Below are 71,085 nucleotides of genomic sequence, written 5' to 3' on the forward strand. Positions count from 1 at the left end.
TCTTCCCGGGAGTTCTCGTGCTCCCTTGTCTAGAAGGTTCCTGGAGATCGTTGCTGCAGACCACCTGCTGCTGTGGACCTACTCGACTCAGACTGCAACAACTATTGCTGCTAATGCTAATAGTAGACCTGTTGACTTCAACTGTTACAATTACGATTACTACAGCCTTTATAAAAGAAAGATATATCACACCTGCAGCTTGACACACGCCTTTATTCTCCAGGTGAGTTTGCCAGGCAGCTGGAGGAGAAGGACTCATTAGTGTCTCAACTGACCCGAGGGAAGCAGTCATACACTCAGCAGATCGAAGATCTTAAGAGACAACTAGAGGAGGAAATCAAGGTATTTTGTCAAGAACCACTGATTTTAAAGCAAGGACACTGAAATCTTCTCTCAAAATGACTTCATCTCATTTTATTCACCAAAGGCCAAGAATGCACTTGCCCACGCAGTGCAATCCTCCCGCCATGACTGTGATCTATTGAGGGAGCAGTTTGAGGAGGAGCAGGAAGCCAAAGCTGAGCTCCAACGCAGCATGTCGAAGGCCAACTCTGAGGTAGCACAGTGGAGAACCAAGTACGAAACTGATGCCATCCAGAGGACGGAGGAGTTGGAGGAAGCTAAGTATGGGATGACTTCTTTAAGGAACAATAAATATTTACCCTGTCTCAACCTTCAAGCATTATTTCATCACTGAACAAAAACATCTTTAGACTGATATTCTCTGTTTTATCTGTGACTTAATGATTGTATATTTCATTTATGCTATCAGGAAAAAGCTAGCTCAACGCTTGCAGGATGCAGAGGAAGCTGTTGAAGCAGCTAATGCTAAATGTTCCTCGCTGGAGAAAACCAAACATAGGCTTCAGGGGGAGATTGAAGATCTGATGGTGGATGTGGAGAGATCGAATGCTGCTGCTGCAGCTCTGGACAAGAAACAAAGAAACTTTGACAAGGTAGTGACCCATGAAATGACTTAAGTACAGCATGAAGTTCTGCATGGATACATTTAGATTGGCCTCTTAATCAATCAATCAATTGAACAAATTTTATTTGTATAGCAACAAATCACAACCAAAGTTTTCTCAAGACACTTTACAAAAAGAGCAGGTCTATACCGTACTCTTTTATATTATTCTGACCCAACATGAATCACAGGAGGAGCACTTAGCAACATTCAGCACAGAGACAGAAAAACTTCCTTTAACAGGCAGAAACCTCGAGAACCAGACTCATGTTGAACATCTGAAGAGACTGGACGGGCCAAGAGAGGGAGAGAGAGAGGATAAAGACAGGCAGACAGAACAACAACAACAACAACAACAACAACAACAACAACAACAGATAAAACATACTTATGGTTACAATGCCAATAATACAAATGTGTAAAAACTAGCAAGAACAGAATAGTAATGAAGGCTGATAATAGTAATTGTAACAGTTGACGTAAACAGGTTTCTTATTAGCATTAGCAACTGTAATGCAGATACTATGGGGAAGACTGATATCAATAGTTGTTGCAGTCGAGCAGGTCCACAGCAGCAGGTGGTCTGCAGCAACGATCCCCAGGAACCTTCTAGACAAGGGAGCACGAGAACTCCCAGGAAGATATGTGGTTAGTAAAGTTAATGGGACCAGAAGATACAGAGTTAATGAGCTGCATTAATATGACAGAGAGAGAGAGGGAGAGAGAGGGAGAGAGAGAGAGAGAGAGAGAGGGAGAGAGAGAGAGCGAGAGAGAGACAGAGAGAGAGAGAGAGAAAGGAGCTCGGTGTGTCAGATCCCCCCGGCAGTCTAAACCTATAGCAGCATAACTCTGGGCTGGTCCCAGCCTGAGCCAGGCCTAACTATAAGCTTTGTCAAAGAGGAAAGTTTGAACTCTTAAAAGAAGAGAGGGTGTCTGCCTCCCGGACCCTGACTGGTAGATTGTTCCAGAGGAGGGGGGCCTGGTAATTGAAGGCTCTACCTCCAACACTACTCTTAGAGACTTTAGGTACCACAAGCAGGCCTGCATCCTGGGAGCGCAATGTTCTAGAGGGGTAATATGGCACTATGAGCTCTTTAAGATATGATGGTGCCGGACCATTAAGAGCTTTGTAAGTAAGAAGAAGGATTTTAAATTCTATTCTATATTTTACAGGAAGCCAGTGCAGAGAGGCTAATACAGGAGAGATGTGATCTCTCTTCCTAGTTCTTGTCAGCACACGTGCTGCAGCATTTTGTACCAGCTGCAGAGTTTTTAGTGACTTATTAGGGCAGCCTGATAGTAACGAGTTACAATAATCCAACCTGGAAGTAACGAATGCATGGACGAGTTTTTCTGCATCGTGTTGAGACGGGATGTGTCTGATTTCTGCTATGCTATGCTTTGCTATGTTGCGAAACATAGCTTCTGAACTGTCTGACATGACTGAAATTCACTTGAACCAGGTCCTGGCTGAGTGGAAGCAGAAGTATGAGGAGTCCCAGACTGAACTGGAAAGTTCTCAGAAAGAGTCTCGATCTCTGAGCACTGAACTCTTCAAACTGAAGAACTCGTATGAAGAATCTCTGGATCATCTGGAGACCATGAAACGAGAAAACAAGAACCTCCAAGGTGGGAATATTAAACACAATTTATATCTAAACACACTAAGATGTCATAGTGCAGAACTTGTGAATAATAAAATAAATAAATGTGTGTAAAATCAGAGGAAATTTCTGACCTGACTGAGCAAGTTGGTGAGGGCGGAAAGAACGTCCACGAGCTGGAGAAGATCCGTAAGCAGCTGGAGCAGGAGAAGGCTGAGATTCAGTCTGCTCTGGAGGAAGCTGAGGTGAAACTGATGACTGATGTTATCATTCATCTTTCTTCTGGATTTACCTTTCTGATGCTTTAAAAGATATTCAGTGATTTGCTGTCTCCAATAGGGTACTCTGGAGCATGAGGAGGGTAAGATCCTGCGAGCCCAGCTGGAGTTTAATCAGGTGAAGGCCGACATGGAGCGGAAACTGTCAGAGAAGGACGAGGAGATGGAGCAGGCAAAGCGTAATCACCAGAGAGTCGTGGACACTCTGCAGAGCTCCCTGGAGGCCGAGACTCGCAGCAGAAACGAGGCTCTGAGACTGAAAAAGAAGATGGAGGGAGATCTGAATGAGATGGAGATCCAGCTGAGTCAGGCCAACAGGCAGGCAGCCGAGGCTCAGAAACAGCTGAAGGGACTCCACGCTCATCTGAAGGTACAACAGAGGCTATTGATAAAGTATGTTCTGGCATTTACGTGTTCTGCTTTTAATCTTTGAATCTTTGTAAACAGGACTCTCAACTGCAGCTGGATGACACTGTGCGGGCGAATGACGATCTCAAGGAAAACATCGCCATCGTGGAGAGACGGAACAACCTGCTGCAGGCTGAACTGGACGAGCTCCGGTCTCTGGTGGAGCAGACGGAGAGAGGTCGAAAACTGGCCGAGCAGGAGCTGCTGGATGTCAGCGAGCGAGTTCAGCTGCTACACTCACAGGTACTTTGGGCGGCTGTGGCTCAGCGGTAGAGCCGGTCGTCTTTCAATCGGAAGGTTGGAGGTTCCATCCCCAACTCCCTCTGTCTGCATGTCAAAGTGTCCTTGGGCAAGACACTGAACCCCGAATTGCTCTCGGTGGCATAGCCAATGGGTATGAATGTGATAATTGATTGACAGTTGGGCACTTTAGGTAGCAGCCTCTGCCATCAGTGTGTGAATGTGTGACATGTAGTGTAAAAGCAGCTTTGAGTGGTCGCAAAGACCAGAAAAGTGCTTTATAAGTACAGTCCATTTACCATTTACTTTACATCAACATATTGTTATATAAAACAACTACACTACAAGTATTCAGTGATGACCTGTGACGTGCAGAACACCAGCCTGCTGAACCAGAAGAAGAAGCTCGAGAGCGACACAGCCCAGCTTCAGAATGAGGTAGAGGAGGCTGTGCAGGAGTGCAGAAACGCAGAGGAGAAGGCAAAGAAGGCCGTGACCGATGCTGCCATGATGGCGGAGGAGCTGAAGAAGGAGCAGGACACCAGCGCTCACCTGGAGCGCATGAAGAAAAACATGGAACAAACCATCAAAGACCTGCAGCACCGTCTGGACGAAGCAGAGCAGATCGCCCTGAAAGGTGGAAAGAAGCAGGTCCAGAAACTGGAGGCCAGGGTGAATATTCCTAATTTACAGTAAATATAGAAGTATAAATACAGAATACTTTGACTATTCCAAACTTTGAACATCTTTGACTGATGTTTCCAGGTGAGAGAGTTGGAGAACGAGGTGGATCTGGAGCAAAGGAGAAGCAGTGACTCAGTGAAAGGTGTCCGCAAGTACGAGAGACGCATCAAAGAGCTCACCTACCAGGTAAATATGACATCACACTGACTCTAATAATAATTAAGCAACAGATAGAACGTCAAACTTTTACAAGCAGCATGTTCTCATCTAACAGACGGAGGAGGATAAAAAGAATCTGAGCCGTCTGCAGAACCTGGTGGATAAACTGCAGCTGAAGGTGAAATCCTACAAGCGAGCTGCTGAGGAAGCTGTGAGTGAAACAAATACATCTTCATTTGTTAAAATTATTAATTTATTTTAAGGTTTGTGTTATAGAAACAATTGATCTTATCTCATTTAGCTTCTGTACTTTAATCTTGATTTTTAGGAGGAACAGTCAAATGCAAACCTGGGAAAGTTACGAAAGTTACAGCACGAGCTGGAAGAAGCCGAGGAGCGAGCAGACATCGCCGAGTCTCAGGTCAACAAGCTGAGAGCAAAGAGCCGCGACTCTGGCGCAAAGGTCAGCCGTCAGTCCAAATAATACAACATTTAATACGTAACGTTGTTTAAAAATATGTCATTAACAGTGAGTAAGTTAGAATACAAAAATTGATTCTGAACTGTCTCTTTGCACAGAAAACCCACGATGAAGAGTGAAGCCTGAAACAGGAGCTCTAAAGTTGTGGACGTAGATTTAGTGAAACTGTAGTATTTGAGTTTCTTTATTCTTCATGCAACATGAGTGGAATAAAGAATGAATGCATCATTCATGTTTCCTGTGTTGAAGAAATGTTTAAGAAGTACAAAAAAATAAAACAAGGACAGACAGGGTTATAAAAACCTCCTGCAGCTCTTTCAGACATGAATTCAAACCACAAAGAGAAGCAGTTATTTTCATGTTTAAAGATCAAACCTTTGATTCTTTGTTTTTAATGATTAAGTCCTGCACTGTTTGTAATCTGAGCTGCATCAAAACGCTTCAGTTCAAAAAGCTAAGCTAACTAAACTAAGCTTTTTCAGAAGTATCAGAATCTGCTCACAGTTTTTAATATTATCAAACTGTGGTCACATGACCCAAACTCAGACCTCACCTTTAACATGTTCATATTGTCTCTCACAGAGAAAACTGCATTTAATGTGATTTAGTCTTTAATGAGAGGATTCTTTTAATATAACTAAGGTCCATTTTAAACATTTCATAAAGCATGTCATTGAGCTACACAAGTCACCACTAGGTGGACACAGAGCTCTACTCACACTTAATTCCACAATAAGCATACAGGCATACACCCCCCCCAACACACACACACACACACACACACACACACACACACACACTCTAAACCCCTCTCCTCTGACTGTGTGATGCACCCTGAGTTTATAACAGATGAAAAGTGATTCTGCAGAGCCTGGATCAAAGCAGCTGATGATCTGCATCACTTCTTTTGTGGTGTGGATTTGGTTACCTCAATCAGCAATTCATTAGATAGTTGAAATACTCTTCACATTCTGACCGCAATCAAGTATTCAAAGGCTCTGGGGCCCAGGTTTGGCTCAGTTGGTAGAGCAGACGCCCCATGTATAGAGGCCACAGTCCTCGATGCATTGATCGCAGGTTTGACTCCTGGTCTGCCAATCATTTGGTGCATGTCATCCCCCACTCTTGACTCCTCACATTTCCTGTCTCTCTTCAGCTGTCCTATATAATAAAGGCAAAAAGCCTAAAAAGTATTTAAATGCTCCGACAGAAAAAGAACAAAGTGTGGATGTCTCAGGCCTGTAATACACCTGGACAGCACACCTTGACTCTTCAACCTGGCTGATACTTAGCTTAAGCTAGTGAGCTAGACACACGTCAGAGAGTTATTTTGATACGGTTACAGCTTAAAACGATGCTGCTCTCCTCTCTAACGCTCTCTGTGACCTCGTCCTGCATTAAACGGTTTGAGGGAGGTGCTTAATCAATCAATCAATCAATCAATTATTAGTAAACAGTTACTATGGTGACAAACAAAAAAAAGATGGATGACTTCAGATGATGAAACTTCAAATGTTTAGATGAAGACAAACCGTCAATGGGGCTTTTTATGTGTTTTAGGATGAGGTAAAAATCACACCTTTGGTTACTGATTATCACCACAGGTGGCGCCAAAGGGATCTTTCAGGTTGACAATTTAAAAACATCTTACACTCCTAAAAATCATAAAGCTTATTTCTGTTGGATTCAGTAATAAAGTCATAAAAAATCCTGAAGACAGATCCAACAGCTGATCCAGCTCTTAAATATGTTTTCTTGTGGACAAGGTAAGCTTTGTGTCGGCCTCTGTAATCAGACACTAGCTGACTCAGTGCCATTAACAAGGTGTGTAACAATGTGTGTAACAATGTGTGTAAGTGGAAAATCAAACCTTGAACAAGTGAAAGTGTTTGCTTGGAGAAGGCAGCACTCATCAAAGCTTCCAGCTGTTGTTTGACTGTTACCCACACTGCACTGTAGTTATGTCAAGGGAAACAGACTGAAAATCTCACTCTGAAGACTGTGACACATGATGCAGCCATGCCTGTGTGATGTCATGTCTAATAATAAATATTCTACAGAGAAGTGAAAGTCAAGGACTCCAAGTTCTCTGCCAGCAAACAGACTGTAGACGACTCGGTCCACCCAGTCTAATGGACATTTTATCGCTTCATCGCAACAGAGTGTGTTGCCACAGCGAAGAAGAAGAGGGAACTCCCTGTTGAATAATGTGAGACTGGTTAACAGCCCCACCTAAAGCTATTCAGAGCAGATAACATTGTGTTAATATGATCATAGAAAAGCTGCTGCAGACTGGAATGTCGCCTCCGGCTCTGAATCTTCTGTTTACCTGTTGAAAACCTTTCCACTTATTATTGCATGTCAATACAGTGCTGATAGATCATACTGGTTAAATTAGATAATCTCACATAATCCAGCAGCAAGAGTGAGCACAAAATACAGACATGAACTGCCAAAACATGACAGCTTATCGAAAATATGACATTTATTAATAAAATACTTTGTCACTGTACAAAGAGGAGCAAGCGTGTCGTGTTATGACAAAGTTTAAATAAAACATACAATGTGATCATATTTCATCCAAGAATTGAAATTAATTTTCAACATAACTTTTTAAATTATTGAAAGCAGCTCTCGGTCTGTTTAAAAAAAGGAATTAATTGAACCTGTTTACAACATTAACAAATGTTAATCTCTAGCGTCAAACATATTAATGATTTATCCACGACTTCAGCACTTATTGTTCAGTAGCAGAATGAAATGCAAAGCTCCAGATAAGCCTTATGTAAAATTTCAAACTTTGAAAAGATCATTAAAACTACACAGATCTAAACCCCTTACTCATGACATGCAACGATCCTCACTCTAAATGTTAAACAATGTGTGATATCCCAACACTTTACAGTATACTGTACATTCTTACAAGACAAACTGCAAAACTACGCTGATATTCTCATGCATGCTCATTTCATGTCTCTGTCATGACAGCAACCACTTTTTAAAAGCAAATCATACAGGTAACAACTAGCCCCCAGCTTTGTTAGAATGACAGTGAAAAAACAAACAAACAAACAAACAGGAAGTCACTTTACCATAAAAGTTTTTAGCCCATCTTCCCTCTCGTGGAGGTTTCTGTCTCTTGTCTGACTCCTTTTATAACATAAAGAATGTCCAGGATCTAAAGAGGATAACGGCAAACGTTTGGCTTTCACAATTCTGTCTCTTTTTCATCTTCACCTGTTCCTAAGTAATATTCATCATCTGTTGTTGTGTCTGAGCTGCTGTCTGAAGACTCCTCAAAGGTGCTGAGGCTGGATATGTAACCCCTGGAGGGCAGATGACCTTTTGAGGACGGGCTGTCCACCTGCTGTGCTCCTGATGAGCTGGGATGAGTAGGGGAGGACATGCTGGGAGGTTTGGACATGCGTCTGGACACTGGGGACAGGGGAGGTGTTGGAGGAGGTGTTGGAGGACCTTCTGTGTCCCATGCAAAGTGACAGGTGTTCATGTTAGGGCTCCACAGACGGGCTGGCTTTGAGGCTGTCGCAGTTACAGAACCTGAATCAGAGACTCCTGAGCTCCAGTTTGCCAAACGTCTGGTCAGTGACCGAGGAAGAGATCTTGTTCTCATTTTACCTGGGTCACTGGGATAATATGACATCAGACAGTCCTTCCTAGCCAGGGCATCATATTCTTTGGTCCAATCAGGAGAGACAGACCACTGGTCCAAATCCCTGCCAGTCCCGCCACAAGTCAATGAAGGTTCAGAAAGGTCACCCACACTCATGAACCTGGATCCAGTGGAGATGCGACCAGGCCCTGATGGTCGACAGGACAGTACCGAACTTACAGAAAATGACCGCCCAGGCTCAATACCGTACTTTAAGTCTGCATAAGAAGATGCCAAGCTGTCCTTGTCTTGTCCTGGACCTGCACTTGGAGGACCAGTGGATGCCCGACTTCTCTTTGAACCCCTCATAGTGATCCCTTCACCTGGCTCACAGGGCAAAGGCGATTCTCTGCGACGCTGTAGCTGTGGGCTGTAGAAGACACTGTCGTCTGTAACGTTGGGTGAGGGAAAGGGGGACAGAGGTGAAAGAGAGGAGAATGGGGAGAAAGGGCTTCTGGGGCTCGGTGTTGACTTCCTGAATTGAGGAGGATAATGAACTGATTCAGGACTGGGATCTCTACAGGAGGGAAGCTGGTTTGTTGGATTGTAATCTGTCCTGTTGTCTGTGCAAAACTTGAACTGGGGCACTGGTGGGCTTTGGATTGTCAAATTAGGTTTAATTTTATTTTCAGGAACGTGTTCAGAACAAGCATTTTGTAGGTCTCCTGAAGTTGGGGGTGGTATGATGGTGTATCTGTCATGTGTCCATCTCTTCGTTTCCTCTGTTTCCTTCTCTATGTCCTTCAGAACCATGCCTTTCTCCTGCTCTGGCTCCTCTGATGTTATGGTACTCTCAGCAGGGACGTTACTGACATTGCTGATGTCACTCGATCCACTAACAGAAGGTGTTTGAAAGGCTCGCCTCCATTTCCAAGGAAATGATATCTCATCATCGGACCGTCTAGTGCTGAATGTTTGTCTCAGTCTGTTGAAGACCTGATCCATTTTGTTATTTGTCTTATTAGCTTGTTCTGACTCTGACCTGGATAAACTAGAGTTTGGTGTGCTGACACTTTTCTTCAGGGCAAACCGACTTCTCTTTGGACATTGTTCATTGTTACTCTCCCCGGAAAAGATTCTGCTTTTACAAAGTACACTGTCCTTGGTTTTTCTTCTTCCATCATCAGGAGGCTGACTGTCTGTTGAGCTGCCACCACTTGAGCTCTGTGCTGAATGACTTCCTGGTTCATCTGGGACTTCCTTACTCTGCACCATGTGTGACTGCTGACTTAACCTGGTCTCCACAGACACTGGTATCTTGCTGTGTTTAGGTGTGTTTGCAGTATGTTGCAATGGTTCAGGTGTGCAATTCTTCGGGGCGGTTGTATGTACTTTAGATTTAATGCTGTAAACTAGTGTCTCGGTTACACATGTTGGGGACGAGACCTGTGCCTTAGCGTCACGCAGAGAATGTGAGCCAACATGTACTCTGTTGTTGACAAGTAATATCTGGCTGTTCTGGCGATTTCGACTGTTGTTCTTGCCATCATGACTGTTGACTTGATCAGTTTCTGAAATCCCACATTTTGAACTGTCCTGTGTGGCAGTTTTGTTTAGGAAACTCAAAGCTGGAGGCCGTGGTAGGCTGATAGGTGAGAGTGGGGGTTTAGACAAGGTCATTGCTGCAGCTGGATCAGTATGTTTAGAGAAATGTGGGGAATAATTTGAAGATTTGTGGAAGAGTTGTGATCTGGATGTTATAGGCTTAGTTTCTCCTTGAGTTGACCTTGTAGACACTAGAGTGGAGTAAGGTGGGGAGCTATATCGAAGCTTGTAACCACTTGAAAAGTCAGGAGGGAGGGAGAGAGGAGCAGAAGAACCGCATTGAACTGTGCCAGACTCCACTGATAGTGTCCTCTCTTGTCCGGGTTCGGTTACTTCCTGTTTTCCCTGGTCAAAGATCAGAGGGTCCCCATGTCTTAGCTCTCTAGATGTTGAATCAGCAGAGTCGGATGATAAGGATCGGTACTTCCCTCCTTTCATCACCTGTATGCTGGAGGTCTTAGTTGTAGTGGAGCAGACAGCATATGTATTTTTAGTTGGACTGCTTGATCTTAGAAAAGAAAAGATGGATGGAGCTTTGATGCTTGGCAAGGACCTGGAGGAAGATAGAGCGCTTGTTGGGACTTGAGATGGCTCTTCTTTCTCCACTGCGATTGGCTCAGAGTGCTTCAGATCCACAGATTCCTCCCATGTTACTTGTCTGATTCTCTTTCCCTCTAAATGCTTTTTCTTTGGGTCCCTTTCTTGTCTGCTTAAGAATGCTCCTTCTTCCTGTGGGCTGGAAGAGTCTGAAATGGGGCTGGTTATGATCGGCGTGGAAGGGGGGGTTAGGAGAGAGGAGATGGTAATAGGGGTGGAAGAAGATGTGAGGGCAAAAGAGACAGGAGGAGTAAAGAAGGATGTGCTGGGGGCAGTTGTGGTTGCAGGAGGGATGGCAGTGGGAGAGAAAGAGGTGGCGGAAGCTGTGGATCCAGGACTGTTGTCTGCTTTAGAGAATGTCTTGATAGTGGGAATCAGACTGGATGCAGCTTTAGGGTAGAATGGCTTTGGAACACAATCATAGCTTTCTTTAAAACCAAGAGGCGTGGTGTTCATTGTCATTGTAAATTTGGATGTTTGTGAAGAACAGTCAGTGTATGATGGAGCATGAATGTTGTTCTGAGAAGAAACTGGATTCAAGTGAAAAGCGGAATTACTTTTAGTGTTTGCAAGGTGGAAACTAGAAGGTGATTTAGAGGCAAGAGCTTGACTGTTGAGAGTGTTGGTGGTAGAAAGAGAAAGACAAGGTTTGGTAGAGTCCTTGCTGTGTGAAGATGTGGGGGTTTTGTTAGTTTTGAATGCACACTGATTATTTTTGTATTTACTGCAGCTCTCAGTGGGTGCTTTTGCGTTGTCGGGATTTTGTAAAGTTGGCTGTAATTCAGTTATGTTTGCTGTACATGAAGTATCACTTACATCATGCTTGCTGAGATCTTTAGGATGACTCAGTGTTGTTTGTGCTGAAGCTCTGCTAATTTTAGAACCAGGAAAAACATCAGGCAAACTGTGAGGCGTTTGTGGTTCTCTGTTGTTTGAATTGGATTCTTTTTGCTGTTTGACAAGCTTGCCTGATTCATGTTCAGGTGAATCCTCAGAGATTCTTTGTTTGTGGTTTGGGGATCCTCCCTCTGGCTTCATTACAAGGTTTATGTTGCCTTTGCAAAGCGACTCTGTTGTGTTATTGTTGTCTCTGTTATTGGCAATTTGACTATTATATCTTTTGATGTCAGTTGGACTTGCAGTGGCCAAGTCACCATTATTATTACTGGGTGGAGCAAAGGGTGTGTTTAGCTTGCCTTTGATTAGTGTTGAATTATTGAGCTTAAGAGGGGAACTGCCTTCCTGAGAAACTTTTTTCCACCAGGAAGTGGATGTTAGGGTGGTTCTCCTTGGGAGGCAGGCAGAGTGGTCATATGAGTGTTTGGGAGAAGAGACAGAGCTCTCTGAGAATAGGTTTGTGTCTGAACCCCTTAAGTTTCGATGCCTCTCTGTTTGTCCTCTAGTTAGAGAGGCCTTTTTGGAAGATAAAAGACTGGACTGGGCCCTGGTGATGGTTTGCGGTGGTTGGGTAAATGGTACATCTTCGGCATCTTTGTTTTGGGATGAAGTAGAAATGAAGCGCGTTTCTCTGTGATTGGAGGATGGTCGGGAAAGGAGGGGGCCAGTTTCCGTTTTCTTACAAGAAATGGACGATGGAGAGAGCAGGGGCTTTGACTTGTCTTGGTCATTATTATCATGGATGGCTTGAGAAAGAAGTGTTGGGAATGATTTTCCTTTATGATCACTGGATGCAGGGTTTATCTCAGAGAGGGAGGAGGCTGCACTAGAGATTCTGCTGTTGGAGTTGAATCTTCTTAAAGTTAGAAGAAGGCTGCTGGTTGTGGGTTTTGAGCTTAAAGATGACTGTCCGCCTTGATTAAAAGTCTGTGGATTCCTCCTTTGATCGTGTGGATCGAGGGAAAGGGGAGATATGGAAGATGCAGTTGTGGCTACAGGGCTCAAAACACCTGCATCCATTTTTCTATTGTCCATCCTTTCATAATTTGTATCCAAAGAGACGGTGTGAATCATTTTCCTCTTAGATTCATAGCCCAAACTTGCAGGACCACTCTTGGTTGACCAACCCTCTGTGTTCCTTCTGGTACCAGGAAATGGAACTCTTACTTGTTCTTGTAATCCATCTGTCAATGACCAGTTTGCAGTCTCCTGAAAGCATTCATGTGTGCGGTTTGTCGCAGTGTTAGTCACATCTTGTAAACTCCCCTGAGCCTCAGAATGGTTGATACCCTCAAATCTTTTCATCCGCCTCAGTCGGCCATTCCAGTGAGGGGCAAGAACCGTCACCACACTGGAAGACAACATGCTTCTGGAGGGGCTGGATAGTTCAACAGGATCAATTTCTTTATCACGCTTTGTCTGGTGTTTTATGTTGTCTTCTAATAGAACTGATTCAGAACAAGTCTTTGTTTGTGACCCACATGGAACTATGTGCAAGCTTTTACACTCATGTGGTCCAGACTCCCCATTTGAGAAACTGTGGTTTATACTCAGGTCACGGGGAGTCTTTAGTTCATTGCTGATGACTGTGAGAGAGTTTTCTTCCTTAGTGGATGTGAATCGGCCCTTCCCTGATGAGGAGTCACTGAAAACCTTCACAGATGAGTCTGGTTGTGACGGTTGTCCATTTATCTGTTAAGAAAAGATGAATTACTCCAAGGCCAGATATTGAGATAAAGTGACGTGATGCTCATAAAAAAAAAAAGAGTTGCAGTTTAACAATTAGCCATACGATGGTCGTATGAATGGCAGAATTAAGTAAAATGCTTTCTGGAATTTACAGTAAGAATTAAACCGTTTCCTGTTTCTTGGGTTACAAATTGTGTGTAGGAGAAGAACAGCTTCTGTTCCCATGCTGCAGCTATTTCTGAGATTAAGACCTCGACAAACAGGTTACATGAAAGACATCACAAGTTTTAAGGAAACACACACAAAAGCACACACACACACCCTGTCACTTCTTAATCTTAAATAAAACTAGTCCTCTGATTTTTTAAGATCAGAGGACTAAAATTAGACTTTTTATTTGCTGTATTTTCAAAGGTAACTACTACCTTCCCAGGTACATGTTATACATTTGACAGTGACTTTTAAAACTAATTGTTCAGGAATTAAAGCTGGAATCAAAGTTATTTTACATTTGTTTGTTGATGGTATTCTACATTGTAATCATTCCAGTAAAGCACTAACCCATTATGATTGTAATGATAAAGTTTGAGTTCTTTCTTACCTGACAGCAGCTGTTGTCAGTCTCAGCTGTTTGTCTTAAACTAACGGGAGAGAGAGAGAGAAAATAAAAGTATTATTGGTTTACACCCGTCACTTAACTGTAGATTCATCATTATGTACAAAATGTATAAAATGTTATTTAAACCAACAAGGACTAAAGTCAGTGCAGTAAACACTTGTTTGATGGTGTGGGGGGACAAGGTGTGATGAAATGATCATGCTGTTTGTAACTCTGATTGCTGCACAATAACATAACAGTTATGTTTATCTTTATTATTGGCGGACATGAGAAGAACATCAACAATGAAGGTAATAAGTTTTGTTATCTTTCGTCATGAACGTTTTACTGTTGTGTTTACAGTAAATATACTTTCACTTACATCTAATGAACTCTTGACTTCACAAGAACAAAACTAGTTCAGAACAACACCTGAGCGTCTCTTCATCACTGATGCTGCAGGACAATGAAGCAGCATCGTCTTGATCACTAAGCCTATCCTTTTCTTATATTATAGGGCAGCTAGCTTGTTAGCTTTAGTTTGTGAAGAGTCAAAAAAAAAAAAAAACAAAGCCTGTGAAGTGTCTTGTCATGACTGCACAGGTGCAGGCAGGTAGACAAGTAGGTACAGTGTCCAATTATTTGATAGCGTCTGACTAAAATATTTGGACGGGTTTTTTTCCGACAAACAAGAACATCAGATTTTTTTGTCTTGATTTATTGATCAATGTCTGGATGAAAACAAAAATAAACATGCGTCTGAAATGTCCAAGGTTTGAGTGTGATTTTAAAAGTCACACACACACACACACACACACACACACACACTGTAAGTGCTCTGCTGTGTTTCTGTGGGAAGCAGTTGAGGAATCAGAAGTGACGGCAGATCAGCAGGACGGTCAACATTCCTCCGTCCTCTCACTGAACTTTCCCACAGTCACATGAACACAACACTCAGTGGCAGTGACACACTAACAAACTCACACACCTTCATTATCACACACTCAGTACATGTCCATATATGGTCATGTTTGTCTGCAGGTGTTAGCAGGCCGGTGAAGGTGTGTGTTCGATTAATGACCTCTACTGACGCGCCTGCTGTAATCTCTGGTTCACTTTAAAACACACACAGATATGCAAATATGCTCAGAGGGAAAGTGTAACAGACACACACACACACACACACACACACACACACACACACACAAACACACTCATGAAGTGTTCTGTCAGGTTATTTAAGGTTATTTTATTTTAGAGGTTTATAGATATATTGATAGGGATGTATCAGATTTAAAACATTAAGTGAACTTCCTGTTTAACCAGAGAATGTTAACAGACGTAAACGCAGGAACAGGATTCATTCATGTGGAATTATATTATATATATTTAAAGAAAGCATGTCTTCAGTATTTCTTTGTTTTATTTCAATGCTTCTTCACTCTCAGCCTTATTTAAGTGTTTATTAAAAATCTTCTTTGGCACACAGATGCCTCAGTGTGTTGACTGAATGATAAATATAGTCTCAGGTGTCAAGTGTTACCTGTGCAGACCGAGATCTGGGTTCTGATTGGTTCTGAGTCTGAGGAAGAAACAGGAAGTGAATCTGGGTCTGACAGGCTGCTGAGTCTGACAGTTTGATCCACGAGGAGGAGACGCTTCAGGTCTCCCAGAGTCCTCTGAGAGGGTCCGAGCTGAGAAAGAGTCACAGTATGTTATTATTTTTTTTCTATCTGTGCAACTTTTATTATAATAATCCATTGATTTATATTTAATATTTATAATTTGTCATCAGTACTGCAAATAGCTAAAGATGGATTTGAACACTGCCATCTGGTGGTCGGAGGAGTAAAGACAACACAGTTTATGAACTCGAACAAACTTGAAAAAAACTTTTTTTTAGAATCGACAGTGTGTCAGAAATATATTTTCTTTATGTGTTTTCTCACACCTGTAGTGTTGCCTCACCTGTGTGTGCTGCCTCCTGTGTGCTGGCTGATGGGTAACTCTGCCGTCTGGTTGCACTTTCATCACTTTCATCCTGCTGCCCACTAAAAAAACACCCAAATCAGAAATCCGTTCAGACATTTAGTCGACCAAACATTTTAAGTTCCAGTGAGACAGAACAAGGCGGCAGAGAGGCAGCAGTCTCACCGTACACACACAACTACAGACCAGGGCGCACAGCTCGTGCACCAAGTCTTCACATTTCACTGCTTCACAGCAACATTACATTTATTATACTGTCATTATATTATATTATCATTATACTGTATTTACTATATTTATCATATTTATCTACTTCCTACATTTCCTGTCTCACTTCATCTGTCCTATCTAATAAATGCAAACGACTCATTAAATTAAACTTTCTAAGGGAGTTAAAGTTTCATCTTCAGAGAGACGGAGCTGAGAACAAGTGTTATATAAGAGCTGGACTCTGATCACTGCACAAGAACACACACACACACACACACACACACACACACACACACACATAGACACACACACACACACAGACACACACACACAGACACACACACACACACACACACACAGACACACACAAACAAACACACACGCACATAGACACACACACACACACACACACACACGCACACACACACACACAGACACACACACACACACACAGACAAACACACACACACACACACAAACAGTGTAAAACAGCAGAGCAAAGTTCAGAATATGACGACGTGTCACTGGAACCTTTAATGATTAAATAAAGAAGTCATCTGTCACAGTGCAGTGATGAAGAGGAGGAAGTGATGAAGAGGAGGAGGTGAGGAAGATGAAGAGGTGATGAAGAGGAGGAAGTGATGAAGAGGAGGAGGTGAGGAAGGTGAGGAAGGTGAAGAGGTGATGAAGAGGAGGAGGTGATGAAGAGGAGGAGATGATGAAGATGAAGATGAAGAGGTGATGAAGATGAAGAGGTGATGAAGAGGTTATGAAGAAGTTATGAAGAGGAGGAGGTGATGAAAAGAGGAGGAGGTGATGAAGATGAAGAGGTGATGAAGAGGAGGAGGTGATGAAAATGAAGAGCGATGAAGAGGTGGAGGTGATTAAAATGAAGAGTGATGAAGAGGTGGAGTGATGAAGAGGAGGTTATGAAGAGGAGCGTAAATGTTGTGATTTTCTCCTTAATGATCTTCGTCTCCTCCTTCCCTTCAGGGCAGAAACACTGAAACTTCATTACAGCCGAACGTCTAAATAACACAACATGACCCGACATGCAGGAGAGGGTGTGTGTGTGTGTGTGTGTGTGTGTCTTCCCGCTCCTCAACAGCTCCTTCAGAGCCAAAACTAACCTGCTGCTGATTATCGAGTTCATCAGAGGATTTATCTTCACCTCTGCCTGAGGACACACAACATCCAACCAACATCAACCTGAACATACGCACATTCACCCTTTTACACACACATTCACACACACTCACAGATTCACTCATACATGTCTGTAACCTGTGTCTGTTACCTGCGTGCAACTTGTATGTTACTTCTGTGTAATATGTATGTAACGTGTTTGTAACCTGTGTGTAACATGTGTAACATGTGTTTTACATGTATGTAATATGTGCAATATATATGTAACATGTATGTTGCTCAACATGTGTGTAACATGTATGTGATGGGTGTGTAACATATGTGAAACATGTGTTCAACGTGTGTGTAACATGTTTCAGTAACCTGTGTGTAACATGTGTTCAACGTGCGTGTAACATACAAGTGAATGGGAAAGTGTGTCCAAACTTTTGACTGGTAGTGTATGTCTGCAACCTGCGTGTAACATATGTCTGTAACCTGTCAATAACCTGTGTGTAACATATGTCTGTAACCGGTCAATAACATGTGTGTAACATGTGTCTGTAACCTGCGTGTGACATGTGTCTGTAACCTGTTTGTAACATGTGTCGGTAACCTGTCAGTAACATGTGTCTGTAACCTGTGTGTAACATATGTCTGTAACCTGTGTGTAATGTGTCTGTAACCTGTGTGTAACGTGTCTGTTACCTGTGTGTAACATATGTCTTTAACCTGTCAGTAACCTGTGTGTAACATATGTCTGTAACCTATGTGTAACGTGTCTGTAACCTGCGTGTAATGTGTCTGTAACCTGTCAGTAACCTGTGTGTAACGTGTCTGTAACCTGTCAGTAACCTGTGTGTAACATATGTCTGTAACCTGTCAGTAACCTGTGTATAACATATGTCTGTAACCTGTGTGTAACGTGTCTGTAACCTGCGTATAACATGTGTCTGTAACCTGTCAGTAACCTGTGTGTGTAACATGTCTGCAACATGTGTGTAACATGTCTGTAACCTGCGTGTAACATATGTCTGTAACCTGTCAGTAACCTGTGTATAACATATGTCTGTAACCTGTGTGTAACGTGTCTGTAACTTGCGTGTAACATATGTCTGTAACCTGTCAATAACCTGTGTGTAACATATGTCTGTAACCTGTCAATAACATGTGTCTTTAACCTGTCAGTACCATATGTGTAATGTGTCTGTAACCTGCGTGTAACATGTGTCTGTAACCTGTGTGTAACATGTGTCTGTAACCTGTCAGTAACCTGTGTGTAACGTGTCTGTAACGTGTGTGTAAAGTGTGTCATTAACCTGTCAGTACCATATGTGTAACGTGTCTGTAACCAATCAGTAACCTGTGTGTAACGTGTCTGTAACCTGTGTGTAACATATGTCTGTAACCTGTCAGTAACCTATGTGTAACGTGTCTGTAACCTGTGTGTAACATATGTCTGTAGCCTGTCAGTAACCTGTGTGTAACCTGTCTGTAACCTGTCAGTACCATATGTGTAACGTGTCTGTAACCTGTGTGTAACATATGCCTGTAACCTGTCAGTAACCTGTGTATGACATATGTCTGTAACCTGCGTGTAACACGTGTCTGTAACCTGCGTGTAACATGTGTCTGTAACCTGTCAGTAACCTGTGTGTAATGTGTCTGTAACGTGTGTGTAACATGTGTCTGTAACCTGCGTGTAACATGTGTCTGTAACCTGTCAGTAACCTGTGTGTAAGGTGTGTCTACCATGTGTCTGTAACCTGCGTGTAACATATGTGTAACGTGTTAAACGTGTGTGTAACGTGTGTGTAAACTTTTGGTTTGATTGGATGTTGGTGGTGACTGATTGTTGTCTTTGAGAGGCGTTGTGGTGCACAGTCCAGTATGTGTGTGTCTTTTCCTGGCTGTGCATGTGTGTCTTCTCGGCTGTGTGTGTATGTGTGTCCTCTGTGTGTGTGTGTGTGTGCGCCCTGGCTGTTTGTGTATGTGTGTCCTGTGTGTGTGTGTGTGTGTATCCTCTCTGTGGGTGTGTGTGTGTGTGTGTGTATCCTCCCTGTGGGTGTGTGTGTGTTGTCTCTGCCAGCTAACACTTACATAAGCTCAGAGTGGGTGTGTGCTTAACAAACATGTTCCAAATACTGCAGCAGATTTACACCCTGAACTTCTAATAATGAGAATAATGACTCTGAATGAGCAGAGCGAGACTTGTTCTGTTTGCTGACACACCTGCCAGGTGAGCTGTTTACTTGTCAGTCTATAAATGTGTACATACAGCAGGAAGCTTTAAAGGTTTAACAGGAGGATGTACAGATAAAGAGCAGAGCTGCAGGCATGCACAGACAGAAGACCTACGTGTGTTCATGTTTAATATCTGAGCAGCTAGTATCAGCTCGCCTCTTAACTTCATACAACATATTTAGTAGTTAAGTATATATATATATATATATATATACTTAACTACTAAATATATATATATATACGTCACGTTTTCCAGTCACACCAACAATCATTCAGAAATCTGCCAACCTAAAGCCAGACCAACAAAATTGAATAAGAGTCGTTATCAGCTGAACACGCATTAAGCATTCAGGCAAGAAATGTTCCCGCCTCCTGCTGCTGTCAAACACCGAATTCTGAGCACAGTGGGGCAATAAACAAAGTGTAAAATATGCCGAATTCAGTAAAATCACGTAATGGATCGGGAATTGTTTCCATGTGTCTGTGATTTAAATCTTTATTTCCACACACTGGGAGCAACATTAAACATAATGATTTTTACACGCAGTTCGGCGTTGTACTCTCCTTTAAACAGAACGGCTCGCAGCGCGGCTGTAAAGTCTCAAGCGAGCAAATGGAAACATTAAAAGTTTTCGGCGACATCGAACATGTCGATAAGAAGCACTAACGTAAACTCTGAAACAGAATTATCTTTAAAAGAAGCTTAGAGACGTTTTTTTACGTACCGTGCAGCTGCAGTCCGTGCTCGTGCTGTTCCGTGCTGAGGCGTCTCTGCTCTAAGCACAGACTCTGCTGCGTCACTTGTTGACATCATTTAAACCGGTTCAGCTCCACTTTTCACACTCACACACCGTCACAGAGATCCGGTTCAGCCTCACTTTTACACCATCAAAGTGTGGAATTCACAGAAACTGACCTGCGAACAGGCAGAATCTCACTCATGTCAGTGTCACTGTGGAGGTCAAAGTTCAACACCTGCAGTCACACAGGTGAGCATGTCATCACCTGGCTGCCCCCCATCGGTCATCTCCTCTCAGGACTCGTTCAGTTGCTGGAAGCTCAGTGTCTTCACTGTGGAGATATATATTTTATATTCAACATAAACATGTAATATCGATATTAAACGTTTAATATTTAAAGTATTTCAGATTTAAAGAAACTGTGAATCAATACAAAATAATAACTATTAATTAATTACCACCATAAACTAATAGAGTTTTTATACGTGATGATCAGAAACCTTCAATAAAAAGTCTTCCTTGTTTTGGAAACAGCAGATGAACTCTGCTCATGAAACGTGCTCAGGTGTTTAATCTGCTGATCAATCAGTCAATCAATCTTTATCACTATAGCGCCAAATCTAAAGAAAAGTTATGTCAAGACACTACGTGAAGGAGTAGAGTGACATATTATGTGTGTACGTACATATGTATATATATGTGTGTGTGTGTGTGTGTGTGACACACAGAGATGTCTCAGCCAGGTGTGGTTTGTGCTTTTGTTTTTGATTAGTGAGTCGATGTGGGAACAGTTTGTGTATGTGTCCTTTCGGAGCTGCAGCTCAGTGTGTGCAGAGAGAATAGCGCCCTCTACCTGCTGGGGCCACTTCACCTTCTGCTCCAACATGTCTGTAATGAAGGGAGACTTGTTATTGGTCAAATTAAAGTGTGGCTGTTTCATAATCATGAGGTTGAACTGATCAGTTAGCAGGAATCAGAGCAGTGATGCTAACATGCTGCTACATGCGGATTCTGCCACTAACACACCCACCACAGCTTAATGTCTAAAACAACATGGCTGCAGGGCGAATACGTTATAAATATCAAATGTTCACAGATGATTATTCATCTAAAAAACAACTAAATAATATGTTAAGTCATTGTTTAAATAAGAGCTACACAATGATGCACTGAGAGATTGAGGAACACATCACTGCCTCTGTGGGATCGCTCCATCAGTTCTCTCTCTCTCTCTTTCTCTCTCTGTCTCTCAATTTCAATTTCAAATGGATTATGCTTTATTGGCATGAAAGTCAAGACAATATTGCCAAAGCATCAACAATATATCACATACAACAATTGATAACAATATAAACAACCACATACAATAATATGATAATACTATTAATATTCTCTCTCTGGAAGGCCATCATGACTGACTGCACTGAGGGTTCGTTTTACCTCTGCTGTGTGCTTTCTGAGTTCTTCCAGATGAGCTGTGGAGGTGTAATTCAGACTCTGGAATGGCCTTTAAGCAGGGCTGTCTGCCAGACACATGTTTTTACCCGTCGTTCACCAAGGTGACGTCGTAGCTATGCAGGCGGAGCATCATTCTCTGGAGATGAGCAGTGTGGATGGGCTCCTTTCCACTGTGGCTTCTGTATGTTGTCCTCCTCTATTCGGGTGTGTTGTGTCTCTGTGTTTGAGACGATGTTCTTGGCTGTTTTGCATGCATTGATAACATGACGTGTCACATGTGATCATATCTTAGTCCAACAGTACTTTAATCAGGAGAGACTTAATTAAGATTGAACAATTATTTATTTACAAGTTTGGAAAGAATGAAATGTGCAAAGTCTTTGGCGATTAGACTCCATCGTGATGTCTTCATGTACTTGAAGGGGTAGAGAGGTCAAGAGCAGGATAGGATACCCCCCGATGGAGTCTGGACACTGGTGATGGTGGTGATGATGGTGAAGACAGGGGAGGTGAACGGGATGGAGGAGGGTCGCAATGATCAAGCTGAAATGTCAAACTGACTGCTGAAGAGAGGAGGACAGCTTTCAAATTTCTTTCAGTCTAAAATATGTTTGTCAGTCCGTTTTTGAAGCAATGCTGCGATGTTGCTAAAGTTTGGGATGAACTTGCTGTCAGGGTCAAAGGTTTAATTACGTTAAGCAGGATTCAGTCTAAGGTTAACTTCTCTGCTTGTTTAAGCTCTCACATTCAATTCCATAATTCTCAGAAACTTAACGGCCGATGATGTCATTGGATATGGGTGAACATGAATGACCTGTCAAGAGCTGGTCCATACAGTGCTGAAACACCTCCATGCAGAGCCGATAACAAAAGGCCTTCAAAGGAACCTGAAGAGCCCAAACGGAGAACTGAATGTCGCTAACGTTAAGGATTTCTCATCGTGGGGTATCTGCCTGTTTCTTGTATTCAGGACAGAAAAGAGTGTTACACCCGACATTTGTACTAACTGCACCTTCCTCAACAATGCACTCAGGAAGGCATTTAGTCGTCTACAGTGGTGACTCTACTTTCTGCTTCTTTCCTTTGTCATTTCTTTATTTTTTAAATCAATTTTTTATTGGCATTTACAAACGTGATACAGGGACGTGGATAAAGACCCCACATTACATTACAGTAGTCCTGAGAGATACAATAGCAACAGACTACCTATCCCCGGCAACACAATCATAGAAAAAACTCCCAACTTCCCAAGAATAATAGACATAATGGTGGGGACCCACAAATGGGCCTTCCTTCGTCATTTCATGCAGTTGCATCAAGTCTGTCCTCTCAGGTGAAGAGTTCATACTATCTCTAACGCCAAGTAGAAATAAGTTCCTGTCTGTGCGTGCATGTGAATGTTAACACTGGTTAATCAGGAACAAGTTAATTTCCTCAACATTACTCAGCTCCTCGTACACGACCCACACAGACAGTGTCATCAGATTATATTCTGATCATTTTGAGATATTATTCTGATGATAGTTATATAATATTCTGATTATATTCAGATATGATTCAGATCATATTGTGATAGTCCAGTGTGTTAATCCGGGTGCAGTTTCACATCAGACCGCACGAGGTCAGTGTTGCTTCAAAGAAGAGACAAACCTTTGATGACTGACCGCAGATCAGCGTCTGATTCATGTAACCTACAAAATAATATTATATGCATGAGACATTATTTCTTCACTACATTAAAGTAATTAAAGGGTTGTATTTAAAATGTTGTAAACTCATTATAATTCATTCATGTTGGTTGAGTTCACGTGTTCATGTTCACGTGTCTGTGTTCATGATAAAGATGTGTCCAGTTCCTGCAGATTGAGCGGGATTATTCAGAAATATAATCCCGTGTCAGAGCTGCGGAGGAGCCCTGCTGCTGCTGCCCCTCCTCCTCCTCCTCCTCCTCCTCCCTCCCCCCTCACAGAGGATGGGGACAGTGTGCGTGGTCCTGAGTGCAGAGAGAGACGCGGTCATCACGGGAACAGGCTCAAATCTCGCTCTGGTATCAGATTTATTTCGCTGTTTTAAGTCTTTTCCCGCCGAGTCGATCTCTCGTTGGTTTTGTCGGACTCGTCGTATCTGGATTCGGAGTCGAAAATTTGGGATTATTTGGATGATGGTTCGCTTCAAACGTTTATTTCTCCGGAGCTGCAGCTGAGCTTTCATTCAGAGTCCGCCCGGATCGTCTCGGCATGATGGATCCTCGTGAGTCCGCGGTCCTCAAACTTTTCCTGCTTGTGTTTTTGGGTAGGTACCGATGATCGATCAGATAGATCGACTGAAGCGTCACTGATGGACGGCGTGTTACTACAGTTATTACAGCTTCATCAAACAGGACAGAGAAATGATGTAACTGTGAATATATGAATACAGTCCAGCTGCAGTAGTACTGTAGTAGTTCTGTTGTTGTACTGTAGCTGGACTGTTGTTGTACTGTAGCTGTAGTAGTACTGTAGCTGTCGTAATACTGTAGTAGTACTGTTGTTGCACAGTAGCTGTAGTAGTACTGTAGTAGTACTGTTGTTGTACAGTAACTGTAGTAGTACTGTAGCAGTACTGTAGCTGTAGTAGTGCTGCTGTTGCACAGTAGCTGTTGTAGTACTGTAGTAGTGCTGTAGCAGTACTCTATCAGTACTGTAGTGGTAGTGTAGCTGTAGTAGTATTGTAGCAGAACTGTAGCTGTTGTAATACTGTAGTAGTGATGTAGCAGTACTTTAGTAGTACTGCTGTTGTACTGTAGCTGTAGTAGTATTGTAGTAGTACTGTTGTTGTACTGTAGCTGTAGTAGTACTGTAGCTGTCGTAGTACTGTAGTAGTGCTGTTGTTGTACAGTAGCTGAAGTAGTACTGTAGCAGTACTGTAGCTGTAGTAGTATTGTAGTAGTGATGTAGCTGTACTTTAGTAGTACTGCTGTTGTACTGTAGCTGTAGTAGTACTGTTGTAGTCCTGTTGTACAGTAGCTGTAGTAGTACTGTAGTAGTACTTTACTTGTACTGTCGCTATACTGTACACAGCAAATTGAGAAGAGTTACATTTCTGGTGTTGGTCAAAGAGTAGAGTTAATTATCCTCTGGACTCAAATCCCTAACATTTAACTCTCAGTTGACAAATAGTTGGTTGAAATGTAAACCCCTACATCATCGCACACACAACGCCAACCCGACACTGAAATTGTTCTGTAAGTATATTAGGTACTTTCTGTTAACATTATGTTTTGAAATTACCTTTCCTCTTCTGGCACCTGGTCTCTTTCAATGATGAGCCACCATGTATGCTGCTACACGGTTACTAGCCATCCCAACCAGTGATAACTTTAGTAGCTTATTCATACTTTTCAGTAAGCTAAAACTTTACAACTGTTGGTAAAGACTGTTGCTTTGAGAAAAGTTTGAGACTACTGAGCCTTTGACTAAGTTAGGTAGCTAAGCTAACGCTAACTGAAGTAGTGTTTCGGTTGTGGGCTGTTTACATGAAGTTAGTGTTAACCATATAGTTGAGTTTGAGTTGAGTAGTTTATGTGGTGCACATGTTTTAAATAAATGTGTTATAACCAAATATGACCTCTGTATTTTATCAAACTTTATTTACCAAGTCATTATTTGTAATTCAGAAGAGCTATATTTACACGTTACAGTGTTAATATGAAGGTAACACTTATATATTTAACAAACAATCCCGTGAGAGAGTTAATATCTAACACTAGATACTAGGGATGCACGATATTATCAGCACCTTATCGGTATCGGCCGATATTGGCTTAAAAACTCGCCGATATAATTAACCAATAAAATAATGGGCTGCTGCATACTTGATTAAATGCCCGACCTCGGCGCAATGTCCCCGGCGCGAAGAAGATCTGCGCGGCGCAGCGTGATGACGTCACGTGTGTCTACCTTCAGCATGAGAGAGTTAGAAGACAAGATGTCCGTGGTGTGGAAGTTTTTCAAAGTGTCTTCAAAGCGAATTAGACAGCAAAGCTGCTATTTGCAATGACTGCTCAGCTCCGGTGATGCGAGGAGGAGCCAAGGCAAAGTCTTTCAACACTACAAACTTGATTAACCATCTCAAGACCCGTCACCCCGACCGTTGTAACAAATGTGATAAGAGTATCACCATTATACTGTACGCTTATTCCAATACAGAAGAGAGTTGATGATCTCTGCAATTAGGTGTGCGGGAAAAAAATATCGGTATCGGTAATCGGCAAAATGAGTTGTAAAATATCGGCATATCGGATATCGGCTAAAAATCTAATATCGTGCATCCCTACTAGATACGAGTGTTAGAAAACGAACACTGGTTAGTGTTAAAACGTGCTTAATTTGTGATCCAAAAAGAGTCAATAAGAGGTGCCAACTCTGTGGTTTGGACCCATGTAGACACGTCAAAAGAATTGGAATCAATTCTGACAGTGTTAATACGGGTATGCTGATTTTGCTGTGTAGTTGTAGTGTAGCTGTGGTTGCACTGTAGTTGTACTGTAGCTTTGGTAGTACTATGGCAGTACAGTATTACTGGACTGAACTTCCTGTTTGGACTCATGAACATTGTGATTCTGTGTTTCAGTCTCAGCTGTTCTGAGTTGTTGGTTTTTATCTGCAGGAGTTCATTGATCACTGTTCACCTCTGGAGATCAATGGTTGAAGTGTTGATCTGAAACCCTGAAGTCTGCTTTTAAAGAGTTCTGTGCTTAATATTCAGCAAGACCTGGACCATGTTTCATTCTCACTCTGTTTAAATACTGACAAATGTGAAGACTGGGTGAAGCAAAATCTGAGATTTGTTTCTTAACATATTAAACATGCTGGAGAATAGTTGTGGAACACATGAAAAGAGGCCTTCAACTACATATTACTGAATTCTGGAGTTAGACATGTCGTTTTTCACAATTTCTGCCTCTAGGTTTTTATTGGCAGCGTGACGTGATGACAAAACGAAGCCTTCCTTAACATAACCCTTCCCTCACACTCTATAAACGCTAAAACACAATGAGCAGTAGTTGTCTGGCTCTGTCTCATTTAGCTAGCTAGCTATGCCTCGCAGAACTTCGCCGGAATTTACAGAAAAGCTCTGAAACCTTATTTAAATCCACTCCACTGTCAGTCTCCACTATCAGTCTCCACTGCCCGCACTGATGTTATGTGCCCAGCATTAAGTGTAAGTGTGCTTATTTTAGAACCAACGTTTAAACAAGAAAAAATGCATTTCCTTGCAGAAAATGCGTGGGAATGCTGAAAGCTGAAATTAAATTGCAAAATGATGAAGATGCTGGAATGATGAGGAATAAATTAGGAAAAAGAAAGAAGACATGGAGAGAATAAAGGAGGAGGAGGGACTAAATGGAGGAAGAAAGATGAAAGAGAGGCAAAGAGAGTAACAGGGACCAGTGGCATCATTAGAGCCAAACATCCGGGGCTTTAGCTTTAGCCTCAAATGTTTTGATCCTAGCCCTGAAGGTTTTTGGTCCAGATTTGATTGTAATGTACTGTAGTGAAGAAGGAACTTTAGTTGTAGTTCCAATTGTTATTGGGGGCACAATAGACCTCTGCACAAGCATGACGACGTTGTCATGACAATGATTGTTGTCAGTGTTGCGCAATCTCTGGGGACAACGGTAAACATGCCAGCGGTTAGCAATAAAAGACATCCATTCAGGATTTCCTTTTCCGCATGCTGCATTGTTTACAGAAAAATAAAGTTTTTTGTGTTATTTATTAACGGGTCTTACCTTTGCCGAAATCATCAAACATCATGATGCAGATTTGTAAAAAGTAAAAATGCAAGCTTTGTCAGGTCTGTCCTCAAGAGGAGAAGAAACAACTTTTAAAATGCTCGTTTGTTGAACGGAGATCGTAGCGATCATTTCTGATGCATTCAAGGGAGTCGGGAAATCTGAACACTGAACAGCTGTTGCAAACTAATGTCGCTTCTGTCCGTTTTGGCTCTTGTTTGTGGCATTCTCATTATCTGTTTGCCCTACAATTCGGCACAAGACCACAGCTCGACAGCTCGTGCATCCACAGCTAGTTGTCGATTAATGATAATCACCTGCTATTTGATTTCTGTCACCTGTTGTCTGCCATTTAGATGTCTGTAATTGAATACTTAGAGATTAGGTAATGAAAGGCTCGTTGCATTTGCAATAAATCTTGTCAATAGTAAATAAATGTCATTGTTTAATCAAATGACATTATATCAATTTTAAGGGAAACGATTTTTTTTTAATTACATTTTTTCATTAGACAGAGTATGTTGTCTTGATGTTTTAGTTTATTTAAAAGTGTCCAGAGTGTAGCTGCCAGTGGTAGTGTGTGTGTGTGTGTGTGTGTGTGTGTGTGTGTGTGTGTGTTCAGGTTCCACTGGCTGTCCTCAGGTCCTCACTGGCACCGATATGTTTTGCAGCTATAATCTCAAATTGTGGTTTTTCTCCCAGTAAATATGTTTCTGTGTGCGTGTGTGCTGTGTTCAAACTCAGGGTGTGTGTGTGTGTGTGTGATCCGTGGGAGGTATGTCTCTCTCACAGCCTGGTATTTAGGGCATGATGAGAGGAAGTGTAGCTCTGTCTCTACCTGCTGGCTGTCACATTGGGAGCAGAGTCTGTCCTCATCTGGCAGCCAACTCTTCCTATGATGACCAGGCCTAACGCTAACCCTAACTCTGATGTAACCCCTGGTTATAACAATAATAATAGCAGTCTAATGTCAAAGTAATATTTACAGACTGTATTAATAAAAAAGAGGGGGAATTGTTGCGGATGTTTTTTGTTGTCAGTACGTGGCTGTCCGAGTTATTTTCTCGTGGCTAGCATACCAGCTGCCTTAAGCTAATAATTACCCTAACCTGGATGACTGAGAACCTTCACAGACATGCCATACAGAATTATTAGTGCTAATACAAATTGGAAACTTTGTAACCAGATTTTAATTGGGATGTCACTGCACATGTCCCTCCACTGCGCGTATCCCTCCACTGCTCATATCCCTCCACTGGCTCCCAGCTGCCGCTCGCATCAGATTCAAACCCTGTCGCTCGCTTACAAACAGCAACAGAAACGTCTCCTGCCTACCTGAACGCCCTCATCCAGGTCTACACTCCGTCCCGCCCACTATGATCTGCCAATGAAAGGCACCTGGTGCTCCCATCACAACAGGGCCCTAAGTCTCTAACTAGACTCTTCTCTGTCGCCCCCCGGTGGTGGAACGAGCTACCAAACTCCATTCGAGTCCCTTTGACCTGTAAGAAGAAGCTACAGACCCAGCTCTTTATGAACACCTCTGACCTTAATGATGTTGATGCTATTGATGATGATGACATGGAGGATGTAGTTTATGCTGACTAGGATTTTCATGATGATGATGATGACTATACTGATCTTGCTGATCTTGCAGATGATTATTATGATTTGAGAAAATAAAAAACGCCCTACACTCTTCCTGTCAGCACCAGTGTCCGATCACACCTGAAGCTGTTTGTTGGCTCTTTCTGACTCCGCCCCCTCCTGTCTCGATCGTTGCTTGTGTTGTATTAACTCTCAGATGTACGTCGCTTTGGACAAAAGCGTCTGCTACATGAAACTGGAACACTGTTTATATTATGTAATATTTTGTTTGATTGCGTGGAAAGCCCTTCTTCCTTTGTCTCTCAGATCTCTCACAGCCAGGTTGAAGCTTCCTGTGGAGCTGATGTTGAGCCCCACATGTGTGTAGTTTTTAGTGTGTTTTAGTGTAGAGGTATTTTCTCTTGACTTCTGGTTTTCTTTTAAAAAACATAATGTTGGTTTTGTTAACAGTCAGGGCCCAGGTCTGACAGAACTTATGCTGCAGGCTCAGGTGCTGCTGCAGACCCTCTTTGGTTGGAGAAAACAACACCAAGTCATCAGTGTATAGGAGACCTTTGACCTCTGTGTCATTCAGGTTGAGGCCAGGTGATGTGGACTGATCTAATTGATTAGCAAATTCATTAATATATAGATTCAGGGGATTCATGACGGGACTGAGGTTACATCCCTGCCTCACTCCTCGACCCCGGGAGAAGTAGGCTGTGTGTTTGTCTCCTACTTTAACAGCACACTCACTGTTGGTGTACACAGACTTAATAACATCGTATGTGTTTCCTCCAATGCCACTCTGAAGGAGTGTGTAGGCCCTCACAGAGTCAAAGGCTTTCTTAAAGCCCATGAAGCATGCAGAGGCCCTTCCTTTCTTCTGCTCTAACTCCTGTTCGATCAGGGTGTGGGGGGTGTAAATGTGCTCTGTGGTGCAGAAATTTGGTAGGAATCAAATCCGGCATCTATTTCAAACCTGGTGGTCTGTGATCAAACTGAGAATCCTCTTATTCAGAAGATCACAGCAGGTTTTTCCCAGGTTACTGTTCACACAGATTCCACGGTAATTATTGGGGTCATATCTGTCCCCGTTTTTATAAAAGGGTGTTTAAAGCTTTGTTCCACAGGTCAGGAAAAACACCAACAGTTAGCCTTGTTCTGTCTGAGGGCCTGGATGCTCTCTGTTACAGATGTATCCAGAGGTTTTTGTCTTTGATCGCTGATTCTAAAGTTTCCCATTCGTTGTGTATTTTCTTTTGTTCAGCGTACTCTGCAATGTTGCTGTAAAGTTTAGTGAAATAATGAACCCAGGTGCTGCCGTTTTGTACTGCTGTTGATCCTGATGTGTTCTGTTCAGCTGGTTCCAGTTGTGCCTGTTTGGACTCTACAGAGTCTTGTGTTTGTCAGAGCTGCTGCTTGGTGTACTGTTCCTTCTTTGCTCTCAGTGGCCCTCATTTATCAAACGAACGTACGGCAGAAAACCGTGCGTACGACCATTTTCACGCAAGCTTCGGCATTTATCAATTTGGACGTGAGCGGAAGCTACGATCAGATCTCACGACAGGTCTGAGCTCGTGTATGCAAATCTGAGTCTGTGGATTTGCGGTGCAGCACAGCAAAATCTGTCGGAGTCTGAAAGTAATTATTAAACAAACCTCAGCTGTCATCTAAGCATCAGCAGCCACATATTCAGAGCAGATCAAACGGATTCTTAAAACGAATAAAACAAAATGATTTTTTGTTTTTACATTTCACGTTTTTACTGATACCACTTTTTTTCTAAAATAATAAAAAAAAATGATGGGTTAAATAGCCTCAACATGACAACTAATTATTGCACATTAAAATTTGAAATAATAATAAATACAAGCCGAAATCCGTGTTTGCAAATGAACTCAAAATAGCCTATGGTAAAATTGTGCAATTGTTTTTGAGCGCAGGTTCAACAGTGCGCACACACGCACACGGGTCACAGTGGAGCGCTGCTTCGGGTTGCTCAAGGGCAGGTGGATCCGTCTTGGACCAGCGGGGGGAACGCTGCTGTATACCCCAGAGAAAGTGTGCGACATTGTTTTGGCCTGTTCAGTTTTGCACAACATTGCATTAGTAAATGGAGTGCCTTTTGATGTGCCGGCGCAGCCAGAGGAGCCGATGCCCAGGGAACCGTGGCAGCACAGCCTCCACTGGGGGCTATACGGAGGAGACAGGACCTCATCAATCGCTTTTAAAATGTAAAGTATACCTTACACTTCTGCAAACGCGCTGCAGTATTTAATCAGTAATGTGATGAAGTGTCCTAGGTGAAATTGGCTAAAGGCATACTAAACACAGACAATGGACAACATTTAGTCATTTAAACATTTTATTAAGGCTTTCGTTCATTTCTTTTAATGTGTTATTTATTGCCTCAAGTGTGCCGATAACTGAGGCAGCGCAGCACGGAGGGCAGAGGGCACGCGCTCGCTCTCTGCAGCCTGACTCGGTGGGTCTGGCTCAGTGGGACCGCTCTGGGGAGGAGACCTGGCCGACATACTGCTGGTGCCTGGCTCTGAAACATTTAAACATACAATAAAAATATATACCCATGTAACATGTGTAAGCCTAATTATTTGTAAGACATTTGTAAGTTATTGAGAATTTTAATCAACCCTCAGCCGGAGTCCGTTCCTGTACGGCAACGCTGTTGACTGCCTGCGTTATCCTCTTCCACACAGCGTTTTATGAGCTCCTTTAACTCCAGTTTTCAGACTGCCAAAAAGCACATCTTTGTTTTGCTCCACCTCAGATGTGAGGATGCCGATTAACATCTCGGAAAAGTTTCTTTTCTTGCCAGTGTTTCTTCTCTCCATGTTTGACCTCAGTGGGCGAGGCCTCCGAACCAGGAATATTTAAGGGCGTAACATGTTAATGACGATCGAATCCAGCCGCCGCATTTATCAAGACCGGATCAATCGTACGCTGGGATTGGTCAGATACGAAAGTTTCATAAATCACACGTGTGTCTTGTCGTAAGACCAATTCTGCGCTCAGATCTGCACCCGTTTTCACGCAGGATTGATAAATGAGGGCCAGAGTGTGTTTGTATTGTTTTAAGGTCTCATGGTAATCACATCATATTTTTGGGTTATTTTAGTCTCTATATTTTTCTTTGATAATTTTCTAATAATAATTATAATAATAATAATAATAATGTGTTTTTCCAATCCTTGTCAAACCATTCATGATTCATTCTCTTTGGTTTTTGATGAGATGTTTTCAGGTTTGATAATGACGCCACTTTATCAAAGATTGCATTGATTTGGTCCACAGCAGAGTTTGCTCCGTCTTTTTTGGGGGAAATAATTTAGGGAGAAATTAATCTATTGAATGTCTGATTAGTGGATTTTCTAAAGCTTTTTAGTGTCTCTCAGCTGGAGAGAGATGCAAGCTGCCATTAAACAGCTTAGTCAACTGAGACAGGTCAACACGGGGTCCACATTATTTGGACAACTGACTCCAAAGATATCTTATAGAATTGAGAACAAACCAAGGGAGAAGAGGAGATCACATTTAAAATCAAACACAGCAGCATCATTCATTTGTTCATGTCTGCCTCTCTGTCAGCAGGTTTTCACTGAGTCGTTTCCAAAAAAGCATCAAAAACAGCCAGAAAAAAAAAGCATTCAGTTTTTTTATTCATGAAAATAAGAATATTTCAAATGTGATCAATGTGGTGAAAATGTGTGAATGTTTCACCCTTACGCAGTCTGCCTGTGATTACAGGAAAAAAAAAAGCTGAATATCTTAAAAAGAACAAAATGTATGAATGTAAAAAGTAGACGCCATCATGTGCTGAAGATGCTGGAACAGACAGCGAAAAATGTACGGAAGAAGAATAAAAAAAAGTAGCAAAATAATAAAGAACAGAATAACAGTAGTGTGAATGCTGAATCAGTAATTGTGAAGAATGTGATTTTACATTGTGTAGCTTCATCGACAAACATACATAACTGCAGAAATGATAGATACGGCCGGTTGCAGCAAATTTGCCGCTGTTTGTTTGTTGTGGAAGGAAAGCACTGTAACGATTTCAGTGAGTCGCTTTGTTGGCGTCTACATGGAGTACTGCCAGAAAGCGCAGGGTTTTCCATAAGCGCCGGCTGTCATCCAAACAGTCGACTAGTCACTTCATTACAGTCATCTGCTGTTTTATATTGTTGATTCTGACTAACTTGCTTTTCCTCTACATGTTAGAAGAACTTGCCTCCGCATTAAATCAATACCCATCCATCCATCCATCCATCCATTATCGTCCACGTATCCGGGGCCGGGTCGCGGTGGCAGCCTACTCAGTAAGGTGACCTAAGCGTCCCTCTCCCCAGCAACATTTTCCAGTTCCCCCCCTTTCTAAAATCCCTTCACTGGCTCCCTGTCCCACTCAGAATTGAGTACAAGGTCTCCCTCCTCACTCATCAGTGCGTTCACGGACATGCCCCCCAATACCTGAAAGAACTCCTCACCCTCCAGACCTCCTCATAATCTGTCTGAAGCTTTTTCACCATTTACGTTCAGCCTTTCTCCAAGGAGCTTTTGGTTTTCTGTTGTTCTCTATGGTTTTAATGGGAGCAATGCTGTCAATGATCTGACATACAACAACGTTGAAATAGATTATGCTTCATGTACTGTTGAATAAACACATCACAGGTGTTGTCACACATTAAGCGCTTATTTATGTTTCTGGGTGCACAGGTCATATTAAAGAAGATGAAAAAATGGTCTGAAATGGAAACATCCAGAATATGAGTAACTGTTATTGTTATACTGAGGCCTTCAGAGAGAATGAGGTCGAGGGTGTGTCCTTGTTTATGTGTGGGCCCCTTAACATGCTGAGAAGATTCAAATGTTTCCAGCACATTGCGGAAGAGTTTTGTGTCTCTATTAGTGTGGTTATCAATATGACTACTGAAGTCACCAGACGACAGTGCAGTCATAGTCGATGGAAGTTTTTAACAGAAATTCTAAAAATTCATCAATAAAACCTTTTTTTAATTTAGGCGGATGATATACTGTATAACTGTAGGAACCGAAGGTGGGCGACGGGGGAGCACTGAACAGAAATGGGAGGTGGAGATGAGGTCACAAGCTGTCTGTATTGGTACTGGACCTGCCGGTATTTGTGGAGTTATACGGGACTAAAACTCCAGAACAGCTTTTTAATCTTATAGTTATAGCAGTTTCATGAGTTAAGGAATTTGAAGGAGAGTGACAGGATGCTGCCTCTACATGAACAGCAAAAGATGAGCATGGGGAACCAATGACACTGGTGCTCGGACCCGGGGGAGGTCAATAGTAGTGGGACTGGTTGGAGAGAGTAGACGTCACAGAATTGTTTTGGTTAACTGATGGTAGAACACATGAAAGGGAAACAGAGTAAAAAATGTTTCCCGACAGGGAAGGTTGAAGGCGAGGTTGAAGTTGTTTATGTAAAAGACACAGTGGGTAGCACAAGCAGATGAGCGTCAGGTGTGCAGCGTTAGTAACTGGCTGAAACGCCCACACCCACAGTCAAAGGAAGGGATCGGCCCGGACATGTGGATGTTACTCACAGACCTTTTCAGCATAGTGAACATGTGCACAAAGTCAGTTTTCAGTAATTCAGTAATTCAGTTCAGTTCATTCTGTTGTTTACGGTTGTCATTTGCACCTACGTGGATTATGACTTTGGTGATTTCTGGTTTATTTGCAAGGACTTCAAGGGCTCTGTCCGTAATGTCAGGGACAGTGGCACCCGGGAAGCAGCATGTTATAACGGAGCCAGATCTGACATTCCTGATTACAGAGTCCCCTATAACCAGGGTTGTGGGCTGATGTGGGCGCTCACCTGAGGGCCTGGAGCTGGTTGTCCTGGAGATGGAATGCTGGAGCGACTCATGGTGACCTGTAGCAGCGGACCGACAGGCTAAGGCTCCACTCGGACACAAAGACCGCTTTGACAGTGGCTGAGCTGAACCAGCGGACGGCTCTGGGTTGTCAGTGGACGGCTGTTGCTCCAACTTCCCCAGCACCTCGAATTTGTTTCCGAGCTGGATGGTCCCAGATCAAATTGGAAGAGTATGGGAGGGATTCCTACCTTTCTTCTTGTTACCCTGGATGACAGTCCAAGGTAACGAAGGAGTGGGCGTGGAACAGTTCTGAATTTTTGACTTAGCACCTCCGGCAGAGAGTCTCAGGTCCACATGTGCATCACAGGAACAGACTGATGAAACATCTGCTCATCTCTCAGCGACTGATTGGCCTCAGGGCTCTTCTGTTCCAACATCTGCAGAATAAAATAAATAGGGTTTTTATAGTTATTTATAGACCTGCTCATGTTGTCATCCACATGTGGACGGCGAGGAAACTGTTTCAGAGTGAACCTGGAAAAAAATCTGTTTCATCATTGGGTTAGAGTTAGTTATGATAAAGTGACGACAGAGATATGTTCGAGCAAACACCACATTCCAAACTGTTTTTGACGAGTTTATATATATATATTCGTATATGTATATATGTATATGTCAGTTGCAGATAGGGTTAGGGTTAGGGTTAGCTGGTGTTCAGCTCTGCTGTGGGCTACAATAGCTGCTAACTGCATTGTGGGTAATGTAGTTACATTTTGAGAATGACACTGTCCGACAGTTTCTTTGTTCAGTCTTTGCAGTAACACTCTCATATATGATTGTCTGAAGGATACAGTACACTAATACTTATTGTGAGGAGCGTCAAAGTAATGACCCGCCTGTCTGTGTGTGTATCTGTCTCTATCTCTAATACATACCGACACTTCTGTCTGTCTGCCTGTCTGTGTCTATCTCTAATACATACCAACACTTCTGTCTGTCTGTCTGTCTGCCTGTCTGTGTCTATCTCTAATACATACCAACACTTCTGTCTGTCTGTCTGTCTGTCTGTCTGCCTGTCTGTCTGTGTCTATCTCTAATACATACCAACACTTCTGTCTGTCTGCCTGTCTGTCTGCCTGTCTGTCTTCTCTTCCTGTGCTGTCTCTCTGGTTTCTTAGAACATAATCTTTATCACGCCTTTCATCCCGATAGTGTTCCAGTAACTGTGATTAATGGTTGAAGTCGTTGGCATGTCGTGACGTAGCGTGAGTGTTAGGTTGACACGGTGCCTTCAGGCTGTTTGTGTCTTTAATGTTTCAGGATTAAACAGACGTGTAAAGTTCTTCTGAAGCCATGATGTCCGTGCTCCTTATCTTTTACCAACAGCTGCATTGAGCATCTGTGCGAGCATCTGTCTCTGATCAGATCAATGAACTTTAATGACAATGTTTGGTTAGAATGATCCAGCACAGACTAAATGATGATGATGATGATGATGAAGATGAAGATCCAGCACAGACTAAATGATGATGATGATGAAGATGAAGATCCAGCACAGACTAAATGATGATGATGATGAAGATGAAGATCCAGCACAGACTAAATGATGATGATGATGAAGATGAAGATCCAGCACAGACTAAATGATGATGATGATGATGATAGTATATTTAGTCTGTGGAGCCCTGATGGCTTATTGGCAGATGGATCTGCTTCATGGGGTTTTTTCTCCTGAACGTCAGATGTCATTTTTCTCTCCACATAGTAAATAGACGGCATTTATATAGAGCTGTTCTCCCAGAGGCCTTCACAGCGCCTGACATTCAATCACAATGTGTGGTTGAAAACACCAACATAACAATCACCAGCTGAGCTGCTGTCGCCTCACTTTCACACACAGATTAAGAGGTGTATGTGATTCTTTGTTTTCTGCCACTCTGCCATCTAATTTCTGTCTCCATCATGGTCATCCAGGACTCCACCTCTTCCAAACCCTGCCCCTTCCTGCTTTTGTTTGTACCCAAAATCCCCCTTTGTCTTTTGTCATTGTCCCTCTTCCTCTTCATCCTCCTTGACCTTGAGACCCCCCTCAGCCTGGACTCCAGTGCTGCATTATCCTACATCCCTCCTCTCCTCTTCACTGTGGTTTAATTTGATCCCTGAGAGGCCGTGTGTGTTTGGATTGACAAAGAATCACCAAACCTTCACAGAGAAATATTTTGGCTTTAGTGCAAAATTCATCCTCTTTGTTAACCTCTTTTAAATGTCTCTTAGTGTCTGTATAGTTCACCGTCCTTTACAAAGTTTCTGCATTAATGTCAGCTGTGAATCTGCCAGCAGTCAGTCACTGTGAAGCCGTTCCTCAGTGTGGCAGGTCGTTCTCTCCTGCAGCTCTGAGCGTCATCTGAACAGAGTTTAATATCGTCTGAACGCCTCGCTGACCTTTCAACCCTGATAATCAAAAGAATTAAACATTTACACATAGAAACTGCTGAACAACACTCTTTCTCCTCTGGTACTCCTCTGTTTCTCCTGTTACTCCTCTTTTTCGCTGGTATGTTTCAGTATTGATCATTTATTTATTTATTTATTTTAGATGCTGTTTATTCATTTTTCACAAAAATATTATGACAAACATTGGCATACAGAACATAAAGTATAACAGAACACAACACACAACCAGAGCCATGACAAGAGAAATTGCATCTTCTATTTGCAACATAAAACACATGTATATCTTCCCCCTCCCACCTAGTGACTGGTCCTCCACCCCTCCCTAACTCAGCCCTCAGAAGCATAAGAACAAGAGCTGAAGTAAAAGAATAAATCATAATTTACGTATTGTATTGACCCGATTCCATGTAGGCCGTCCAGGGGTCCCAAGTCTTGTGAAACAGACGTGGCCAGCTCTAATGGCAGCACATGAATGAACTTCATTATTCCACAGAGTAACATCAGGGGGGTCTTCATGAGTCCACTTAGATGCGATGGATGTTTTGGCAGCTGTAATGGCTAAGCTCACAAAACCCTTTATCCCCTGAGGGGGGAGCTTTAAATCAATCAGGTCACCCAGCACAGTGACCACAGGTGATCGAGAAATATTCCATAGTAATACTTTTCCAAAAACATTCTCCAATAATATGTAAATATGTAGTCATTGGGGTAAATATGTAGTCTGGGGTTAATATGTAGTCATTGGGGTAAATATGTAGTCTGGGGTTAATATGTAGTCATTGGGGTAAATATGTAGTCTGGGGTTAATATGTAGTCATTGGGGTAAATATGTAGTCTGGGGTTAATATGTAGTCATTGGGGTAAATATGTAGTCATTGGGGTAAATAATTAGTCTGGGGTAAATATGTAGACTTTGGGGTAAATATTTAGTCTGGGGTAAATATGTAGACTTTGGGGTAAATATGCAGCTTCAGAGAAAGTGTGTTGCCACGTCCTGTCCCCCAGTATGAGGAGGAGAGAGAGGACTCATCGGTCCATGTGACCCTGTACGTCGTAGTTCCCTTGGTCCAGCTTGTTGTCCTTTTAGAAGCTCATATGTTCATGTGTGTCTGCACACTGAGAGCAGTGTAAAAGCACAGGTAGTCTTTGTATGTGCACACACACTGATTCTAAAAGCAACACTTATTTTTTACTTTTCGTTGTCATATGAAAGTAAGTATTTAGTTGATGTAAAAGTCCATACAGTGTCTGTAGTTTGATTTACTTCTGTCTGTATTGATAATGAATCTGCGTCTCACCAACATCCCACGTGATAAGCACTCTAAAATAAGATATCCACTCTGTTCCTCTGCTTCCTCCCGTCCTGCTTAGAAGTTTTCTGCAGTTCAAACAAAACAAACACTTCCTTCAGATGTTCTCCGTGATCTCGCTGCTTCACTTGTTTTCCTGCAGAAGGTGAACCTCGGGGGGCCAAAAATCTTCAAACAGCAGAGGGGCGGGGGTGGGGGTCAGGGAGCTTTTCCTGGATGTTGAGTGTGAGCCTCAGATTCACTCAGACATCGAGACCTCACAAGTCTTCATTCAGAAACACTGCAGACAGTACTTGTGTGTGTTTTTAGCTCATGAACTTTACTCTCAAAGGGCCGTGTCTCGGCAGCGGAAGGCGCACAACGTACAGTGCACGGCACTCAGTGATTTAGGGCGTGTCTGACGTACTATTGCTTGTCACACGACGCACAATCTGGGAGCAAACTGAGGCGCAAGGCACAAAGAGGTTGGCTTAAGTCCCTGGATTATTCATAGGTGTGTTTTTGGCATAACATGAATCAAACCAATCAGAGTGTGAGCTCTCATTCCCTTTAAGACCCCAGTCCGCCTGCAGGCAGGCGTGTTGCTATTTACACAGCGGATTTCAGTCTTTCTTCTGCCGGACCCCGACCAGCATATTTAACGTATTTCTTTCCACTGTGTCCTTGAACACGCAGAAAAAACACAGGTCACTGTACGATACATGTGGAAGCACAGATTGATGTTAAAGCCACTGAAGCGATCCCACTGCAGCAGAGCCGAAAATGAAAAGAGGCACGCTGAGTACATTTACACACGAGGCACAGCATTAATGATTTAAGTCTCCAGACGGACAGGATCTGATGTTTACTAAAGTTCTGTGTGACCATCAAAGACAGGTCGGCTGTAAATGTTTATTTTAGGGATGCACGTTATCGGTATCGGCCGATATGGGCTTAAAAACGAACTAACGGATATCGGCCAACAAGATAGCAAAACTGCGAGGAGGAGCCAAGGCAAAGTCTTTCAACACTACAAACTAGATTAACCATCTCAAGACCCGTCACCCCGACCGTTGTAACAAATGTGATAAGAGTATCACCATTATACTGTACGCTTATTCCAATACAGAAGAGAGGTGATGATCTCTTCAATTAGGTGTGCGGGAAAAAAATATCGGTATCGGTAATCGGCTAAATGAGTTGTAAAATATCGGCATATCGGATATCGGCAAAAAATCCAATATCGTGCATCCCTAGTTTATTTACTTCTTGTTGCTGCTGGATCACACGGCTGTGTTCTGTCCCTGCGTAATGGAGACTGGACAGGGTTTTAATATCTGTGGGCACGATTGTCGGGGCCACAGGGAGTTATGCCTGAGTATGGTCATTCATTTATTTCCTCTTAGTTGCGTGTGTGTGAGTGTGTCTCGGTTTCTGCTGCATCATAGCGAGCGTGCGTCTGAATAAGCGCGCAGTATGGAGAGCTTTGTGTCGGTCGGTTGCTCCTCCAGTCTGCATGTCCAAGATACTGATATCCGATAGTAAAGAAATATTAAGTCAACATTGATCAATTATTGATAGATAATACCGCCCCTCCTCTCTCCCCCCTGTGTTCCTCACCCTCTGAATGCTCTTTCTCTTCTCCTGCCTGCAGCTGATTTCACTTCCTGTTCGAGGACAGATGGTGCAGCAGGAAGAGACTAAATAAAGCTGATTTATTTCCATCTTCAGTCTCTCACATGAGGTTTAAACAGCAGAAAAGACCTTCTTCACTTCCTGTTTTAAACTCTCATTACTTTGTGATGTCATCAAATCCTAAATCTTACTCTCAAATTAAATCTGTTGTGATGAACAATCATGACTTCCTGTCCTGCTGATATTTGATGAAGGAGCTCTGTCACATGTTAGGTCTGGTCTGTATTCATGTTTCTCACAGGAAGTGTGTGAAGGACTGAACAGGTACTGGATGGCGTCTCAAACGCTCTGCTGGGTTTGCCAACAAACTTTGACTTGGCACTTTTGGTTGAGGGAGAATCTAATGAACCTCTGGTTCATGTGAAATTACTTCCTTTATACATCATCATGGAATAAAATAAGACCTAATGATGCTACTTTCATTACATCCGTCCTTCTAACTGTCAGCTTTCTCGCAATAAAAAATGTTCCGTGTATTTTTAAGTAATTTTAATTCATCGTCTGAGAAGAGCTCATTTAACAAAGTATTCAAACTGTAATTCGTTAGTTATACTGATGACGTGATGAAGAGCGTGGCTGATCTCACATCAGTCGCTCTTCATGAACACATCTGAGCGTGAGGCTGGTTTAGTCATCACAGAGGAGGAAGTGATGAATGAATGAACAGACCATCAGTGTGACTGAGAGAGGTTCAAACATTCAGTCACTATAGAACCAGAGATTCATCAGCACTTCTGACGTGCTGAAGATGGTATTGTGCACTTTAATTATTGTTTGTTTGAATGACTTTTTCTACAAAGTTACTGAGTCTATTGTTATTATTATTAGCGTTATAAGAAATATTATTGTTATGTATTCTGTGGTTTCAAAAATGATGCTACTTGAATATTGAAAGCTGAAGCTTCCTTTCTTTCAGTGTTATAATAAATCAGTGTATCTCAGCAGCAGTAACAGGTCGTTGGAGTTCTCTTATCATGAGTGTACTTCATCAGACAGCAGTGGGATATTTGCTGAGCTCATGTACTCAGGAAGTGTTTATGTTTGACTTGAGTTCATACTGGACACGTTGTTTCTGGACTCGCCTGCTTGAGGCTTCATGTCTGCAGAAACCTTTGAGAGACTAAGCTTAACTGCGAGTGCAGTGACTGGCTGTCGTGTTAGATGTACTGATTAGAAAACACTCAGAGGGTCTGAATAATGATTTTCTGTCTGTGCCAGTCTTCACTGTCCTTTGATTCCCTTTGAAAGACGGGCAGGAAGTGGATTTAATATATCCAGAGTGTCTGGACCTGGCTTTGTGACCTCTGAACTTGTGAACTGTGTCTCTGAACAGTCTGATGAAGACGAGGGCGACTCGCTGTCACCTTCAAGCCTTTGAGAGCTCTGCCTCATCGTTCACAGCGTGGAATTTAAAAAGGTTTTCCTTTTTTCTTCAAATGCAGAAAGTTTTGTGTTACTTCAGAACTTCTGGAGAAGGGTTGTATGAACTCTTTCTCACTGAAGATTAAAACACAGTGAGTGTAAAAAGGTTTTCATGCCGTTGTGTGCAACTTTACTTTGTGATTATTTTTAGCTTTTCTGATTTGATAAATAATGTTTCTCAAACTTTGTTTGAGACTTTCCTGAAAAGAAAAGGTGACATCTTTCTGATTTGGAAGATTTATTCAACCTGACCTGAGATTTCCCGATATGTAATATAATATAATATGATATAATATAATATAATATAATATAATATAATATAATATAATATGATATAATATAATATCATATAATATAATATAATATGATATAATATAATATGATATCATATAATATAATATAATATAATATGATATAATATAATATGATATAATATAATATAATAAACAGTTTTTATATTTAATATTTGAACTTGTTCAGTTGAATTTCACAATTCCTTCTTCTGTTTCTTTACAGTCAACACGTCCATGATGAGAGGATCAACAGGTGAGTTCTGTTCATTAATCAGTCTGTTCATTTATTATTAGAAATATTCATCTCTCCATCTATAAATTAAAATAATTGAAGTTGTGTCCGTCTTTGGCTAAAACATAAACTTTTTAAGAATAAAAAAATTTAAATTACAGTTTTAAAAAATATTTTTTTTATATAAATAAAAACAAAAGAAGAATAAAATAGAATTAATCTATTGAAAACACGCTTCTGAACACTGTTCGAGCGACCTTGGACCCGCTCCAATTTGCCTACAGGTCACGCAGATGTTTTGACGATGCACTTTATTGAATATAATTCTGGCACATCTAGAGGGCGCTAAAACTTTTGTACGCCTGGTTTTTCATATCTTAGCAGAGAGGCTAAAGAACATCCTGACAGATGTCAACGTGGGAGAGTTAATGGTGTATTCTCTGATGCTCTTTTCTCTTCTACTGGTTCGCCGCAGGGTTGCGTCCTCTCACCTCTTGTATTTGTCCTCTACACAAGCGAATGCCAGAGTCAGCATGTGGGGCGGCACATTTTAAAGTTTGCTGAAGATTCAGTCGTGTGTCTTTTAAGCACTGATGACCCTGATCATGGCCCTGTAGTGGCAGATTTCACTGACTGGTGCAAGTCCTCCTTTTTGGAGATTAATGTGTCCAAGACAAAAGAAACGGGCGTTGATTTTAGGAAGAATCCCAATGTCATCTCTCCCGTGCTGATAAATGGTCAGGCTGTGAAGTGGTACAGCAGTACAAATATTTGGGCACAGTCATTGATGATAAACAGCACTTTTATGAGAATGTTTTATTGAATCTGTTCGTACCTTTTCTTTTATCTGTTGGTACGGGTTACTGACCGTGAAAAACCAGAGTAGACTGAAGGGTAAAGTAGCAAGCATTGCCTTAAATGACCTCCCAAATCTGCACAAGGTCAGGTCTCTAGATAAGGCCGAGTCACTTCTCGCTGACCCAAGTCCCCGCAGGGAGAGTTCTCAGTGCTTCCGTCTCTCCGCAGATACACTTCACTGAGAAGCAAAACTAACAGACACAAAAAATTGCTTCTCCCGGCTGTCATTAGCCTTTTAAACACGCGTGTGTAATATATGTAATGTCTTTATTATTATTTATCTCTTTTATTGTATTGTATTGTCCTCTGTTGTGTTTGCTGTTTGTACTGCTGGCTGTGAAAAAAATTTGCCCCTGGAGGATAATAAGGTAACCTTAACATTAATCACCGAATCTGCTGCTTCTTCTTCTTCCTCATCTATGTGTCTCTTCAGCAGCAGACAGTATGACAGTGGAGGTTACGCCCCCCCCTCACAGGAAGTTGTGTAATGAGTCCCGCCTGCAGTGGGAGGTGGAGGTGTGTGGAGACGACTTTAAGAAGGACATGGACCACGTGGATCCTCAGTACTGGTGCAACCTGACACACTTCATCAGGTGTAGTACATATACGTTTTATATTATATTGTTTTCATGATACAATATATATTATATATAACTACTGTGCAGTGGTAGAGTAGTGTTATTTCCCACTCTGTTGTACTTCATGCTTTAATAAGCACTTTGAATTGCTCTATGTATGAATGGTGCTCCATAAATAAACTCTTGCCTCACATACAAAGCTCAGCGTTCAAGTTCAATGAGGGGGTTTTATGCTGTTTCACATTTGAATACTTCACTGCTGTGAACGCCACGTTTCATGCAGTTTTTTCTACACACTGCACTTTGTGGTGTCACAAAGTGCAGCCTCAGCAGGCTTCGGAGAGCTTGCCAATCAGAAGAAAGCGGGCTTGTTGGGGCAGGGTTTCTCAAAGGGACAGAGCTGACTTTCAGGCAGAGGCTGTATGAGAGCCTGCACAGAGCAGCAGGGTGTGTATGCTAAGCTATTCCACAGGTATCACAGAGTGAAATATGGAGCTCAAGCTAGCATAATACCCCCCCCCCCCCCCCCCCCCCCGTTAAACTTAACTACAGAAATTATTAATTTTTGTTCAGTAATTTTATTTATTTATTTTAGTTTGAAGGAAACGGTTTGTCAGCAGCAGATTGCTGCGGCCTGGAAGGACGAGATAAGAAAGAGAGAGAGAGACTGTGGGAGCGAGACGCCTCGTGTTTATACAACCAGTGACCCAAACCTCTGTAAACACACGCACACACACACACACACACACGCACGCACGCACACACACACACACACACACACGCACGCACGCACACACACACACACACACGCACGCACGCACGCACATACACAACACGCACACACGCACACACACATGCAAACACACATGCACACACACACACGCACACACACACACACACGCACACACACATGCACACACACACACGCACACACACACACACACACATGCACACACACACATTCCTAAGACTGAGCTTAGCTGCTGCCAAACACTCAGCCAGCATGACGGCTGATGTTGAAAACCAGTCACACACAATACAGGCTGTGTGTGTGTGTGTGTGTGTGTGTGTGTGTGTGTTCAGTGATATAACTTTAATAACATATTGATTTCCTGTCCTGAGCAGCTCCAGTATCAGTGTGAGTGTTGAGAAGCAGCAGGTCTGTGCGGACCTTATTATTCCTTAATATTGACCCAGTCCTGTCAGACTTGTCAGTCTGTATTGAGTCCTCAGCGGCCCCCGTCTGCCCCGATGTTCTCTGTCGTCCCCTGTTGGTCTCTTGTGGCCCCTGATGGTCTCTTACAGTCTCTGGTGGTCTCTGTCTGTCTCTGTCTCTCTTTGGCCCCTGGTGTTCTCTAGTGGTCTGTGATGGTGTCTGGTGGTCTTTAACAGTCTCTGGTGGTGTGTGATGGCGTCTGACTGTCTCTAGTGGCGTCTGACTGTCTCTGGTGGCGTCTGTATGTCTCTGGCTGTCTCTAACAGTCTCTGGTGGTGTGTGATGGCGTCCGACAGTCTCTGGTGGCGTCTGTAGGTCCCTCTTTAGACCCTGTTTCGACCACATCTTTCTATAGTCATCACATATTACTCATATTGCCTCTATTAACAGTTATAGACCATTTAGGTTAGCAGGTCTTTATGTGGATCAGGACACACAAGAGTCCTGTGTTAGTACTTTTAGTACTGTAACATATAAATATTGCAGTTTACTGTTAGCACTGTAGTACGACATTTGGAATCATGGTCATCAGAGTGTCATCATTGTACTATTGGAGCCACATGTCTGTGTATAATGTTGCTAATTGGCAGCATAAAGAGAAAAAATAAAGAAGGGTCCCTGCATGGACCCCTGAGGGACTCTGGTCACCAGTAGATATACCAGCACAGTGCTGCAGCATCTCAATCAGATACTTAAATCTTTTCATTAAAAATGTGTTTCAGGTTCACAGCAGTCCGAATTACGAACTGTGGCAGGCGATGGAAATATTTGTTTCTGTAAAAGAGGTCAAAGAAACGCTGACAGATCTGATAGACGGTTTCATGCTTTGTTCAGTCGGTGCAGGAAGTTAAACATTTTAGAAAGTGTACAGCAGTTATTGTGGTTTGGTTTCAGGCAGAACAGTTTTAACAGCTGAGCTTTGGTGAGTATCACAGAACGTCACAGAGAACGTCTTTAGATTCAGAGGTTGAAAACAGTATTTGGAGCCGCGTACATAGAAGCCATATGTCTGTTCTACTGGTTAATTATTCTTCCTGGATGTCATAAGGAAACTGTCTGGACCTGGACCTCCATGTGTTTACAGTCACAATCATGGATTTCTTTCATAAACATTAACCTCAGATGAAAATACTTTCTGTCATGAGAGTGATGTTTTTTACTTCTCCAGTGCTTTCAGCACCATCCGGCCACCTCTACTGGGTGAGAGGTCCTGCCATCTTCAGAAGTTTTCTAATGACTCTGCTGTAGTTGGATGTATCAACAACGGTGAGGAGGCTGAATACAGGACCCTCTCCAGCTCAACGTGGCAAAGACAAAAGATCTGATTGTGGCTCTGAGGAGGGCTAAGGCACCGGTGACCCCTGTTTCCATCCAGGGGGTCAGTGTGGACACTGTGGAGGACTACAAGTACTTGGGGGTGTACTTGGATAACAAACTGGACTGGGACAAGAACACTGACACCGTCTACAAGAAGGGCCTGAGCCGTCTCTACTTTCTGCGGAGGCTGAAGTCCTTTAACATCTGCAGGACGATGCTGAGGATGTTCTTCGAGTCTGTGGTGGCTATAGTGCTGTCCTGTTTGCTGGTGTGTGCTGGGGCAGCAGGCTGAGGGTCGCTGCACGTTCAGACAAAGACTCATTCCCCCATGATGCACCACAGAACGCCACAGGAAGTCATTCCTGCCTGTGGCCATCACACTTTTTAACCCTCTCTCTGAGTGTCAGACACTTATTTTTCAGCTGAACTGGACAATACTTTGTGTAACACTGCAGCATTCATGCTGCATTTACTGTTCCCTTCAACAAGTTCTCATTTAACTGTTCATAATTCTGGTGTTTATGTTTAAATCACTGATAGATATCATTTCTCAGAATTTTAATCTTGTATATCTGTTCTTATATTATTATTACTATTATTATTATTTGGTCATATATTACACCCTATGCACATATCTGTCCATATTTCATATATTCTAATACTGGATGCACATGCTTCTATTTTTATTCTTTTTCTATTTCTCTTTATATTGTTTTGTACATTTGTATTGATCATAATTCACATATTTTACATATTGCTTACTTCTATTTATATTTCTTAATGCTTCTGGCATCAGAGCAACTGCAACATCCGAATGTCCCCCGGGATAAATAAAGTGTTTCTGATTCTGATTTCAGAGAACACAGGGTTTAAAAAATGAGGTCATTTTCAGTCTTGATGGATGAGTTATTATCCTTCTCTGTGAAATGTATTTCATTAATCTGCCTACAGCTGTGTCCACTGTGTGAGCAGGAAGTTAAAAGTATAAATGTGACCCTGCAGGAAATCTTCAGCTGGTGATGCTCTATTAACCCCCCCTTTCTCTTCCTCCGCTTTGTCTCCTCAGTGAGTACCACATCTTCACTCTCTGCACAGAGACAAAGTCCATAGCTGTCCACTGCTACTGGCCGAACCCGCTGGTAGAGGGCTACATCATCCGCATACACAAGCACTTTTTTTCCAACTGCACATATGAGCCGGAAGTATGGGTGGACCCACCGGACGACACGCTCACCATCCTCATCCTCATCCCTGTTTTCCTCACTTTGGCCATGATTGCCCTGGTGGTCTGGTGCAGCAAGAGGAGCGATCTCCTGGCTTAGCAGCCGAGGACGGAGATGTTCAGGGTCAAAAGTCGGTTGGTCAGGTTACCCTATCAGTGGTGCTGCAAACTACCTAAACATCCCGTGAAAATTAACAAGGAGCTGTCTGGTAGCAGCATTTGTGGTTGGTGCAGCTGCACCTGACCAAGAAAAACTCCATCACACTAAACAACGTGGAAGAGCCAGGCTAACTGAATGCTCTTGTTTTAATTATTCAAGCTAAGCTAAGGTAACCAGCTGCTGACTGAAGCTTCTTTTCAACATATAGACATGGGAATGGAATCAGTTTAACAGTCTTGTTTAACAGTGATTAAGATTATTTTCTCTAGTTTAAAAGAAGTCATCAATGATTGGGTAACTTGACCAGCGGGACAATAAATAAAATGTCTGGGCTCACTTTGAAGCTCGGACCCAGAGTATCGACCTTGGAGATTCTTGTCAGAGCACTGTATCGTTGCTGAAAGCCAAAGTATTCGCCGATCATCAGAGGCAGTGACTCTAATCCCAGAGGACACATCTGGTTAATACTTTAAGACTGTGTGTGGCTTTGATACAAAAAGGAGCCAAATTTGGACTGAATTTTGTTTCTGCAAGTTTTATCTCTGTGATGAGTTACTCAGTGGACTGTCACACTGGAATAGACACAGTGGTGTGCAAACCAAAGACACCATGATTTATATATGAATCACTGGGACTGTTTTATAGCACTGTAACTTATAAGATACTGAATTAAATACTGTTGATATTCCCACAGAGATCATTGAGATCTCACACTGTACAGTTCTGCTCTCTGTGCTGTCTACTGTATCTGCATTTCCACACAGACCTGAAAACCACACTGATGCTGAACTGATGTAATCACGACTTCAGTTCTCAGACTGAACCAAGCACTGCTTTGTTGTTGTCCTCCAAAGCGCGAGGCATCGTCCTGTTTGTCACACTGAAACTGAAATTCAAAGTTCCTCCATTAAAAATCATTAAATAACAGATTTTTCTCTTTCATCACATGAACAGCAACACTCACTGACTGTGTTTGTCAATCAAAAGCCTGACCTATATTCTTCTCAGAGGTCTCTGAGGTAGTCTACAAACCGGTGTTGGGACCGGACTGGGCCTCTGAGTCAGACTCCATAAGTAAAGGGAGGTATTCCAAATGGCTATTAAAAGAAACGAACAATTATTCAAAATAATTATTGATTATATAAATGATGTGATTTAATCTACATTAAATCACCTCTGTATGGGGCACCACTTAACAAAGTTAAGAAAATAACCATCTAATTACCTCAGTCTCATAAAGTATACTAGACTATCAATGCAGGCTCTGATTAATAATTAACTTAATAACTATAATTATAGATAGCTAGTAGGTTGAAGGATTTGGAGTTCAAACGCAGCAGAGGTTGGCAGTATTCATTCTTGCACAACATTAAACAGACAGCATTTTATTCCACACAATGATTTATTTAAAAAGCAGAAGTCAGCCACTGATTTCAGAGTGTCCCGATCAAGCCCGACCACAGAGCGGGCCTTCCTCACCAGCTTGTAGAGTCTGTTAGTCTCCCCAGCCTTGATGCCACCCCACCAGCACACCACAGCAAAGAACAGTGTGCTGGCCACGACAGACTGGTGGAAGGCCTTCAGGAGCCAGCTGCAAACACTGAAGGACCTGAGTCTCCTCAGGAAAAGCAGCCTGCTCTCTTTCCACCTAGCTTGAGGTAAGAGTTGGACAGGGTGAGGGGTGCAGGGAAGAATCCATTGTCCTGTAGGTGTTGTACCATGTAAGCTAACTAATGCTAATATTTACATGTGTAAGTGTGTGTGGGTGTGTGTGAGAGAGAGAGAGAGAGAGAGCGAGAGAGAGAGAGAGAGAGAGAGAGAGAGAGAGAGACAAGGGGTGTGTCTGTCTCAGGACAGGCAGAGATCAAAATTGAGAAAGTGTCCATTAAGAGACCACGTGGCTTCAGTGGCAAATAGGGGAAACAAAGAACTCTGAATAACTGACTGAATAAAATGGCCGATCCAAAGATGGTCACTGAATGCTGTCCTTTGTCTCAACCAACCTGCACTGAGCACACAGGACGGGCGAGACCCAGAAAAATAACCGGGAGGTTGAATTCCTGGCTGTTTAGTCTGGTCAAAGGGTCAAAAGGTCAGTCCAAAATGTTGTATGTGAGTAAGTCTTAAGAGTGCCGAGTTAGAAAAGAGCAAGGTTAATTTAGCATGCAGACGATGTCTTTGTGTAAGCATAAGTAACCTCAACTACCATCAATACCTGACTAAACAGATGTAACAACAATGCAACTCGGTAACTAATCAAATCAATAACATTACGATACAGTAAACATTCCTGCTTAGCCAGTACTGTGAGTTATTCTAGCTTTGCCCAGATGTCACGTTACCAGACCGTGGACGGAAAGGCGTTACTGTGCTGTGTTGCTGCTTGTTAGGCCGACGATCCTGTTGCTCAACCGGGCTGGGGGAGCAGTTGTTCTGGTGAAGAAAGTTGTAGTCATTGTGTTGGTGTCAGGTTGGAGGGAAACTGGTCCTTCGTTGCTCTGTTGTCCTTACTTGAAAAGTTAGCGGGCAGACTCTTTCAGCTGCCGCTAAACTGCGTTTACTATTTCGTGCTGAGTAAACCAGAAATCTTTTCAGCAGGATCTCGCATTGTGCTCAGTTAGCAAGCCATGAGAGCTGTTGAATTGGAGGGAGCTGCGGCAACCTTCTTGGAGAGCAGTGGAGAGTTTCTGCCCAAAACAATAGTGGTTTTACAGACCTAGCATGGGGAGGGGTTTTCACATGAAGGTGTTAAAACCTAGAGGCTGCTGGGAGTTTGAGTGTTAAGTTCAGCTGCCATTTTGAAGAGTCAGTTTAAAGTCCATAAATGAACACCTTCCAATATTGGAGATGCGGTGAATCCCAACACCAAGCATAAAAAGATTCACCCTAAGATGCTGCTGAGGTTTCTGGATGTTGTTGGCTTGACTTGGCTGACATGCCTCTTTAGTGAAGCGTGGAGGTCTGGGACAGACCGAGGTGGTGGTTCTCATTTTCAAAAAGGGGGACCAGAGAATATGCTCCAATTATGGGAGTATGGCACAAATCAGCCTTGCGGTTTATTCCAGCATGCTGGAAGGAGGCTCCAAGTGATCGTTGACCCTCAGATTCAGGAGGAACACTGCCGATACCTTCCTGGCCGTGGAGCAGTGGACCAGCTTTTACCCTTGCAGGGCTGCTGAGGGGATCATGGGAGTTTGCTCATCCAGTCCACATGTGTTTTGTGGACTTGGAGAAGGCTTACGATCATGTCCCTTGAGGGGTCTTGTGGGGGGTACTGCGAGAATAAGGGGCTGCTACGAACCATCCGGTCTCTGTATAACCGAAGTGAGAGTTGGGTGTTGGTGCCTCTGCCAGGGCTGTCATCAACCCGGTTTGTGATTTTCATGGACAGAATCTCAAGGTGCAGCGGGGACGAGGAGAGTGTATGTGTGTATGTGTGTGTGTGTGTGTGTGTGTGTGTGTGTGTGTGTGTTTGTGTGTGTGTGAGTGTGTGTGTGTGTGTGCGTGACTGAACATCCATCACTGTAAGAGGAATATTCAGTTATAACCGGCCGTCACTTCCTGTAGGGTGATGTTAATTTAATGGTGCTGAATTATTCAGATTCTATTTAAGGTCGGTATTACGCTGACGGCCCAGTTTGCTGTTTGTCGCTGAGGTTGGACAGGTTTTTTTAAGGTATAGATACCAAAGCTGCTGATTCAAAGTCTGCATTCATGTCATGTTAAAATATATAAAACTATAACAACTATAGATGTAACACCTGGAACTGAATTTATAAAGCTTGACAAACTTGTTTTTTTATGTTTACATTTTTAAAATCTGGATTATTGTCAGTGGACATTATTTTAATTTCACATGAGCGACTGTTTTGAGTAGTGGGATGATGTAAACACTGACATGTAAACATGGCAGTCTTCACCATCTGTACTGTCCATGCAACAGCATGCAAACAGCATGTGTCAATCAAACAGTGCAGACCACAGGCCCGATCACACATGTGACTGAGATGGATAAAAATTAAAAAGAGGAAGAGTTCATGTTGTGTTTGGAGTCTGGATCCACCTCTGCGAACTCTGTGTTTAGTTTAAACTCTTTGTAAGGCTCCATCGTGTGTACGTGTGTTCACACCGACACTTCATTGTTTTATTAAAACAACAGGATTATCTGAGCCACACAAACAGCCGACGACAGATTAGAGTTTGTTTAAACCCCTGAAACAATAAAAACTGAGAGCAGCCGTCTTATCGCTGCATCGCCTAAATAAAGTCCAACAATGAAGTCTTCACTAACAGCTGCTGGAGCTCAGCGGTGTTGACTTTCTGTGACCGTCCAGTTTAATCTGTCAGAGTCTGAACTGCATGAGGACACAAACTGTAACAATGACAAATATTTCATATTTATGTTCTTTATATTTCAATATTTATGTTTATTCATGTGAAGCTGAGCAAGAAACAGTTTCTTTCAGAGACAAACAAAAGACAATAGTTGTTATGTGCTGTGCAGACATGTCTCAGTCTGAAGGATTCTTCTCTCCTCGTCTCACAGCAGCATGAAGGAGGCAGGAAGGAAACTCACACTTTTCCCAGAGCTGACAGAAGAATTCAGGGAAGTGGGCGGAGCCAGGAAGTGGGTGGAGCCAGGAAGTGAGAATGCAGTGCGCTCACACGGAGTTGCAAACCTCTGAGGTTTAATCTAAAAGGCAAATTATGTAAAAGTCTGGGCTGAAAGTATGCTAATGGACTACAGCACATATAATATTACCAGCAGTCAGAGCAGCAGTGGAGAAGTCTCTGATGAGAGGTGAAACATCTTCAAGAACTTCAACATGTCCATTTACCTTTTGGACTACTGTGACCTGGATGAAGGAGAACCTTCAGATAATCTGACGACTCTTTTTCTGCATATAATTACTTTTCTTTATAGTGACTGAACCAAATGAGGCATTAGCCCTTCGATAAATGGGGTCAAAAACACACCTGCAGTAACTTATTATGACCAGAGGAGGCGCCACAGAGTAAAAACTGAGCTCCATGAGATTGTTATTTTAAAAACAATCCTTCTGTCATATTTCAGACACACAGACGTGTTTATCCATCCATTACCTACGGCTCATAATGTTCAAGGGTGGAGCTGATCTCAGCTGTCATTGAGTGAGAGGCGGGGTTACACCTGGACAGGTCGCCATATGATAATTCATTTTAATTATTGATCATTGCTGAGCCCTGACTCTGATCATTAATGAATATTAGTGAAACATAAAACACAAGCAATGTGTGACCTCACCACTACATCCATTATATATACAGACTATGGTGAAACAGGAAGCAACAGTTTACACAGGAAACACACACTCACATGTTGTTCTACTGCTGCCTACTGTTTACTGTCCACACACACACACACACACACACTCACACACACTTTCCCACAGTAAAAAGCAGACCCCCCCCCCAATCATTAAAAACATATGTCCTCTGAGCCTCGCTGTGATTGGTTGAAAACATCACATTATGACATCACAGGGCACTGATTACTGTAACCACACTGTAAAACATGATCTCACAGGGCTTTGATCCTGAACTGAGTTCATCTGGAAAAGTTACAAAATATTAAAGTTTTATTTTTATGTTTATAAAAACAGTTGTTTTCTTCTTCACGACTCTGAATGTAAACAAACTGCGATACAACGCTGTGCTGCAGCCACCATCTTTGTTTCTACATCGTCTTCATCACCAGCCGAAACATTTCTTCTGCCTCTGCAACCCTCCTTCATCCTGTCACCTCTCATATTTATCTCCTCCTCCTCTCCCCTTTCCCCCAGTGTTCTCCCTGACCTTCTCCCTCTGACTCCGCACACAGCTGGACCCTGTCACAATCACACACACACACACGCACACACACACAAACACACACACGCACACACAACCACACACACACACACACACACACACACACACACACGCACACACAACCACACACACACACACACACACACACACACACACATTTAGTAATTTTGTATTATTTTCCATGATCATAACAATGTTCATAGGTTCTGTTAGTATTTTATTTTGTGTTTATTGTGTTTGTAATATGAAGAGTGTGTGTGTGTTTCGGATTATTATTATTATTATATTATATTAATATTTAATCAGTTTTTAATAGTTGAAGCAAAAATCAGTTTGACCAGTTTTCTTACCTTTTATCCATCATTAGTTTTATTGTCTTATTTTGTGGTGTTGTTGTCTTGATTATTTGTTGTCTTGATGTTTTGTTGTTTTGTGTCTGAGTGCAGAAGTTTTTTCATGATAATTCAGCAGATCAAGAAGAGCTGGACCTGCAGACGCAGCAGATAAACTCCTGCATGTTAATGTGTCAAACTCCAGGAGGTGAAAGATGAAACTTTAATGAATCTCATTTAGAAACGGGGTCATAGCCGCAGCATCGTCACATGGAACAGACGAGCTGCAGATTCAGGTGGATGATCACTTCCTGTTTGACAGAAAGCTTGTTAAGTTGTCTCACAGATGTTTACATGTTTCTGCTAACATCAGAAAATGTTCATGTTGTGACGTCTTCCTGTTGATGAGCTGCAGCAGTCTGTCAGTCCTGTTTCATGAGTCTGTTCAGTCAGGGGGTCACTACATTGAGATTCTGTTTTAAAATTATTCTGCAGTGAATCTTCTTCGCCTCATGATCTCATCTGAAATAAAGAGAATATAAAGTCAATAATATAAAATAATAAATAAATCTAAATCAAAGATAAAATACAGACTCATAATAAAATAATACATAATTATAACAGACATGATGTATAAAGACACAAATAATGCAATATTTTTATATAATATATTTTTACATTACATATTCACATGATGATGTTGGAGGCAGAGCGCCCACTAACTTGGTTGCTCCATGAGTAACCAGTATATTTCATCAGCCACCAGGATGGCATGTGACATCTCCCTGGGCAAATAATATGCTGTGCCGGCCGGCTTCAGTGCGACCAGCTGATCCCAGGTGTAAACAATGCGGGGTTGCTGTGCGACGGTGTGGCGGAGTGAAAGTGAGCCCATATTGAAAGAAAAGTGTAAAATAAATGTAAAGCAAATGTTAAGTAAATGTAATGTTAATGTAAAGAAAATGTAAAGTTAGTGTGACGTCAATGTAAAGTAAATATAATCAGGTTTATTGCCAATTAGGTTTCACACAGAAGTAGAATTTTAAAAAAAGTAGGTAGCTAGGAGCAGCAGTACCCCTACAGTCGGGGAACTTAAATAGAATAATAAACAATAAACAATCAACAATAAGAATATAAAAACAATACAATACAAAATGCTGTATGTACAATAAGAGAATGAAAGAGCTGTACAGATGTGTAGGTTAGGGTTAGGGTTAAATGATGATGAGTGCAAATATCTAATAGTATAAAATTAAGAATATAAAAATCCGGTGCTCGTTAAAGGTGATAAAGGTGATGAAGGTGATGAAGGCGATAAAGGTGATGAAGATGATGAAGGCGAAAAAAGGTCAGAAGGGGATAAAGGTGATAAAGGCGATAAAGGTAATAAAGGTGATGAAGGCGATGAAGGCGATGAAGGCGATAAAGGTGATAAAAGTGATAAAGGTGATGAAGATGATGAAGGCGAAAAAAGGTGATGAAGGGGATAAAGCTGATAAAGGTGATGAAGGTGATAAAAATGATAAAGGTGATAAAGATGAATGTGATAAAGGTGATGAAGGCGATAAAGGTGATGAAGGTGATAAAGGTGATGAAGGCAATGGAGGCGATAAAGGTGATAAAGGTGATGAAGGCAATGGAGGCGATAAAGGTGATAAAGGTGATGAAGGCAATGGAGGCGATAAAGGTGATAAAGGTGATGAAGGCGATAAAGCTGATGAAGGCAATAAAGGTAATAAAGGTGATGAAGGCAATGGAGGCGATAAAGGTGATAAAGGTGATGAAGGTAATAAAGGTGATGAAGGCGATGGAGGCGATAAAGGTGATGAAGGTGATGAAGGCGATAAAGGTGATAAAAGTGATAAAGGTGATGAAGATGATGAAGGCGATAAAAGTGATAAAGGTGATGAAGGTGATGAAGGTGAAAAAAGGTGATGAAGGGGATAAAGGTAATAAAGGTGATGAAGGCGATAAAGGTGATAAAAGTGATAAAGGTGATGAAGATGATGAAGGCGATAAAAGTGATAAAGGTGATGAAGGCGATAAAGGTGATAAAAGTGATAAAGGTGATAAAGATGATGAAGGTGATAAAAGTGATAAAGGTGATGAAGATGATGAAGGCGAAAAAAGGTGATGAAGGGGATAAAGGTAATAAAGGTGATGAAGGCGATAAAGGTGATAAAAGTGATAAAGGTGATGAAGATGATGAAGGCGATAAAAGTGATAAAGGTGATGAAGGCGATAAAGGTGATAAAAGTGATAAAGGTGATAAAGATGATGAAGGTGATAAAAGTGATAAAGGTGATGAAGATGATGAAGGCGAAAAAAGGTGATGAAGGGGATAAAGGTAATAAAGGTGATGAAGGCGATAAAGGTGATAAAAGTGAAAAAGGTGATGAAGATGATGAAGGCGATAAAAGTGATAAAGGTGATGAAGGCGATAAAGGTGATAAAAGTGATAAAGGTGATAAAGATGATGAAGGTGATAAAAGTGATAAAGGTGATGAAGATGATGAAGGCGAAAAAAGGTGATGAAGGGGATAAAGGTAATAAAGGTGATGAAGGCGATAAAGGTGATAAAAGTGAAAAAGGTGATGAAGATGATGAAGGCGATAAAGTGATAAAGGTGATGAAGGTGATGAAGGCGATAAAGGTGATAAAAGTGATAAAGGTGATAAAGATGATGAAGGTGATAAAAGTGATAAAGGTGATGAAGATGATGAAGGCGAAAAAAGGTGATGAAGGGGATAAAGGTAATAAAGGTGATGAAGGCGATAAAGGTGATAAAAGTGATAAAGGTGATGAAGATGATGAAGGCGATAAAAGTGATAAAGGTGATGAAGATGATGAAGGCGAAAAAAGGTCAGAAGGGGATAAAGGTGATAAAGGTGATGAAGGCGATAAAGATAATAAAGGTGATGGAGGCGATAAAGGTGATAAAGGTGATGAAGGTGATGAAGGCGATAAAGGTGATAAAAGTGATAAAGGTGATGAAGATGATGAAGGCGAAAAAAGGTGATGAAGGCGATAAAGGTGATAAAGGTGATAAAGGTGATGAAGATGAATGTGATAAAGGTGATGAAGGCGATAAAGGTGATGAAGGTGATAAAGGGGATGAAGGTGATGAAGGCGATAAAGGTGATAAAAGTGATAAAGGTGATAAAGATGATGAAGATGAATGTGATAAAGGTGATGAAGGCGATAAAGGTGATGAAGGCGATAAAGGTGATGAAGGTGATGAAGGCGATGGAGGCGATAAAGGCGATGGAGGTGATGAAGGCGATAAAGGTGATAAAAGTGATAAAGGTGATGAAGATGAATGTGATAAAGGTGATGAAGGCGATAAAGGTGATGAAGGTGATAAAGGGGATGAAGGTGATGAAGGCGATAAAGCTGATGAAGGCAATAAAGGTAATAAAGGCGATAAAGGTGATGAAGGTGATGAAGGCGATAAAGGTGATAAAAGTGATAAAGGTGATGAAGATGATGAAGGCGATAAAGCTGATAAAGCTGATAAAGGTGATGAAGATGATGAAGGTGATTAAAGTGATAAAGGTGATGAAGATGATGAAGATGATGAAGGCGAAAAAAGGTCAGAAGGGGATAAAGGTGATAAAGGTGATGAAGGCGATAAAGGTAATAAAGGTGATGAAGGCGATGGAGGCGATAAAGGTGATAAAGGTGATGAAGGTGATGAAGATGATGAAGGCGATAAAGCTGATAAAGCTGATAAAGGTGATTAAGATGATGAAGGCGAAAAAAGGTGATGAAGGGGATAAAGGCGATACAGGTGATGAAGGCAATAAAGGTGATGAAGGCGATAAAGCTGATAAAGCTGATAAAGGTGATAATGGGGATGAAGGCGATAAAGGCAATGAAGACGATAAAGACGATAAAGGGGATGAAGGTGATGAAAGTTATGAAGGCGATGAAGGTGATAAAGGTGATGAAGGTGATGAAGGTGATAAAGGTGATGAAGGTGATGAAGGTGATAAAGGTGATGAAGATGATGAAGGCGATAAAGGTGATAAAAGTGATAAAGGTGATGAAGATGATGAAGGCGAAAAAAGGTGATGAAGGGGATAAAGCTGATAAAGGTGATGAAGGCGATAAAGGTGATAAAGCTGATAAAGGTGATTAAGATGATGAAGGCGAAAAAAGGTGATGAAGGGGATAAAGGCGATACAGGTGATGAAGGCAATAAAGGTGATGAAGGCGATAAAAGTGATGAAGATGATGAAGGCGAAAAAAGGTGATGAAGGGGATAAAGCTGATAAAGGTGATGAAGGCGATAAAAATGATAAAGGTGAAAAAGATGAATGTGATAAAGGTGATGAAGGCGATAAAGGTGATGAAGGGGATAAAGGCGATACAGGTGATGAAGGCAATAAAGGTGATGAAGGCGATAAAGCTGATAAAGGTGATAAAGGTGATGAAGGCAATAAAGGCGATGAAGGCGATAAAGGTGATAAAGGGGATGAAGGTGATGAAGGCGATAAAGCTGATGAAGGCAATAAAGGTAATAAAGGTGATGAAGGTGATGAAGGCGATAAAGGTGATAAAAGTGATAAAGGGGATGAAGATGATGAAGATGATGAAGGCGAAAAAAGGTGATGAAGGGGATAAAGGTAATAAAGGTGATGAAGATGATGAAGGCGAAAAAAGGTCAGAAGGGGATGAAGGTGATAAAGGTAATAAAGGTGATGAAGGCGATGGAGGCGATAAAGGTGATAAAGGTGATGAAGATGATGAAGGCGATAAAGGTGATAAAAGTGATAAAGGTGATGAAGATGATGAAGGCGAAAAAAGGTGATGAAGGGGATAAAGCTGATAAAGGTGATGAAGGCGATAAAGATGATAAAGGTGATAAAGATGAATGTGATAAAGGTGATGAAGGCGATAATGGTGATGAAGGTGATAAAGGTAATAAAGGTGATGAAGGCGATAAAGGTGATGAAGGCAATAAAGGTAATAAAGGTGATGAAGGCAATGGAGGCGATAAAGGTGATAAAGGTGATGAAGGTAATAAAGGTGATGAAGGCGATGGAGGCGATAAAGGTGATAAAGGTGATGAACGTGATGAAGGCGATAAAGGTGATAAAAGTGATAAAGGTGATGAAGATGATGAAGGTGATAAAAGTGATAAAGGTGATGAAGATGATGAAGGGGATAAAGGTAATAAAGGTGATGAAGGCGATGAAGGCGATAAAGGTGATAAAAGTGATAAAGGTGATGAAGATGATGAAGGCGATAAAAGTGATAAAGGTGATGAAGATGATGAAGATGATGAAGGCGAAAAAAGGTCAGAAGGGGATAAAGGTGATAAAGGTGATGAAGGCGATAAAGATAATAAAGGTGATGAAGGCGATGGAGGCGATAAAGGTGATAAAGGTGATGAAGGTGATGAAGGCGATAAAGGTGATAAAAGTGATACAGGTGATGAAGATGATGAAGGGGATAAAGGTAATAAAGGTGATGAAGGCGATGAAGGCGATAAAGGTGATAAAAGTGATAAAGGTGATGAAGATGATGAAGGCGATAAAAGTGATAAAGGTGATGAAGATGATGAAGATGATGAAGGCGAAAAAAGGTCAGAAGGGGATAAAGGTGATAAAGGTGATGAAGGCGATAAAGATAATAAAGGTGATGAAGGCGATGGAGGCGATAAAGGTGATAAAGGTGATGAAGGTGATGAAGGCGATAAAGGTGATAAAAGTGATACAGGTGATGAAGATGATGAAGGCGAAAAAAGGTGATGAAGGGGATAAAGCTGATAAAGGTGATGAAGGCGATAAAGGTGATAAAGGTGATAAAGATGAATGTGATAAAGGTGATGAAGGCGATAAAGGTGATGAAGGCAATAAAGGTAATAAAGGTGATGAAGGCGATGGAGGCGATAAAGGTGATAAAGATGATGAAGGCGATGAAGACGATAAAGATGATAAAGGTGATAAAGGTGATGAAGGCGATAAAGTTGATGGAGATGATTAAGGCGATAAAGGCAATGAAGGCGATAAAGACGATAAAGGGGATGAAGGTGATGAAAGTTATGAAGGCAATAAAGGCGATAAAGGCGATGAAGGTGATAAAGGTGATGAAGGTGATGAAGGTGATAAAGGTGATGAAGATGATGAAGGCGATAAAGGTGATAAAAGTGATAAAGGTGATGAAGATGATGAAGGCGAAAAAAGGTGATGAAGGGGATAAAGCTGATAAAGGTGATGAAGGCGATAAAGGTGATAAAGCTGATAAAGGTGATTAAGATGATGAAGGCGAAAAAAGGTGATGAAGGGGATAAAGGCGATACAGGTGATGAAGGCAATAAAGGGGATGAAGGCGATAAAGCTGATAAAGCTGATAAAGGTGATAATGGGGATGAAGGCGATAAAGGCAATGAAGACGATAAAGACGATAAAGGGGATGAAGGTGATGAAAGTTATGAAGGCAATAAAGGCGATAAAGGCGATAAAGGCGATGAAGGTGATAAAGGTGATGAAGGTGATGAAGGTGATAAAGGTGATGAAGATGATGAAGGCGATAAAGGTGATAAAAGTGATAAAGGTGATGAAGATGATGAAGGCGATAAAGGTGATAAAAGTGATCAAGGTGATGAAGATGATGAAGGCGAAAAAAGGTGATGAAGGGGATAAAGCTGATAAAGGTGATGAAGGCGATAAAAATGATAAAGGTGAAAAAGATGAATGTGATAAAGGTGATGAAGGCGATAAAGGTGATGAAGGGGATAAAGGCGATACAGGTGATGAAGGCAATAAAGGTGATGAAGGCGATAAAGCTGATAAAGGTGATAAAGGTGATGAAGGCAATAAAGGCGATGAAGGCGATAAAGGTGATAAAGGGGATGAAGGTGATGAAGGCGATAAAGCTGATGAAGGCAATAAAGGTGATAAAAGTGATCAAGGTGATGAAGATGATGAAGGCGAAAAAAGGTGATGAAGGGGATAAAGCTGATAAAGGTGATGAAGGCGATAAAAATGATAAAGGTGAAAAAGATGAATGTGATAAAGGTGATGAAGGCGATAAAGGTGATGAAGGGGATAAAGGCGATACAGGTGATGAAGGCAATAAAGGTGATGAAGGCGATAAAGCTGATAAAGGTGATAAAGGTGATGAAGGCAATAAAGGCGATGAAGGCGATAAAGGTGATAAAGGGGATGAAGGTGATGAAGGCGATAAAGCTGATGAAGGCAATAAAGGTAATAAAGGTGATGAAGGTGATGAAGGCGATAAAGGTGATAAAAGTGATAAAGGGGATGAAGATGATGAAGATGATGAAGGCGAAAAAAGGTGATGAAGGGGATAAAGGTAATAAAGGTGATGAAGATGATGAAGGCGAAAAAAGGTCAGAAGGGGATGAAGGTGATAAAGGTAATAAAGGTGATGAAGGCGATGGAGGCGATAAAGGTGATAAAGGTGATGAAGATGATGAAGGCGATAAAGGTGATAAAAGTGATAAAGGTGATGAAGATGATGAAGGCGAAAAAAGGTGATGAAGGGGATAAAGCTGATAAAGGTGATGAAGGCGATAAAGATGATAAAGGTGATAAAGATGAATGTGATAAAGGTGATGAAGGCGATAATGGTGATGAAGGTGATAAAGGTAATAAAGGTGATGAGGGCGATAAAGGTGATGAAGGCAATAAAGGTAATAAAGGTGATGAAGGCAATGGAGGCGATAAAGGTGATAAAGGTGATGAAGGTAATAAAGGTGATGAAGGCGATGGAGGCGATAAAGGTGATAAAGGTGATGAACGTGATGAAGGCGATAAAGGTGATAAAAGTGATAAAGGTGATGAAGATGATGAAGGTGATAAAAGTGATAAAGGTGATGAAGATGATGAAGGGGATAAAGGTAATAAAGGTGATGAAGGCGATGAAGGCGATAAAGGTGATAAAAGTGATAAAGGTGATGAAGATGATGAAGGCGATAAAAGTGATAAAGGTGATGAAGATGATGAAGATGATGAAGGCGAAAAAAGGTCAGAAGGGGATAAAGGTGATAAAGGTGATGAAGGCGATAAAGATAATAAAGGTGATGAAGGCGATGGAGGCGATAAAGGTGATAAAGGTGATGAAGGTGATGAAGGCGATAAAGGTGATAAAAGTGATACAGGTGATGAAGATGATGAAGGCGAAAAAAGGTGATGAAGGGGATAAAGCTGATAAAGGTGATGAAGGCGATAAAGGTGATAAAGGTGATAAAGATGAATGTGATAAAGGTGATGAAGGCGATAAAGGTGATGAAGGCAATAAAGGTAATAAAGGTGATGAAGGCGATGGAGGCGATAAAGGTGATAAAGATGATGAAGGCGATGAAGACGATAAAGATGATAAAGGTGATAAAGGTGATGAAGGCGATAAAGTTGATGGAGATGATTAAGGCGATAAAGGTGATGATGGCGATAAAGGTGATGAAGGTGATGAAGGCGATTAAGGTGATGAAGGTGATGAAGGCGATGAAGGCAATAAAGATGATAAAGGTGATAAAGGCGATGAAGGCGATAAGGATGATAAAGGTTATGAAGGTGATGAAGGCGATAAAGTTGATGAAGATGATGAAGGCGATAAAGGTGATGAAAGCGATGTAGGCGATAAAGGTGATGAAGGCGATAAAGGCAATAAAGGTGATGAAGGTGATGAAGGCGATGAAGGCAATAAAGGTGATGAAGGTGATGAAGGCGATGAAGGGGATAAAGATGATAAAGGTGATAAAGGCGATGAAGGTGATAAGGATGATAAAGGTGATAAAGGCGATGAAGGTGATGAAGGTGATAAAGGTGATGAAGGCGGTAAAGGCAATAAAGGTGATAAAGGCGATAAAGGTGATGAAAGGATGAATGTGATAACAGCAATATAGGTAATGTTGGGATTCACTGCATCTCTAATATTGGAATATGTTTATTCCATCCATTCCATACATTTATAGACTTTAAACTGACTCTTCAAAATGGCTTCTAGATTTTCACACCTTCACGTGAAAACCCCTCCCCCTGGCCAGGTCTGTAAAACCGGAAGACCACCATTGTTTTTGAGGTTCTTTTTTGTTCTGAAGCTCAGAAGCTCTCCACTGCTCTCCAAGAAAACCCCTCCCCATGCTAGGTCTGTAAAACCACTATTGTTTTGGGCAGAAACTCTCCACTGCTCTCCAAGAAGGTTGCCGCAGCTCCCTCCAATTCAACAGCTCTCATGGCTTGCTAACTGAGCACAATGCGAGATCCTGCTGAAAAGATTTCTGGTTTACTCAGCACGAAATACTAAAAGCAGTTTAGCGGCAGCTGAAAGAGCCTGCCCGCTAACTTTTCAAGTAAGGACAACAGAGCAACGAAGGACCAGTTTCCCTCCAACCTGACACCAACACAATGACTACAACTTTCTTCACCAGAACCACTGCTCCCCCAGCCCGGTTGAGCAACAGGATCGTCGGCCTAACAAGCAGCAACACAGCACAGTAACGCCTTTCCGTCCACGGTCTGGTAACGTGACATCTGGGCAAAGCTAGAATAACTCACAGTACTGGCTAAGCAGGAATGTTTACTGTATCGTAATGTTATTGATTTGATTAGTTACCGAGTTGCATTGTTGTTACATCTGTTTAGTCAGGTATTGATGGTAGTTGAGGTTACTTATGCTTACACAAAGACATCGTCTGCATGCTAAATTAACCTCGCTCTTTTCTAACTCGGCACTCTTAAGACTTACTCACATACAATATTTTGGACTGACCTTTTGACCCTTTGACCAGACTAAACAGCCAGGGATTTAACCTCTCGGTTATTTTTCTGGGTCTCGACCCGTCCTGTGTGCTCAGTGCAGGTTGGTTGAGACAAAGGACAGCATTCAGTGGCCATCTTTGGATCGGCCATTTTATGAGTTCTTTGTTTCCCCTACTCGCCACTGAAGCCATGTGGTCTCTTAATGGACACAACCTCCATTTCGGCCTCTGCCTGTCCTGAGACAGACATGCCCTTTTCTCTCTCTCTCACACACACACACACACACACACACACAGACTTACACATATCAGCATTAGATTACATGTTTCGTGTTTTACTTCTGCTTTATTTTCTTTTTAAATAAATCATTGTGTAAAATAAAATTCCGTCTGTTTAATGTTGCACAAGAATGAATACTGTCAACCTCTTCTGCGTTTTGAGCTCAATATCCTTCAACCTACTAGCTATCAATAATTAAAGTGATTAAGTTAATTATTAATCAGAGTCTGTATTGATAGTCTTTATGAGACTGAGGTAATTAGATGGTTATTTTCTTAACTTTGTTAAGTGGTGCCCCATACAGAGGTGATTTAATGTAGATTAAATCATATCATTTATATAATCAATAATTATTTTTAATAATTATAAAATAAGAAACTGATCGACGAGTGAAGAAAAGGAACAAGCTTCATATTTATAACCAAATCTGATTCAACTGAATAAATATTGATTCTGCTACATTACAGTCTGATACAGTCTGGCACTGGTCCTGGTCTGGTCCTGGTCTGGCACTGGTCTGGTCCTGGTCTGGTCCTGGTCTGGCACTAGTCTGGTCCTGGTCTGGTCCTGGTCTGGTCCTGGTCTGGCACTAGTCTGGTCCTGGTACTGGTCTGGTACTGGTCTGGTACTGGTCTAGTCCTGGTGTGGTATGGTCTGCTACTGGTACTGGTACTGGTCTGGTCCTGGACTGGTCTGGTACTGGTACTGGTACTGGTACTGGTCTGGTACTGGTCTGGTATGGTACTGGTCTGGTACTGGTCTAGTCCTGGTCTGGTATGGTCTGCTACTGGTACTGGTCTGGTCCTGGACTGGTCTGGTACTGGTCTGCTACTGGTCTGCTACTGGTCTGGTGCTGGTCTGGTACTGGTCCATTCACTCTGCAGTGTGAAACAGAATCTGTGTCAGCCGTCATGTTTATGTCTCCTCAGTGTTGAAGTGTGAACAATTAAAGCTGCAGAGCTATTCAGAGCAGAGACCTCAGTGTGACCCTGACACACAAGCAGGCCTTTGTTTCCACACACACACACACACACACACACACACACACACACACAGCTGGTGTTCTTGTTGTCCTGATCAGTCGTGTGGCCTTCAATGACCCGCTGTGGGAAACATTAACGTGATTAAACACAAGGGTCAGATACAGGACAGAAGAGCTGTCAGGATGATGAGGTCATCAGTGTACAGTTTATATTTATGATGATCAGACTCTGTAAATATCGTCACTAACAGTTTAATTAAAGTTTGACATGAAAAATCAAATAACTCGGGGTGTACAGAGGCTACGGTCCTCGATGCGCTGATCGTTCGACTCGACTGTTCGACTGTCTTCCCCCACTCTCTACTCCCCACATTTCCTGTCTCTCTTCAGCCGTCCCGTATAAAAAAAGGCAAAAAGCCAGAAAAATAATCTTCAAAGAAAAAAGAAATAACACACACAGCGGACAGAGAGGTCACACTGAGACACAGCGGAAAACAGGCTCGTCAATTAGCTTTAATGCATCTAAGAGGAACAATCAAGTGTTTGTGTTTTTCCAACATCAGGACTGATTTTGACCTAAATGTATCAACAATATATATATATATAATAACAGGACAGACCTCACATGAAGGAAAGGAGGTAAAAGACGTGTGAAGACAAACAGAGAGGGAAACTGCAGCGTGGAGAAGACGTGTCTGGTGCATATGATGTCTGTGAGTAACAAGGAGAACTTGGAGCCACATGGATGAAAGTGAAGCAGCCAACATGGCCGACGACCAGCAGAAAGACATTCCCCATCCAACTGATTTACACATCGGAGAAAAGTTAATGTCCATTGTTTTCACTATATTGTTCTTTGATTTGAAGTTCACATGACTTCAGTTTAATAGCCTCCAAATATGAATTGAGTTTCAGTGAGCTTAGCAGAGAAACAGCTGCTAGAAATGTCCTTCAGAGGGACCCGTCCTACTTTACTGTGAGGACGTTTCACAGCCTGGACGCTGCACTGATACTGCAGGACACGACTGACAGCAGGACGTGTAGTTTACACAAGTGTCTGTACATATATTTTTATACAAGTATCCGTATGTATACTTTACACCAGTATATGTACGTATACTTTAACACTAGTATCTGTACGTATACTTTATACAAGTATATGTACGTATACTTTACATAAGTATATGTACGTATACTTTAACACTAGTATCTGTACGTATACTTTATACAAGTATATGTACGTATACTTTACATAAGTATATGTACGTATACTTTAACACTAGTATCTGTACGTATACTTTAACACTATTATCTGTACATATACTTTATACAAGTATCTGTACGTACCTTTATCAGATTTGACAGGAGAAGACATGAGATATTGTAATTATGTATTAGTACACTATGTTCTATATTCAGTCTTTATTAAGCTGTTAACATTTCCTCCTCCCTGTGGTGAGAGAGAGCTCCACTGTTAGCATGGAGCTAACTACTTTATCAGTGTTATTTTTTTCTCTTTGGGACTACACCAGTAAGAATAGTTGTCTTAGTGTGTAACTCTCTGTCTGTCCTCTGCTCTAATAAGTCTCCAAAAAGTCTTCAGCTGGTCCAACATGCTGCAGCACGTGTGCTGACAACAACTAGAAAAAGAGGTCACATCTCGCCTCTATTAGCTTCTCTGCATCGGCTTCCTGTAAAACCTTTGGTAGAGCTTGTTAGGGCTAACTCAGGCCTGGACCAGCTCCTAGTGATGCTGCTCACTGATTCTTGAGACATGGGACAAAACACGTCCAGCAGTTTTAACTGCTATTTGGTTTAAAAATATATATTTTTTCAATTGTAGATGATATGAGGGATGCATAATAGAATGTATTAAACACAAGTATTTCCTTCAATTTCATTTGATCATTATTATATTAAACCAATGGCCCTTACTGTCTTCTCAATACATCTAAAACAGCGTGTCCAGTGTGTTCCGATTTTTGAGGAAAGGAAACTTTCTCCTGAAGTTGCTTCCATCAGCAGCTAGCATCGAGCTAAAATCAAAATGGCTGCTACATGAACTCCATTTGTTTTGTGAAAGAAATGGCTAATATGTCAACTCCGTCAGATGTCAACTGACATTCAATGTGAAGACATCATGTTTCCGTGGTTTCAGGTCATTTCAGTTATATTAAATATATAAACAGTGTATTACCTTATCTAATCATGTATAAATACTGTAATAAATATAGGATTCTCTGCTTTTTATGGCTTTTGTAGGGTCAATCAGGGTTAAGTTCAGGGAACTTAGGGCTTAAGGAACATTGATGAGGGTACATAGACACACTCCCTCTCAGGAAAATATCAAACATATTGAGTTTTCTTTTTTTGTGTTTTAGACAAGAATGGTTAGGCAACATCTGTCAGTGGAGGAGTGCAGACGGAGGAACACAGAGTATAAAAAACAGAGAGAGAAATCAGTTCACATCCAGAATTAAAAGAGGAATATCTGAGACAAGAGAGACAAAGATGGAAACAAAGAGTTGAGGAAGGAAAAGTAAAGCAAATGAAGGATTTCAGCAAAAGAGAACAGAGGAAAAGGAGAAAGAGTGAGCCAGAGAGAATCAAGAAAGCAAAGACAGACTCAACCAACACCCCAACACCACCAGAGAGTCCATCAGATGACTTGAATGAGACCCCACCAACAAACAGGCAGGCTGCTGCAAGAAAAGAGGGAGGTCCAAACAAGACAGAGACACACTCGAGACATGAAACAAATACAGACCAAACTCAGGAAGGCCCAAAAACAGAACAAATTAAGAAAGATATGGAGCATAAAGCAGAAGACACACAAGAGCATACCATGTCTATCACCAAAAAGCAGCACAGAGAGAGAGAATGTTACGAGGTGAAAATACCAGCTCTCCTTCAGTACAGGAAACACTCCTGTTCCACAATGTGCTCATGAAAGAATCCAGTGAAGGCAAACAGAGAACAGCTCCACTACAGAGATCTCAAGCTAAAGCTAAGAACCTTCTCTTTTCAGGGACGGTTCTTAAAAAATACCGGCTGCTGAACAAAATGAAACAATTTGGTCTGACACACAAAACGCTGAGGCCAAAGGCGCCCAAAGTCAAAATGGCCACCTACCTTCAAAAACTCACAAAAACAGTCCAAAACTTGTTTCCTAATTCTGCACGTGTGACCACCGACAAGCAAGACACAAGTACACGAAGGAAACATCAGAGAATGGTGCTCTCAGAGAAGATCAACCTCCACAAAGAGTGCACCAATTAACACCCAGAAGTTAGCCTCAGTGATTCATCTTTCTGCTCTCTTCGCCCCTTTTGTGTCACAGCACCGAAGCCATCTGATCCAAAGACCTGTCAGAGCCAATTCCATGAGAATGCAAAGATGATGCTTTAGACAACATGGGATTACTCAGAGCAGCAGGCTTGAAGATAGTTTTCTCTCCTCCCAATGAAGCATGTCTCCTTCGTGCTTGTACTCGCTGTCTTCACAGAAGTACACCTGTTTCAGCAGAGCAAGATCTGAGCGATGTTGAGTGGCAGCAGTGGGAACGAGTAAAGGACCAAGTGGCAGGTGAATACATAACATAATTTAGCACATAATTTACTCTAGTACCGCACACATCTCTTCGTTAGTATTTCTTCCCCACTTTCTGGCTGAAGGGAACCAATGTGGTTCAGCTCTTTTGCCATTAGCAATGACAACGGCGCACACTAACAGCAGTTATTGTGAAATTCTCACCAAAGCTGCTTGACTCAGCCTCTGTGCTGTCAGTCTCCTCTTTGGCCCAAGCTGGTGTTCTTTGTTTGAAGAAGAAACAGAGTTAATCTGTTCAAAAACTCTTTTTAAGGCAGCAGTAGGCCTAATGCAGTGAACAAGACAGAGTGTTGACCGCTAACCTCTTTGTCTGTCATGGGTGCGAGTGTGAGTGTCCCTGCAGGCTGCCTTTCCACACATTTAGTTTACTATTTTATTCACTATTATTAATTACATTACAATAAATTATTAATTCTAACTACTTTTGCATTTTCAGTGAACCCCCCCAAACTGCGCCTGCGCAATGATGGTGCACTTCTACACCGCCATCGTTGAGTCCATCCTCACCTGCTCCATCACCGCCTGGTACGCTGCTGCTACTACCAGAGACAAGGGCAGGCTGCAGCGTATCATCCGCTGTGCAGAGAGGGTGATTGGCTGCAATCTGCCATCTCTTGAGGACCTGTACACCTCCAGGACCCTGAGGCATGCAGATAAGATCGAGGCCGACCCCTCTCACCCCGGTCACAGACTCTTTGAGACCCCCCCCTCCAGCAAGAGGCTGCGCTCCATCAGGACCAAAACCTCCCGACACAGGAACAGTTTCTTCCCCTCTGCTGCCAGCCTCACCAACAACTCCCCATCCCCTCCCCCCATCTGACATGGACTCTGATCATCTCTAACTCTAACATCACATTAATTCAGATTTGAAGTCAAACTTGAATCACTTATTTGTGTTATATTTCACTGAACACATCTTCAGTGTTACTGTCCTTATCAAACAGCATGAAGATCACATCGTAACTGTTCTTTTTCTGTGTTCTCCTCTGTGCAGTGAAGGTCATTGATTATCTCATGTGAGTCACGCTGCAGCTTTTTATCACATTATTAACCTTCAGGTCCTCTGTCAGAAGATTCAGTGGCTCTGTCTGTATGTGGGCAGTGATCTATCACACTGTGATCCTGGACTGTACCTTTAACATGTCTGATGTTTCAGACTGGATCAGAATATATAAACCTGTACATGTAACATAATGGAATCAACATGTTTCCTCTGTGCAGTGTTTAGAGACAAACTGTCTGAGTCACTGATCGCTAACTCACTCTGTGACTCATTTCATCAATTAAACAACAAAGCTACTGTAGGAGACTTTCAAAATAAAAGCTCTGCTGCAGGAACATCAACTCTGCTCTGTTCATGTTAATATGCACACGCCCGCACACATGCAATAAATTCCTGCAAATCACTGAACCCTAAAAGACTCAGTGTCCTGCAGCTGCTTTGTGTGTGTGCGTATGTGTGCTCAGTGTGTGTGTGTGCGCACACAGCACATTAATAGTAATGTGTAGTAGTGTGATAGTGTAATAGTAACTACCAATCGAATTAAGTTTTTTTTCAAATAAGTTTGAACACAATTGCATTAAACTGCATTCTGCACCCCTCTGTGCGGGTGCTACGGCAGATCCCCAGTGAAGCTTCCCCAGAACACTGACCACAAGAACTTCGACCTCTCCACGTCCAAGCATCATTATTATCAGTCTCATTAATCAATTAATTGATAAATCGTATCCTGTTGATGTTGTGGTCCTTGCTACTGAACAATTAACATTTTAAGTTCTCTGCAATAAAAAGAAAACATTCATGTTTGAGTTTTTTCCCAGGTTTTATTAACTTGATGGTGAACAGAGTGATAGTGAACAGACTGGTGGTGAACAGAGTGATGATGAGTAGAGTGATGGTGAACAGACTGATAGTGAAGCGACTGATGATGAGTACAACGTTGGTGAACAGAGTGATGGTGAACAGAGCGATGGTGAACTGACTGATGGTGAACAGAGCGATGGTGAACGGACTGATAGTGAATAGAGCATTGGTGAACAGAGTGATGATGAGTAGAGTGATGGTGAATGGAGTGATGGTGAACAGAGCGATGGTGAACGGACTGATAGTGAATAGAGCGTTGGTGAACAGAGTGATGATGAGTAGAGTGATGGTGAATGGAGTGATAGCGAACAGAGCGAGGTTGAACAGACTGAGAGTGAACAGACTGATGATGAGTACAACGTTGGTGAACAGAGTGATGGTGAACAGAGCGATGGTGAATGGAGCGATGGTGAATGGGGTGATGGTGAACGGAGTGACAGTGAACAGAGCGATGGTGAATGGGGTGATGGTGAACAGAGCGGTGGTGAATGGGGTGATGATGAACAGGTCAATGGTGAACGGAGTGATGGTGAACAGAGCAATGGTGAACGGAGTGATGGTGAACAGAGCAATGGTGAACGGAGTGATGGTGAACAGAGCGATGGTGAATGGAGCGATGGTGAACGGAGTGATGGTGAACGGAGTGACAGTGAACAGAGCGATGGTGAATGGGGTGATGATGAACAGGTCAATGGTGAATGGGGTGATGGTGAACAGAGCAATGGTGAACAGAGCAATGGTGAACGGAGCGATGGTGAACGGAGTGACAGTGAACAGAGCGATGGTGAATGGGGTGATGGTGAACAGAGCAATGGTGAACAGAGCAATGGTGAACGGAGCGATGGTGAACGGAGTGACAGTGAACAGAGCGATGGTGAATGGAGTGATG

At 42.1% G+C, this 71,085-nt stretch overlaps 2 protein-coding genes across 5 annotated transcripts in view; both read left to right on the plus strand.

The window, feature by feature from the left end:
- LOC138595738 (myosin-6) overlaps positions 1-5,053 on the plus strand; it is a 22,078-nt gene extending 17,025 nt beyond the window's left edge. The window contains exons 27-38 of the mRNA XM_069667132.1: positions 224-342; positions 428-624; positions 773-956; positions 2,431-2,596; positions 2,692-2,816; positions 2,911-3,219; positions 3,297-3,500; positions 3,873-4,169; positions 4,263-4,367; positions 4,456-4,551; positions 4,669-4,803; positions 4,920-5,053. Coding sequence (XP_069523233.1) covers positions 224-342; positions 428-624; positions 773-956; positions 2,431-2,596; positions 2,692-2,816; positions 2,911-3,219; positions 3,297-3,500; positions 3,873-4,169; positions 4,263-4,367; positions 4,456-4,551; positions 4,669-4,803; positions 4,920-4,940 — 1,958 coding nt within the window. The 3' untranslated portion in view covers positions 4,941-5,053. The remainder of the gene's footprint in view (positions 1-223; positions 343-427; positions 625-772; positions 957-2,430; positions 2,597-2,691; positions 2,817-2,910; positions 3,220-3,296; positions 3,501-3,872; positions 4,170-4,262; positions 4,368-4,455; positions 4,552-4,668; positions 4,804-4,919) is intronic.
- An 18,550-nt stretch (positions 5,054-23,603) lies between these two features.
- LOC138595975 (receptor activity-modifying protein 3-like) lies at positions 23,604-48,474 on the plus strand. 4 transcript variants are annotated; one of them, XM_069667524.1, is made up of 4 exons: positions 23,604-23,875; positions 42,190-42,219; positions 43,490-43,649; positions 47,234-48,474. In XM_069667524.1, the coding sequence occupies exons 1-4, from the start codon at positions 23,821-23,823 to the stop codon at positions 47,487-47,489; spliced, it is 501 nt and encodes a 166-aa protein (XP_069523625.1). In that variant the 5' UTR covers positions 23,604-23,820; the 3' UTR covers positions 47,490-48,474. The 4 variants fall into 4 exon arrangements, with proteins under 4 accessions (XP_069523625.1, XP_069523626.1, XP_069523628.1 ...); XM_069667525.1 differs by having other exon boundaries at positions 43,493-43,649; XM_069667527.1 differs by lacking the exon at positions 47,234-48,474 and adding an exon at positions 46,019-46,489.
- The last annotated feature ends 22,611 nt before the right edge of the window (positions 48,475-71,085 follow it).

This window comes from Semicossyphus pulcher, unplaced genomic scaffold (assembly GCF_022749685.1).
Source record: "Semicossyphus pulcher isolate SPU_LCO1_2020_fin unplaced genomic scaffold, fSemPul1.0.p SCAF_18, whole genome shotgun sequence".
In the NCBI taxonomy this organism is placed as follows: Eukaryota; Metazoa; Chordata; class Actinopteri; order Labriformes; family Labridae; genus Semicossyphus; species Semicossyphus pulcher.

What these genes read in the sequence shown, in the direction of transcription:
- LOC138595975 (XM_069667524.1), top strand. Translation starts at nt 23,821, where the DNA reads ATGATGGATCCTCGTGAGTCCGCGGTCCTCAAACTTTTCCTGCTTGTG. An exon ending in TTTCCTGCTTGTGTTTTTGG is followed by an intron (nt 23,876 to 42,189) that starts GTAGGTACCGAT and finishes GTTTCTTTACAG; the next exon opens with TCAACACGTCCATGATGAGA. An exon ending in AACCTGACACACTTCATCAG is followed by an intron (nt 43,650 to 47,233) that starts GTGTAGTACATA and finishes TTGTCTCCTCAG; the next exon opens with TGAGTACCACATCTTCACTC.